This window comes from Protopterus annectens, chromosome 2.part1, assembly GCF_019279795.1.
Source record: "Protopterus annectens isolate FY-2018-M chromosome 2.part1, PAN1.0, whole genome shotgun sequence".
Classification (NCBI taxonomy): Eukaryota; Metazoa; Chordata; order Ceratodontiformes; family Protopteridae; genus Protopterus; species Protopterus annectens.
The window spans coordinates 724403316-724475404 of NC_056729.1; positions in this window are offsets into that span (position 1 = coordinate 724403316).

Consider the following 72089-nt stretch of genomic DNA (forward strand, 5'->3'; position numbering starts at 1 on the left):
AATCTGCAGACAAGAGAATTATCTCAATGTAACACATAGGAACACTTAGCTCCCAATGTTAAAAATCACTTCTTTGAAGGGACAGTGACAAAAGATTGAAGCAATGGAGAATGAAGGCATCAGGCCACATCACAGTAATGAAAATTGTTACATCCCATAAGGAATATATTCTATCCAGCATCCTAATAAATGTGTCACAAACTAATAATGAACAAAATGATTAAAATATAAAACAGTAATTTTCAATAAACAAACAGAACTCAAGTCACCAGGAAAATGAAATCAATACTGCAGGATAGAACTCCAACATTTAGAAAAACTCTAACTGGTCTGATTAGTTATAATTTTCCTATCTTACTAAAGAACACTGTCCCTGATCTAAACTAAACTACTACAACAGAGCAAAGGCAGGTTTACAGTCCTCAGTGAGTCCTTTTTGGGTATCCACTGCACAGTACATCTGTGAACAACTCACAACTATGACTGACAGTTTGTAACTGACAACTGACAACTGACTTAAACTGTCTTCAGCAGGCTTTTATCGACTAGCCTAACTGTCATAAATGTTCCAGTTCTAATTTTCATTTCATATTTTGAAAAACAACCAACAGCTGTTTGCTAAAGTTCCTTCCTGCCTTTCAGCTTCTGACAGTAAGACATAGCAACTGTCAACATTCACATGACATCTTCTGCAGATAAGCTGAATCTGAGACAGTTTGCCTTTAGAATCTTTCTTCACAAACATGTACAGTTAGAAAAGTAAAAGGATACTGTTCAAGTCTTTAAAACATTCAGTAGTATCAGATCATAAATCAACATGCAAGAATTTATTTACAATATTATAGCTAGTCATGCAGGCATATAATACACAGGTTAATCTGAAATTATATACAAAACTTCAGCCAGACATGCTAGCACAAATAACAGTGTCTAAATTCTTCACAGGTGTCCTCAGAGGAGAGCTGATGTCATCCCTTGATGTGATGTTGATGTGTCAGTAGGTGCTAAACAACATATGTGTAGTGCCATTACAGAGGCACAGGCATGGTCCACCAGGGCCTTGGAAGAGACAGTCTGAGTACTGCATGTAGTGCATTCTGATGTGTGAGTCTGCCTGAACAATGTGAGTGACAGGCTGAATAACAAATTGGATCATGCAGTGTCTGTAATGGAATATCTGCTGGGAGATAGTGAGCATCCATATGGTCAGGGAGACACTATATCTAAAAGTGTTAACCAGCATGGCCATGCCAGATCATGCTCCATTAGTGGTACTATTTCCACTGCTCCCATAGTGGTACTATTTTCATTGCTCCATCAGTGTTTGAAGTGTCTACACCCAGACATGGTAGACCATGTTGTTCATGGCTGTGCATGTCGTCATGATGATAACTCATCCAGCAGACATCATTCACATTCAGATAGCACCCCAATGTCTAGCCAGTGCCATGGAACTAGTAGTGCAAATCCTGGCAGAGGTAGTTCTCATGGTCTGGGTGGCAACTGTGAACTGAATACTCTACCATGCATGTCTCACACTTGTCCAAGATGCCAGCAAGTTGTGCTAGCACAAGTGCTTTGACTGTGTTCAGGCAGACCCACACATACTAAAACTCATCTTGTCCATACAACCTCACAAACATACATAAGTTAAATAAACCTTACTAATGATTTATATACATCTGTTGCTACTGGTCCTGGTTTCTCACTTGCACAAACTCACTTTTTGGTGTCAGGCTTATCCTCCTGAAACACCACCCAACCTTGTGCAAGTGAAGATGTCTGTGCCCTGCTTTCTGCACATTTCATTGTGACTTAGGGTTGCCTATGCCTGATACACACAGTGGATAGCTAATGCTTGCTTTATTTGAATGTATTGCAAAAATAGTTTTTTGCAGTTCTTTTTCTACTCAGTTATAAATGATTTGTTATGTACTCCTAGATCCTCATTGGATTTGCTCTACTATTCTTACTTGTGCAGTCCTACTAGGTAGCAATTAGCCCTTATTCAGTACCTTGTGTAAATGATGGTAAGATTACCCTGGTCACTGTTGGGGTATCAACAATGGGCTACTGCAATGTGTGATGCACAGTATTGGGCAGAATCGTATATGTATATTGCATATATCACTCAGGAATCATTGCTGACATTGTTCTAGAGTTGAGCCATGTTTCATCTTAGTGACATATAATACTTTCATGTGAGGCTAATCTTTTATATATCTCTTTTTTACAGGTTCATCATTTACCTTGGTTAATTCTGCTGTTTCATAGTGTGTCTTCAGGGGTTTACTTTGTTTGATGCTCACAGAACATAGCCATTACATGGGTAAGTAAAGGTTGAGGAATTTTTGCAAACATCACTTTTACTGTTTTTAAGAGCTTAACATCTAGGTTTCACTTAGGTAGTGAGGTGTGTACTATTTTCTGACTCTTAACCAGAGCCATGACATATTGTGCATGCCTACATCTGCCAGGATCATCCACTGTGGCTAATTCTTCCACAGACTCCTCATCTTTATCTGCTGGTCCTGTGGTCCAGCTTGTGGTGCTGGAAACTTTGGTCCTTCACCTTGTTACCCTTGTTGCATTTGTTTCCTGATAATTATATTGTACAGCATGATACAGACAGTGAATATTTTTGCAAGGTGCCTTGGTCATACTGCAGGGCACCACCAGATGTATCTAGAAATCAGAACCTTGAATTGACCAAGCCGAATTTATGCTCTATAATATTCCTAGTTTGAGAGTGTGCATCATTGCGTTCTTGCTCAGTTGGATTGCATGGGTTTTGCAATAGATTTTTGAGACAAAGTCGCAGGGCATAACCCACATCCCCCATTAGATGCCCTTGTGGAAAGTCACCGCCAGCAGTTTTTGCATGCAGGTAATCATTTAGTAATAAGAAGGTTGTTTTAGAATATTTCCTAAATGTTCCAGGATTAGCCTGTGTCACAGAATTGATTTTTATTACTAAGGAGACAGCTTTGCAGTCTGAGCTTACAGAGAGGGGACATTACCGGGGGAGGGGGGAGTGAAGAAGTGGTGATACTGCATTCTTTCATGCTTGTGAGCACTATGTCAAGTATGTTCAGACTTTTAGTGGGTGTGTGGATTATTTAGTCTGAAGTGTTTGTATTTGCAAAGTCCAAAAATCTCTTGGCCTGTAAGTTTGAGGTCATGCAATATCCCAGTTTTATAGTGTAGTAGGTGAAGTTGCCCATGAATATATTATGTTTGGCTGAAGGCCAGTCCAAGAATGAGTCATGGGTTGCTTGGGTCATAGAGGGTCTGACCTCTAGCTCACAAGGATGTGTTATGGAACTCTGTTTCTGGAAATCTGTCCATTGTGAAGCTCAGGCAGTTGCCCTGTTTGACTAGTCTTGAGGTGAGTTTCCTGTTGATATAGACTGAGACACCTCCACCTTTGGTCCCTGCCTGTGCACTACCTGACCTGAATGTGTTGAAGGGATTGCAGCTCTGCACTGCTCAGGGTGTTCTCCTTAGCTTTAAACCATGTCTCATTAACTGCACAGTTGACCAAATCCTTCAAGGTGAGGTGAACATGGATGGAGTGGAGTTTCTTGTTTAGGATACTAGCATTGAGCAGTAACACTTTTAGATTCCCTTGGGATGATTTTGCTATGTCAGAAGGCTTTTCTGTTTGTCATTTCCTAAAAAAGGCACTATGAGGGAGGACAATCTTTAGACAATATTCAAAAGCCTAGAGGCAAAATGTGCACACCATCCTTGGCAAAGCAAAATGGTCAGTCGACCATAGGTTCATAGTTCATTGTTGTATACTAGGCTAACAACTTCCAGAGCCTTTATAAGCCTAGCTGAGTACTCCATCCCATCTGTGTCCCAATGCATCATGGATGTGTATTAGAGGGGGGGAATGTTAATTTGGAAGTTTCTAAAGGTTGTGTGTTAGGGGAGTTTGTTAGTTTGGCCATTTTTGTCTGCCTCTGTCTACCAGAGACATGGAGCCAGACCCATGGTGAATTTTTGATTTCTCATCCATTGCTCAAGCTTTCAGTTAAGTATGGTTAGGGATGGACTCTACTTCACATGGATGAGGAGCCTGTTCCAGAGCATGGGGATCCTCTGAGACACATATCAGTTTCACCAACTTGTCTTATTCATGTCACAATCAAAATTTAAATCCTTTGACCTAGTGGTTCTGATGCCATTTCATATGTGGATGTGCAAAAGGTCTATCGGAGATCGATTTGAGGATGCCTTGTATGCCACCTTTCTGTAACCTGTAAGAGATAGAGTATAGATGGGGCTTCCAGGTGATCCATATACTGGATAATGTGTTTATACTCTGTGTTGTCCTAGTAAGAAACCTTTGTGGGCATTCTAGCTGCTGCATATGTTTGGTCAGGTACATGCTGAATGGGGCATGTGTAATTACATTGCTCATATACTGTATCTGTTTCATTAAGGATTAATTGCTATCAGTGAACATGAGAAAGTTACTATTGCCTCATGGTACCAATATCTACCAAGCTGGTGGTGGAGAAACCGTGAATATATATTTAAATTTTATTTATTTATTTACTTACTTATTTTATTATGTGTTTTTTTTTATTTTAACATTTGTTGACCAGGAAAGTTCGACTAGGACAGAGCCTTTTTTCAGCGGAAGCCTGGGTCAAAATGGTCCAGACAGATGTCTTTGGAGCAGTATGTGCATTTGAAGGATGAATGCATTATAATTATTGCTTCTTTCATCTTAAAACAGCCAAGTGAATTTTTGGCAGCGTCTTTCTGTGACACACTTCTGCTTTATTGCTCATTCCTCTTACTTTCTTCATCACATTCAGGACCACTATGATACATCTAGTTACATCTGGATCTCACTCCCACTTATCCCATTCCATACATGAACCCAACTAGTTTCAGCTTTGTCCAGATGGATGGATAAATGAATAAATAAATAAACACATACATACATACGTACATGTTACGCCACATATCCATATTTGAATGCATTATATTTTTGACTATACAAAGGTGGAGAATGGTGAAGTCTAAAAAACCAATGAGTCAGTGCTGGTGCTGTAACTAAAAGCATATAAGCATTATAAAAAGCCATCAACGAGTTGTAATTCATGCAAGCATGCCTCTCATTTGTCCACATCTTCACAGAATGTCCAGAATTTTTACTCATATTTTTGGTCTGTCCCTCATAAAATGTGTAGTTTTCTGACAAATCATGAAGGTTTGATGTTAATAAATAATGACAGACATTTTTGTTTCAAACTTAGTATCCTTCAGAAAATGTATTCTAACATAACATCCTTTTTTCTAGCAATTTTCTAGGTTTATACAAACAATATGTAAACTCTGTCCCTATTTTTGGGCCTTCGTCCACCCATTATTTTTGGAGCAGTCCAGATTTCTTGTGCTAAGAGGTTAAGATGTATGCATGCAAGTAGGATCAGTGACTTGCAGCTCCATCTTCTCTCCACTAGAGCATTGGTATAGAAACAGCACATTAATTTCTTTGTTTATTACTGTGTTTTACATATTGCTTCCTTCTGGCCAGATAAGCAGAACACTGAAGTTACAACAGGGCCTAGTCAGTTTAATGCTAATACTGTATGTATGCTTCTCTTTCTTTCTTCACTTCTTTCTTTTCTGTCTTCTCTATCAGTTATTGTTTCCTGATTTAGCTCCCTGTACGTCTAATTTGTTTCTGCTTAGATACTTGTTTTACTATTTGCTGTCTTGTGTTGTTTTATGCATTTTCATACTATATTACCTTAACATCACATTCTTTTGAATTCATTGCCTCACCTATATCACCTTCTTAATCCTGTCTGTGTACATCATCACAGAGTAGGAGTAACTTGTACAATGTATATTACATTTGGAGATTCCCTGTTTTAGGCTCTATTAGCATTCTAGTATTAAAACACAGTTTGATGAGATGAGTTGGTTAATCTTTATTTCTTTATTATGCTATGTCAGAATGACAAACAATCCAGTCTCATTTATTTGTACTTTTTGTTGTTCTGAATTTGAGCATTAAGCAGTTCAGGTCCCGTTCTTTCTACCTTCTATAAGCTCTTTGCAATACTCAGGTCATATTCTTTTCTAGTTATAAGTACAACCCTTAAACTGATATAAAACATTTGCTCTGTCTATTCTCAATAAGTCATTTTGTGTGTTGTGATGACCTGTGCCATTGGCCTGGGTCATGGCTAAAAATAGGCCCATTACAAATCGGTCAGTCCCCTTAAACAGTTAACTTTGATGAAGGTGTCAGTTTAAGAACAGCAAGTAATATATGTGTTGCGTGGATGTCATGGGAACTGATCATTTTTCTTGGCTTAAGAGACAAGATTACAAAATAGAAAGTCTTATTCAATTGCAGACATACAGCACATTTGCAGTGCAGTTAAGTCCCAAGGGCTTAAGGGAAGGCTAGATGAAATGCCATCTATATTTGAAACGATGCTTCATCACACAACCCTGCCTTAATGACCAGTTCTGTTTGAATAATGTAAGAAAATAACTATATTATGTTGTACTGATCTCTGTAGTGGCATTCCAAAGAAACATTCTAGTTCAGTTATTTAATTAAAAACAGTGATTAAATGGAATTTTGTGGGTAAGCAGAACTGTGGTTTATAAAACTCATAAATAATGAATTCAGCAATAATTTTGTCTGATGTGGTTTTAAAACACATCGTTATGATCTCAGTATTGTCTCTCATTGATACATTTATTTTCTGTAATATGTGCATGTATTTGATTTGTACCGTCATATGCTTTTGTGCAATTACATATTTCTTAACCCTGAATATAAATGTATCTATTAGATTCCTACTTATAATAAAGTGTTCTGCATTTACAAACACAAAGCATCCTGAAAGCAAACAATATTGTATTTCCTTTTGTATTAATGAAGACTCCAGACCCATTCCAGACAGTAAGGGAATACTATGCTTGGCCAACACTGATATATTTATATTAACTCCAGGCTTTATAGTCAGAATGGAAGGGCAGGAATGAATATGATGCTCCTCCTTCAGTAGGAGTATATGTAAGGTGAATAAAAACAGGTTTTGCCATATAGCAAGCCATAGCAATTACAAATCAGAGGGCTTAATTAAATAATACAGAAAATCGGTATATATGGGCTAAACCGAATGATGTTTACTATACTGTAGAGAGAATTCTCTAGAATTTCTGTGTAGCATATGGCATGCTATTCATGGTATCTAGCTTATTAGCTGTTAAAGTTATACCTAGGTATCCAAAATTCTACTTTATCTGTATCTCTGAAGTAGCCTGTATTACATTATGCTGGTCACAGTAAAGAAATCTTAATGCAACATGCTAAGCATGTCATTGGATATTTACACCAAAATGAAACTTTACACATATCAAAATATTTTAATAAGGCTGCTTTCAGTGCATAACATCTGTTTTAGCTCTAGAACAGTCCTTATAATGGTCTAGTTTCTTCAGCAGTCTACATACCTGGAGACTTAAGAAAGACCTCTGGTTTTGATTTTTGATAAAGTTCTTACTGCACTATAACTTAATTTGGGACATTACTTTAGAAGGTTATTTATGTAGCTCTAGACCATCACAGTTTTTATAGTACCTACTTGCTTCTGACTGGAGTACTTATGACAGGGTTGGTTGTTCACCTTCCTGGGTATTATTTCAACATCTTTGTATTCTGCAAATGTCCATGATTTTATGTGCAGCTTACTATCTGCCCCATTAATTACAAAGGATTCTGATTCAGCTGCTTTAATGGGTTTTTCATATGAAAATCATAGCTACACTGGAATGAAAAAGATGACTTCCCTAGGAACAACCTTTTAGGAAGAATGATAAGCACAGTAAAAAAGGTGGTCCCTGGAAACAGTTTTTACAGTCATTCAAGCAGCTGAAATCCCTATCATGGCTGCCTAAATTCCATTCTTTCACTCACTGATACACAAATAGTGTGGGAAGAAATAGCCAGGGAATTGTTATGGCTAGGCTTGTATAGGCCCTAGGGCTGATAGCCTATTACCAACCTATGAACCTATGAACTTATGAACTGCTGTCATTTGTGTCAGTGGAGCAACAGGTAGGACAATCAATGTTGGTGCAGAAGACTGTGGGTTCTATTCCCACACCAGGTGTGTTAATTGCTAACACTGTAGTGCAGCATAAGAGGGATGCTGCACTCCTGAGTGTGCTGTTCCTCAGATGAGACATTAAACCAAAGCCTCATTTGTTCCAGTTCGTGGTATTTCAGGTAGATTTAAATGATCCCATGACACCTACCAAAAAGAGAAGGGGAAGTTTCCCTGATGTCCTTGCTAAATTTCCCCTAGTAGTATAAATGCCACAATGGGTCTCACCTGAAAAGAGTCAACTACCCTAGTGGGACTAACTTGGTCCACAAAAGATAAATAAATAAAATAAATTAATGAATTGTGTTATGGGCTATGCATGCTGATTGGTCTTTGCAGCTGCAAGGCTGCAAGCAGACTCAGTAATCATTTAAGCAGCAACTATTGACTAGGTTTGGAGGAGCATAAACTATGGCATCATTCAAGGTGCATCTCTGCTTCAGACTCAAGCTGTAGACATTTTTTGTGATGTTTGTAGGCTTACATTGCCGCAAACCTATAAGTTTGTATAATCTTTTGCAGCATCTGCTGTAGTACTATTGCTACACCTGCTGATTTCCTTTCAGCATTGTTTTACTTGGGTCTACTTTACATTGTCGAAGGCCGACAATATCGAAGCTGATATTGTCGGTACCAGATTAGCGAAAGCAAAAAACACTGAATGTTTAAACGGAAATCTCCGTAAGGGGAGGTTTCCATTTAGTTCAATGTAGTGCGGTCTCAGATTGGTATATTTTAATAGGAGGGTGTGGGGGTGCATGGGGGCTTGCCCCTCTGCTTGCAAAGGTAAGTTTTTATTTATTTTTGTTTTTAGGATTTTTTTAATCTTTCAATGTTTCAGAATTCGATGTTATGGTGTCGACCATATCAGATTCGATATTCTGAAACTTCGATAAGATAATATAGACGCTTTTACTTTACCATGATTTTCAGGTATCAGTAATAAAGATGACACACACAATCTGTTTTTTCACTTTCAAGCTGTCAACAGCTGAGCTGCAGAGATGTTCACTCCATGTAGAAGAGTATTCATGCATTCCAGAAGGTGAAAGGGTGATCCTCATAATTTTTGCTACAGAACTGTCTTTTGAGCTCCTTCACTGTTTGGATACCTTTCTCCACTTGTCCTTTTCACTTAGACTTGTGTGGAATTACATTTATATTTGTTCATTCCCATTTATGCACAAATTATCTAAATTCCTGACTTGTGAATTGTGGATCGTTATTACAGATAAGAACATTAGATGTCTGCAGCCCTAAGAATACCATTTCCAATGTATTAATCACACTTGCACTTTTGTCTGTCAGTTTCATTATTTCTGAGAACTTGGAATAATAATCCTCACATAGTAATGCACAGCTTATCTGATTGATGGTTTATCTTGAACTAATTCCATTAACATTTCTTACTTGGGATTATTACAATAGTATGGACTGCTCTTTCATTGCATTTCATTTTTCCCAGCTCTGACACAAGCTCCTCTAAGATATTTGTTTTCTTAGTTGATTGGGCGCTACTATTTTACCAGCGTTATACATCAGACTTTGAAACAACATCCTTCTTCCCTGAAAATAGAATAAGGCCACATTTCTTTTCCTGTTCATGATTTTTGCTCAGACTTCAGTTGTTAAGGATACACACATTTTACCATGTTTATTTACTATGATCATGAATATGAGAGTTAAGTTTCCAGAGATAATTGCTTGTTAATCATTCTGTCTGAGCAAATGCAAATGAATTTCTAGCCTTTGTTAATAACAATGGTATGAACATAAGTTCAGTTTCATAAATACTATAACAAAAGATATTGAGGCACTAAGGAATAGTTCTGAAAATTTCAGCAATATTTGTTTAACCAGTAATGGAAATTACTGGTTAAATAAAGGTGGGCTTCAGTGGTGCAGTAGTTAGCCTTGTCACCTCCCAGCAAGAGATTCTCTGGTTCAGTTCTCAGCTGGGGTTCCTACTGTGCAGAGTCTGCATGTCTTCCCTGTAGTCAAGTGGGTTTCCTCCTGGTGTTCCAGTTTCCTCCCACATTCCAAATACATGCAGTAAGTGCATTGGCTCTGTAAATTGTCTGCAGGTGAGAGTATGTGTGCAAATGAGCGTATGAATGCACTACTGCAGCAGGGCTAGCCACCTGGTGGTGTAAAACCTTGGTTTGAGATGATTGTCACTGCTGAAGTGACACCCTGACCCCATGTGCAAAATGGGAAAAGGGGTTGAGAATGGATGGATGGAAATTACTAAAAAAAAAAACACTACTACTTTAAGAATAAACTCAGTCAATGCCTTAAAGGCCCTGTTCCACATTTTACTGGTGTTTGGTGTTTTTTACTTCAAAAATAAAATGAGTTGCTGTTGACCATCTTTTTTTTTTTTACATTGGGTAATGGATGGTTATATGTTTTCACAGGTGTTGTTTGTTTTCTACATTGTGGATATAGGCCTGTTCAATGTTGGTGAACTCTCTGGGCCCACTGATGATGGCAGTAAAATACTGGCACAGTCTTGGGTCACAGTTCAGTGGTATGGTCTGGCACTTCTCACCCCCCTCCCCTTCTATTGACATAGCTCTTGTGCCTGTGTTACTTAACCCTTGGAGTCAGAATGCTAGTCAGAATGCCAAATTAGGACAACTCATAGCAAGCACTAATAAACCTTAGCACTAGACCCCCTATACTGTAGAGAAGGACAAGGCTCTCTATTCGACCTTACCAGCCAATCAGTAAAACAGTTCACTGTACCTATCCAGGCATGCCCAAAGGGCAGTTTCATGTGTATTCTCCAGTCCAATTGGTGAATCTGGGCATTTTGAGGCAATGTTACAATTGCCTCATGTACACAGACAACCCTCTCCTCCTTCCACCAAACACTAATACATGTGAGAGATGCAATTATACAGCCAAACTGGAGGCTAAGCTCTCTCAACCCAAGACTGGACCAGGCAGTCAAGAGGAGAAGGGAATTACTTGCATCACACCACCAGTCTTACATAGACCTATTAAATCAGCACCGGCAAAAAACACACATAAATACACAAAAACATACTCGGAGGCTCTAAATAAAAATCTGTAAAAGCAACAGAGACCTCCAAAGCAGACATCCAAGTAACTTCCACCCCCCCAACACAAACCATGAAACACATACTTCACAAAACCAGTGTGCCACACAATCACAGCCCTTAAGGCAAGATAACATACCCAACACACTAGTAATAGGTGACTCTATAGTCAGGCATACTGACGTCCCACTCACTGGGCTGAACAATGAGAAGGTTACTGTTAGCTGCCTGCCGGGTACCAGGATCCGCCACATAACACAAGCACTCAGGTCACTCCAGAACAAGTACAAATATGACTCTGTCATTGTACATATTGGTGTTAATGACCTGAGCTGTACTTCCCTGGACTACATGAAAAGAGACATGGAAGAGCTCTCTGATCACGTAGCCCAGGCCGGTATGACCCTGACCCTGAGTAGCATCCTGCCCTCAGCAAGAATGATACCACGGTATAGAGAAAAAATGATCAATTTCAACAACTGGCTAACCTTCTGGTGTCATTCAAAGGGGATCGAGTGTCTGTTAGCTTGGGATGACATGCTCGACAAGCCACGCTACTTGCACACCAAAAAGTGTAGAGGGAAACGGTTACCAAACAAAACTCAGTCCACAAATACAAAGATCCAGAGCACACTAGAGATGTAGAGTTAGCACGATTACTTTATTAGATATGCGCTTTCGGTAGAGTAGCTTACCCCACCTTCCTCAGACTACAATGACATCAATTTAAGACCATTTCCGCTTATATATAAAAAAACAATTCCAATTATCCAATTATACACCATTGTTATTAAAATCAATTAATTGACAAAACATACGCAAATCTAAAAACCTTTCTTTTAGAATTAAATAAAAACACTCATGATCATTTGTTACACATGAATATTATTTTGTACACAAACAATAGTTTGTGAACCATGAAACATGAATCATGAAACATAAAATGTAAAAATATATATAAAATTATAATATTATATTATAATATATTATAATATACAATTACAAGCTCCCAACAGCAGCTTTAAATTTATGGAAATAACCTAATTTCCAGTAGATATAAACGTTTCAACTCCTATTTTATATTATACGTTATATTAAATGTTTGTTTTTGATTAATATATAGTATAACGTGATTTTCTTCATAATTTTACACTTGTAAAGCATGGATATGAATTCATAAATTACTAAAACAAAATAATAATTCATATTTTAGTACCTAGCGTTTATGCCCCACTCTCAATAATACTGCACCTTCCAACTAGCCTTACCAATGGATTAATGTTGCTATAATATAATACAATGGTGTTACTATAGCAACTAAAATAATATTAATACAGCTATGTTAATTTAACTCAAAATCACTATATTAATTTAACTCAAAATCTCAGAGCCCCCTAACGGCTGTATTTCGTCATATATTGAGCCAAAAGATTAATGTTGATTCCAGTCGCGTAATAATTCACTACACAATTAAATACATTTTGTTAAGTATTACCTTATATATACATGTCAGCAAAGATAAAGAAACCCAAAGCATTAATTAACTTAAAAATAATGCTCCAATACATTTATCTCCTAAGGGCTTTCAATTTAAGAATGCTCTTGATGGACACTAATTCATTTAAACCTGGAGGGATATATGCTGAGGAGCGAATCTGCCACAATATCTCTTGTTCCTCTAAAAGCAATTGCCATGGGCCCCCTCTAATATCTGGTTCCGTCTGATATAATACTGAGAACTCAAAATCATGATCTGAATTTAGAGTAATATGCTTCGCCAGTGCATTATTTGGGTCACCCTTGCTAATAGCTACTTCACTAGAGATGGCTTGCACCTGTCACCCTTAGGCTTTTGAATACTGGCCAAGGCTCTTGCCACCCCCATAGCGCCTTTTTTAGGCAAGGCTCAAAAGACAAACCCACCACCGTAAATAGCACAAGTAACAAAAACTGAGGGTAATGCTACTCAATGCCAGAAGTCTAAACCTCAAAATGCACGCACTCGAGGCACTCCTCAGTATGGAGAAAATCGATATATGTGCAGTAACAGAAACCTGGTTTAAGGCTCCAGAGAGCACCCCAGCACAAACAGGCTAGAACTCATATCATACATTTCGGCCACAAAACCCAGACTGAAATTCAAAAGGTGGGGGCGTATCCATATTCATCAAGGATACCCACACATTCAGGTTAGTGGCACAGTACGATGCTTCAGAGATCATCCACGTGCAACTAACAATGGGCAAAACTGCTATTCAAATTATAACTTGCTACAGATCACCCACCATGTCCCAGGACCCCCACTCCACATTCCTGGAAACACTGAGAAACATAAAGGTCCTACCAAACACCCTGATATTGGGTGATTTCAATTACCCAAACATTTACTGGGAGAACTACTCAAGTACAAACTCCCTTGCCCAACATTTCCTAGAATTTATAAACTCAAATGCCCTGGATCAACTGGTCAACACCCCTACCAGAAGTGACAACATATTGGACCTGGTCATCACCAACATGGGCGACCAGTGTTCCACACCAGAGGTCAACCCCTCGCTGGTTAGATCTGGACCATATGCTAATCACTCTGGATATCCACATTCTGCCACCACCCCCTTTCAAAGAAACCACCATGAAAAACTTTTCAAAAGCAAACTTCACGTTACTTAAGACCAAGGTGGGAAGTTTCAAAGCCCCCATGCTAAAGGATAATTCTGTCCAAGCTGCAAAATCCTTTACTAATGCACTCTACAGGCACCTACAAGAATGCATGGATTGTGCTATCCCAAACAAAACCAAGACTCACTCCTCTAAGAAAAGAAAACCACTCTGGTGGACCCCTGCCATAAACAAGCTATACAATAGAAGGAGGAAACTAATACAGAAAAGAGTAAAATCCCAAGAAAGAAAGACATCCCTGATCAGTATTAGCAGGAAACTACATTCCTTCATAAAATCATCCAAGTCTAGCTTCGAAAGAAAAATTGCCATGGACTCCAATGATAACCACAAAGCATTCTTTAGCTATGTCAAGAATCTAAGTGGCATTTCTCAGATCTGCTCTGAGTTAGTACAGAATGGCACAAAATACACTGAACCGACCGATATAGCCAACATCTTGGCAGACAGATTCAGTGTAAACTTCATCCCCCTCTCACCCCAACAGGGCCCATAACTATACCAGAAGTATGTAGTGCCCCTGAAATCACAGGCACTCAGGTTAAAACAGCCCTCTCCAAAGCCAAAAACACAGCATCAATGGGACTGGACGGTGTCCCAGGCTGCATCTTACATGAGCTCAAAGATGAACTAACCCCTCACCTAAACACACTGTTTAAACTCAGCCTCTCCACAGGCTACATGCCCACAGAGTGGTGCACAGAAACAGCTATTCTGCTCCACAAAGGTGGAGCCACAATGGACCCCGGGAACTATCACCCTATAAGCCTGACTAACTTGGTCTGCAAAGCTATGGAGCGCATCATCATGGATCTCATTGAAGACATTGGAAACCTCAAAACACTGGACCCTACCCAGTTCAGCTTTGTTAAGGGCAGATCATGCCTCCTAAACCTGGTGGACTTCTTTGAGACAGTTACCAAGGCTATAGACAAGGGAAAGGTGGTCCACACAGCCTTCCTAGACTTTGCAAAGGCTTTCGACACCATTCCCCACTCAGGTATTATAGACAACTCACCAGCCTGAAAATAAACCCCTATGTCATGAGATGGGTTGCCAACTGGCTCACGGACAGAACCCACATGGTAAGAGCTGTGGGAGCTAGGTCTGACTCTAAACCGGTTACAAGTGGCGTTCCCCAGGGCTCAGTCCTAGGACCCCTCCTGTTCAGCATATACTTCTCAGAGGTACAGACAAGCACAGGCGGACTATGACTGACCAAGTTCACAGACGACTGCAAACTAGGAGCTATAACTTACTCTCTGGCTGACACAGACATCCTCCAAAAGGGTCTCACTTAGACAGATACCTGGTGCCAAAACCATGGCCTCAAGCTAAATGCCTAAAAGTGCATAGTCATCCCCTTTGGAAAAAACAAAGCACCCACAAACTACCACATAGGTGGTAGCCCCCTAAATATGGAAGATGTAATAAGGGATGTGGGGACCCAAGTAGATAGTAACTTCTCCTTTGATAATCACATTGCCAAAGTGGTTAAAATATATTTCTATGTGTCCCACATAATCACAAAAGGGTTTGCATCCAGATTGAAAGAGGTCATTGGACCCCTCTACACATCACTCATCAGACCCATCATAGAGTACAATGCCCCATTTGGGATGTACCTTACAAGACACCTGCAACAACTGGAAAGACCACAGAAGTATCTCACCAAGAGGATCACTGGCCTCATGCAGATGCCCTATGCAGCTCGACTGAAGAACCTCCAGCTGTACTCAGTTGCATACTGCCTACAGCTGAAGAACCTCCAGCTGTACTCGGTTGCATACTGCCTACTCAGAGGTAATCTCTGCCTGACATACAAGGCCATGTCCAACCCAGAATTGATGGACATGCTCCACCTAAAGAAAACCATATCCCCTCATGCCACACACTCCAGGGATCTAAACCTCACCACAACAATAAATAGGATGTGCTGGAGGGATAGATTCCTGCCCAGAGACTTCCCATGCCCTGGAACAAGATTCCAATCTACATTAGGCAGAGCTCCTCGCTAACCCTCTTCAAGAGAAACCTTGACGAGTGGATGGGAAAAGAAAGTTTACCCCAGGGATCACTTCAATGGCTCTGCTGGACAGAGGCACAGGGAACTAATCTAAGGCGGCGGCGAAAGTCAACACATTCTGGCTAGGCTTATAAATGCCTTTGGGTAGATAGCCTAGTACCTACCTATGAACCTATAGACCGATAAGAGTGGAGGAAGTACACTCAGCTTCAGTACTGGAGTCATCCTTGGTAACCACCAACTCCATCAACCATGAAGAGGATGTCAGGGGTCAGTATCCTGGTGAATGATCATACTATACATTCTAAACCTCTACTGATCTGAGTGTCTTTATGGCCACTACACAATCATTGTGCAGGGCCATCACAAATAGAGAGTCAGAGACAAATGCAATCATAGTTGATCTGGTTTGGGTAGTAGATCATCTGCATGATGACTTGCAGGTATGTCTGGGTCAGAGGTGCATCATTATTGAGAGGCAGTGTAGGAATTCAATATGCTAAAGGTGCCTCTGTGTGGTCACCCATGATAGCCACTAATGTTCCTAGGGCCAAGCACCACTGGCTACTGTGGTGAAGCCCACTGTGGAAAGATAATGGCATGGCCTGTGGCCAATTGTCCATAGCCCCTCCACCTCCACATCAAAATCTAGTGTTGAGGGTAGTGCAGGGCATTGTGGGCATAGATGTGAAAGGGAAATTCATTTAGGGAACAACCAAAGCACATCCCACTATTTGTGCTTATATGGCCCTTCATCTTCTGTGCTTGTTGTTGATTGGAACTGTGGCTTTCCCAGGAGGGGACCTTCCTGTGGATGTGGACATGCACAGTCAGTACATACACTTCCTGTGGCTGCCCTGGACCTGTCCGGTTATACTCCAACACAGTGCTGCATTGTCTGTTGGAGCTGTGTCCATGCACATCTACACACCATCATCAGCACCACACATTACTATCTACTCACAAAATGCTGGAGACACCATCCCCTCCCCACCCATCTCCCCAAAATATCCTGTCTATGGTTCACACGCTTATGCCGAATTAACCTGCTGTTCTCATACACATGCTGTCCTTTGCTGAAACTTGTCAGTGTAACCCTCCCTACCTATGAATATAATGGCTGCTCTACCTTGTACCAAGTGTGCAGTTACAGGGGTGGTCAGTCTGTGCAATGTATAAACCACAGTCTGGGTGCAGTACTGTATGTATTATTTTTACTGTTATATGTTATGCTCATGCTAACTCATAATTATGAACCACATGCTGTATCGTAGCCAGAGACACAGCACACTCTGCACTCCTCCATCTTGCATAGCAATTACCTGCAGCCACTATCACTCATAGATTCCTCATGAGACACCTCCTCCATGACTGACACTGAGATTTCTGCCTTCTGAAAATTTCTATCGTTCTATACTACAGTGCTTCACCAAGGACAGATGTGTAGTCAGTGGAAGGGTCTTTAGCAGTACAAACACACATTGAACAATAATTTGGGTCTGTGACAGGGCAGTGTTGTATGCATTCTCTGTCATGGTCTGTGAGTTTCTAACTGGTGTCATTAGGCATGGTTGCAGGGCAATCAAACATCCCAAGAAATATGGTCTTATGGGAAAAACCCACACACATATTGCAGATGTAAGTTACACATGCACTGGATTTAGGAAATGTTTGGATGGCCTGCAGACAACATATATATTATGCTCTGTGCATTAAAGACTGCCTGGCAGTTGATAGAGGGGATCTCATTGTAGTTGTTATACTCTTTGCCCTGATCTACATGTGAGGCTTTAATTGCAATATGGGAGAGGTGAATGGCTTTTGGTACCATAAGGAAATGCACTGTGTCATAAAATGCCTGCCTGATTTTGGTCTATGGGAACAACATATGGTCATCCATGTGTTGTACATAGCATAAAGAACTGGTGGAGTGTCCTTGAGTATGATGCCTGGGATACCCCCATTGTACCCCCACCGGTCACTAAAAGATCCTTGAAGCTAACATTCTCAATGGCACACATACCTTTGAGTCCATAAGTATGCCATATGTCCCTCAGGCCTACACACCAGCTCCTGCACAGTAATGTTCTATTATTTCTGTGTCATGATATGTTATACCCAGACAGATGACTTAGCAGACCTGAGAGTAATGGCATGCATCTCTCTCACTGCTAGTGGTGAAAAATGCCTCTTACATATGCATATTTACTAGTGTGGTGGCAACCCAGGCATATTTTTTGTCATGTCTCTCTCACTCATATTACCAGGATTATGCTGAGGTCAACAATATTAGCATTATGCAAGATATAGACATTTCTGAATCAATTATATTATATTTATTATATTATATATTTATAGTATATTATTACTATAATATTGTTTACCCAAGCTTTCATTTGCTATCACCATTATTTTAATAACGTTGCCTAATTCAATGTCATTATATCATCATTTGTATACTATAGAGACTGCAACATTTTACAGCTTGACACAATCACAATCAGCCTGCCACATATACCACAAAGCATCCCTAGCACCCCACCTAGTATCACAGATGAGCAGGTCTTAAACGCCCTCTCCAATGCCAAAAAACACAGCCTCTGTGGGACCACACAACATCAGGGCTGTGGTCTACATGGGTTAAAACAGGAAATAGCATCACCGCTGGGCACACATCTCAATCACAGCCTAAGCACTGGCTTCATCCCAGCAGAATGGAAAACAGCTACTGTTATCCCTTTGCACAAAGGGGGTGCACCCACAAACCCTGGGAACTATAGACTCATTAGCCCGACCAGCCTTATCTGCAAGGCCATAGAATGAATCACCATGGACCTTAAGTCTTAGTGAGTACCTTAATGAGGTGGACCCAGTTTTTCACAAAATCTCACAAAGATGACACTGATATATAGACTGTATTTTATATAGCATATATCATGGACAGAAGTAGGTCAAAAATGAAAAAAGATGACTGGGTGCACAAGACCCAGGATAAAAAAAATGCCCAATCCTGGTAGTGCCAGGACTGGAAAAAATGACATTGTAGAACCCTCAAAATATGTAAACATTCCTACAATGGGGACGGGCCAAGCCCCAGGGGGAGGATGGCCCCCTGTTGTAGAAGGGAGTAGAAGTCCACAAAAATCACAAAAACTGATAGGCCAAAGAAGAGCCATAAATATGATAGAGTGGACTATTGAGGATAAGAAAAAAACATTATATAGTGTTATGATTATGCAAAAAGCCCAGAATTTCCAGACAGGAGATATATAACATGATTAAGAGAGAAATTAGAGGAAAGAAAAATACTTCCACAAGAAAAAACTGTCAGCAGCTTCATATAAAAATTGTGTTCATTAATACAACAGATTTGTGAAAAACATTAAATAGACTAAGAAACTTTGATATGTTTGGAAAAAGAAGCACCTGAAAAAGTGTGAAAGTATAACCAACAAAACCTAGAGATTTTTGAAAAGTCTAAAAAATAAATATGGACATGGGAAAGAGATTTGATATGGTGCAATATTTATACAAATTCAAAACCCAAATTAATCAATAAACAAAAGGCAGCCCCAAAGATATTTAAAGAGAAATACAGGCAAAGGTGTCCAGATATGGAAAATTTCAGAATAAAAATATCACAAAGAGGGAATGTAGAAAAGAAGATTAGTAAAGTAAAAGTAAGAAAAAAAACAGAAGTTGAAGTTATGGAATGCCTGCAAAGTGAAAGATATGGTGTAGAAGGTCTAACACAGGTTACGCACAGCATGATGGAACTGGTCACAAAAGTAAGGAAAAGAGGAAGATCAGGAGACATCTAAGGAATATGAAAATAGGAAAAAAGAGATTTAATATGGAGTAATATTTATGCAAAGGAGAAAACAAAACTAACCAATACAAAAAGAGCAGCACCAAAGATATTTGACGAGAAATACAGGCAAAGGAATGCAGACATGGAAAACTTTACAATACAAAAAATAAGAAGACAAAGAGGAAAGTAGAAAAGGAGATTAGTAATGGAGATGTTAAAGAAATAGAAACTGAGGTTATGGAGTACCTGTGAAGTGAAGGATTCAGTGTAGAAAATCTAATTCAGAAAGCACCACAGCAGGATAGAGCAATAGACATCAAAATTAAGGAGAAACCAGTGGAATGGAAAGCAACTGGTCATTTGCCATAGGAAGATATTTTGGAGCCTTCCACAGGAAACAAGTATAAACATTCATTTCAAGTTGGACAGCAAGGGAAGGAAAAGGAAACTGTGGCAACTTTGACACAGTCAATGATCAGGAGTGATTGGATAATGAGTTCATAGGTGAATACTAGGCTAACTGCCCTAAAGGGTCATTTTAAACCAAGCCAATATCCTGAGGTCAGAATCAAATCCTGTACCTTGTACCTACGAGGTGCAGACTTTAACCATTATGCCAAACCCATCCCCATATGTTCCCATATGACAGAGTATTGGATGGCACAGGATGAATTTGAAGAGAATGTGCCACAGGAAAATGCTATAGAACTTTCTATAGAATGCCCACAGAAAATAAATACAAAACAAAAAATGTGCCCTCGGTTTAGAAGAAAATGAGCTAAGAGAAGAGTTGTTTGATTTAATAGAGATAGGCATATTAAAATCAGTGAAAGAAATAGACTGCAGAAGGCCAATAAAACCCCAAAAGTTAGAAGTTTGTTCATAGGTTCATAGGTTGGTACTAGGCTATCAGCCCTAGGGCCTATACAAACCTAGCCATAACAATTCCCTGGCTATTTCTTCCCACACTATTTACTTTCCTTGACTCCTGTCTAGCAGGGTGACTGACGTGATCCCCGGGGTGAATTAAAACAAATGAAAACAGTAATTTGGACTGTCCATAGAGATCAATGCGCTATAATAGAAGTAAACAGGATATATTACTGTGCAGCTAAATTAATAACAGATAAAATTCTATCACAAAAACACATGGGTAGTAAGGGAAAGGAAGGAGAAAAATTTAATGCCATCATGAAGTTTTGAATAAAGAAAACTATAAAGCAATTAATACAATACGTGTAACTGTTAGAAGAGTATAGAAGAGGGAACAGATCAACAAAAATACTGAGAAAGATAGACGTGATAAAAGCAATGCACAACATTATAATGGATTAGGATTTATCATGCACTATTGCAAATAATAAACTACAAATATCAGCGCAAGCAGAAAACCTTAGAAGATACAGATAAATATGAAGGAAAAGTACAAAATAAGCAATTTATTGATGACCCAAAAAAGTTTTATAGAGAACTGGGGAAAAAGGTAAAAGGAATTGAAAGACCACCAAAAAAAGAAGAAAAAGATACATTTTGGAGAAGTATTTATGAAGAACCTGTGGAACATAACAAATATGCTAAATGGGTAGAAGAAGTAAAAGAAAGAATAAGAAATTTAAAGGTACAGGATATGAAATGGGATGAAGTAACAGCTAGAGAGATTGAAACAAAGTTAAGAAAAACCTCTGATTGGAAAAACCCAGGTCCAGATGCAGTACCTAACTTTTGCTTAAAAGTATTAACATCTTTGCACGAAGATTTAGCCATGAATAAGAATTATTTATATGTACACCCCGAACAGACACCAACCTGGCTAGCAAAAGGAAAAAACAATGCTCTTACTTAAGAGTGAACCTGCAAGCTACCCTAATAATTTGCCTTCCAACGATATATAAACTATACACTGGAATCGATACCGACGGAGTTTATAATCATTTAGAAGAAAACTCAATTATAGCAATAGAACAAAAGGGCAATAAAAGAAAGTCATATGGAATAAAGGATCATTTGTTCTTAAATAAAGTCATAGTGGACAACTGTAAAAAGGGGACGAATAAAAGTATGGCATGGATTGACTACAATAAAGCATTTGACAGTATCCCACATTCATGGATAAGAGTGCTTAAAATGTATAAGGTACAAGCTATACTGAAAAACTACATCACAGTGACCATGAAATAGTGGCAAACCAATTTGCAGTTAAGCCATGATAAAGGACAAATTATTATTCCAGGGATAAAAATCCAAAGGGGGATATTTCAAGGTGACTCTGTTACTGTTGTTCTTTTGCCTTGCCCTTAACCCATTAAGCTGTCTGCTTAACAGATTAAGTCATGGGTATAATTTGGCTCCCAGAAAGCAACAAAGTGTAAAGACTTCTCATCTTCTCTTTGTCAGTGATTTAAAGCTATATAGTTCATCAGATGAGGGACTGAAAGCACAACTGCAAGTAGTCAAAACTTTTTCAGATGATGTAAGAATGTCACTTGGTCTTGATAAATGTGCAAAAGCAACCTTTAAAGCAGGAAAGCTGCAACACCAAGAACACATCAGTTTGGGATGAGAATGTGATATAAAGGAACTTGAGCAAGATGGAGTGTATAAATGTTTTGGAATTGATGAAGGATCAACAGTAAAACATGAACAAATGTGAATAAAACTTAGTAAGGAATATTTTAGAAGACTTAAATTAATCCTGAAAACAGTGTTGACATCTAGGAACAAAGTTCAAGCTATAAAGCAATGTGTTCTTCCTGTCCTAACTTACAGTTTTGGAGTGATTGACTGGCTCCAAAAGAAGGATGCTTCATGCTCATCAAATAATTTATAAAAATCAGTGCATACCTAGATTATATATTCCTCATTCCGAAGGAGGTATTGGCATAATTGAAATTGATTACATGTATAGATCTGCAATTGTGGGACTGCATACATATCTGCTGACCTCTCAAGACCCAAACATGGTGGTTTTGAAACATGAGGAAAATAAATCTAAGACGACTTCCCTTCTTAGTCTAGCAGAAGCGTATCGGCATCATGCAGGAGTGGGAAATCAAACTAGAAGTAGATAAAAATCAGGCAGCAACTGAATGTGCCAAAAAAACAAAAGAAAGAATAAAAGGTGAAGGATAAGATGAGAAGGTGTGAAATGTGGAAAATGCATAAATATAGTTGCAAGTACAGAAAACTCCTGGAAGAATCTAATGTTGATCAGGATCAGATGCAGGAATGGTTAAGGAGAGACAAATTCAAACCAAAAGATGAAACCCAAGGTAGTGAGCTACATATAAGTTAGTTTGCAAAGTCCATTGAACATGTGGGAGAAACAGACAAATGTAGATTTTGTAAAACAAAATTGGAAACAGTTGCACACCTTGTTGCTGGTTGTGATATATTAATGGCAGAAGGACTGTATACTGAAAGGCATAATAATGTGGCAAGACTGTTGCACTGGGGATTGTGCAAACATTATAAAATTGAAATAGATGAAAAACACTGGAAACATGAACCACAAAGCATCATATAGAAAGATGAAGTCTACTTCACATGGGATCACCCATTACCAACAGTTCAAAAAATAGATGAGAGAAAAACGGATATACTGGTCCATGAAAAGAAGGCAAAAGTAGTATTGATCTTTGAAATCACTACACCTAGTGAATACAGTGTCTTGCGTACAAAGAAACACAAAGTCATAAAATATCAGGATTTGCAGACAGAAATTATAGTAATGTGGAAGAAAGATACCCAGGCAGTTCCAATAGTAGTAGGAGCAATGGGTCATATAAAAAAAATCTACAATCGTATTTAGATATGTTACCAATACATGTAACTCTATATGAATTGCAGAAGGTATCATTACTGGGCACACTGCGGGTGGTGCAAAGAGCACTTCTGTCTGACATCAAAGATTGAAACAATACTAATTTCATGAACTTTAATCAACTTTGACTTAGGAATGGGGTCCATTCCCATCATAGTACTGGAAGCCCAAAAGATTTGAAGAAATTAGAAAAGACAGAGACCTTAGTAACAAAGCTATAGGAAATATCCAAATACTTGACCCCACCCAGTTTGGCTTTGTCAAGGGGAGATCATGCCTGTTAAACTTGGTGGACTTCTTCGAGACAGTCATTATCATCCCCTTTGGCAAGCGTGATATTCCTGCAAACTACCACATCAAAAGCAATACCCTAAGCACACAGTCAGTGGTGAGATATCTGGGCACACAGGTTGACAGCAGACTTAACTTTGATCACCATGGCTCCACAGTGGTAAGAATGACATTTTATATTGCTCATCTCATAAGTAAGGGCATTGCCTCCAAAATAAAAGAAGTTACAACCCCCCTGTACTCTTCCCTCATCAGGCCAATAATAGAGTACAACTCTCCCTTTGGTATGTTCCTTTCCAAACACATGAAGCAAATTGAGAGCCCACAGACATTCCTTTCAAAGAAAATTCAGGGCCTTCAAGATCTGTCTTATGTGGACTGACTGAAATTATTGTCACTTTACTCTGTGTTATACAGACTGCTCAGAGGTGAACTGTACCTTGCATATAGAGCAATCTCTGAACCAGTCTTAATGGAAATGTTGCACATTCACAAGTCAAATGGCACATAGGTCACTAGCTCAAAGGACCTTAACCTGGTATGTGACATCAACAGAACTTGCTGGAGAGATAGATTTGTTTCACATAGGTTGTCCCACCTTTGGAACAAGCCTCCTATTCATGTTAAACAAAGCCCCCTTGTTGGCCGTATTTCAGCCTAATTTGGATGATTGGTTGGGTAACCAGGAATTCATGACAGGCGTTCCACCTGTGTCCCTCTTGGACAGGGGCAATAGGTGCTGATGTTATTGTTTGTTTGAACCAGGCACCCTTGGGAAAATGGGTGAACTTGACTAGGCGTGTAAGGGCCCTTGGGCCGTTAGCCTAGTAATGTCCTGTGATCCTATGATCCTGATTAGCATGTGGTCACATTTGTGCAAATTTGGCTATTGCAGCACATGAAATGTTTCTGAATCCCAAGGTCTGTATTTTGCTTTGTGTTAATTTTCATTCAAAGAAAGAAAACTCTCTCTGAAAACTGCATATAACAATGCAATTTTTCTGGAGTGGAGAACAATACTTGAACCATTGTCTGTAAAGAAACATTTTTTAAAAGGGACTAGAAGACCTCATCATCTACAATTCTAAACAAAAGAAAAAGAGGAGGCAATATTCATGTCACTGTCTCTGTAGAATATTTATACACACACACACACACACACACACACACACACACACACATGCATGCACATACATATATGTATACATATCTATATGTGTGTGTGTGTGTGTGTGTGTGTGTATATATATATATATATATATATATATATGTTGTTGTGTCTTTTGACTTTTCCATCTTAGGGGTCGCCACAGCGGAGCTCCGGTCCGCTAATGATTGACAGTAGATATTCTCCACACAGAGGGCACTCTAGCTGAGAATCGAACAGGACAACGTCTTACTGTGAGGCGACAACGCTACCACAGCACCACCACCGTAGTATTTTTATATATATATATATATATATATATATATATATATATATATATATATAAATATATATATATATATATATATATATATATATATATATATATATATATATTTAGCTACATCTATATCTATCTAATCTATCTATACACACACACACACAAATGCACACACGTATATATAGCTATATAACACATTAATGTGTATACACACAAACATATATATATATATATATATATATATATATATATATATATATATGGTTCCACTTCATATCATCGAATTATCATTTCATCGAATTGCAAACCATCGAGACCAAATCGTCTAAAACCCATTTCATCGAAAACTCATTTCATTGAATCTCAAATCATTGAAAACTATGAAGCAGCTACAAATAACATCCCAGACACTTTGTACTATGTGTATGCAGGGGGGCAACCCCCGTAATTAAATATACCAACTCCAAGGTTGCACTACAGTGGGGGAAAAAGGTAATTTCCTAATCCCCTAAAAACATTGTGGAATGTTATTTGTAGTTGCTTCATAGTTTTCAATGATTTGAGATTCGATGAAATGAGTTTTCGATGAAATGGTTTCGATTTGGTCTCGATGGTTTGCAATCGATGAAATGATAATTCGATATGAAGTGAACTATATATATATATATATATATATATATATATATATATATATATATATATATATATATATATACACATAAAACACCCACAGAGATTCCAAAAAGCACAGAAGGAATTCCAAAGAACTCAGACCCTAACCACAAACCCCCAGGGAGACAGAAGAACCAAACAGTGGACAGGGGTGAGGGAAATATAATACCTGGGCAATCCTGACTGGAACCACAACTACAACCGAGGTCTTAGGCTCAGACAAAGGAACCAGACACAACCACAATAACACAACAATAGGTGCTCCACTTATCTGGAACCACTCTGTTAAAGTGCTGACTGAAGATGAAAAAAGTGTATTATCCATGTACTATCAAAGTACTTACTTTTGTACCAAGCTGCAGGAGTGAGGTAGCTCAGGTACTGATAAACCCTAAAATGTTTGTGAGGAAGCTCAGCTTAAAGGTATTGTTTCATGGCAAAATTAATGACTGAAAATAAATCTATTGATGAAACTACAAAAAGGCAGAGTAGCTATTGTCTACCACTAAATCAAACATTAGCTGCTTTCGAAGTGAAATATGAGATGGATATCAGGAAAATACTGAAAAAAACCTCCTAAGAAAAAACTTTATAACTTAACACATGGAGAAAGAAAAGCATTGCTTGAGCTAGGCAATGATCAATCCAGGCACATAATGAAGGCAGACGAGGGCGGACGTATATTTGTGACTGATACCACTAGCTACAACCAAAAGACAGAGAACATGCTGGAGGATAACAGATTTTATGAGTTATTTACCATGGATGACATAAAAAGAGCACACAATTTAAGGAACACTAATCTCACCACATTATGGGAAGAAAAACTTATTACTGTTAATCTTTATAATTATTTATGGAGCCCATGCCTAGAATGACCTTACTTTTTTTGGACTACCAAAGCCACGCAAGAACAGAGAAGACCCACCTTATAGACCGGTGGTAGAAAGTGGTGGTTCCCTCACTGAAGCCATGGCCTTTTACCTTGATTACTTGCTGAAACCTTTAGCAGAAAAGAATAAGTCATACATAAGAGACTCAATGGATTTTTTGAGGAAAATAAAACACATTACAGTGGCAGCTAACAGTATTTTATTAACTATCAATGTGGAATCCTTGTACACAGTGCTCCCTCACAATTACTGTATAACAACAGCTATGGAATCTTTTAAGAAATATAATCAAGGTACACAGGCATAGCTGCAAAAGTTAAGCAAGCTCATTAATCTTGTACTGGACTTTAATTTTACCTTCAATGGCAAACACTGCAAACAAAAAAACTGCTATAGTAGTGGGGCTGCCATGGCTCACAGCATAGCTAACATAGCCCTGGGCAAGTGGGCGGAGGACTTTGTGTTAAACAACACAGACTACATGCAGCACGTCACATGCTATTTGTACTTTATTGATGATATTTTTATTGTGTGGGAAGGTGATACCTTGCAGCTTGGAGATTTTATCACTTACCACAATTAAACAACCCCCTTCCTGAAGTTTACCTCATCCCATAGCTATGCCTGAACCACTTTCTTAAATATGCAGATTTCCAAGGATAGCAACAATAACAGAATCACCACTGATCTATTCAGAAAACCAAGAGGGTTAACTTACTACTCTACAGTAAAAGCCTGCATCCTGCAAAAATAAGTATAATGTGGTGAAGACCCAGGGCTATAGATTAACTAGAATTACCAGAGAGATGGAGCTATTTTTGCAAAACCTGAACAACTTAGAGAATGATTTCTTAGTGAGAGGCTACAAAAGTCAGATGTTAAAAAACATCCTGGAACCCATTACAGAACTGAAAAGGACTGAAACACCTTTACTCAACCTCCCCAGTAGGAGAATGTTAAGACATTCCATACCGAATAACAAATGCAAAAATAGCTGCATCCTGACATACACTTTGGCTTATCACAGCATCAGAAATGTTATTAAACAAAACTAAACTGGGCCATTGTGACAGGAAACCCTTATCTGATTAACATCTTAGGTGAAGCCCCATCCTTTGCTTACAGGAAGGCCAGGAACATTAGAAGTTTTAATGAAATTAAACAAAGACTGTATGAAAGAGACACTAAAAGATGTGAAGCTAATTGTACATTTTGTATATTTATACAAAAAGGTGATAGTTTTTATTTCCCTAATTTAAAGAAAATAATTAAGACCATTGCAGTGGGTGACTGTAACACTACAAAAGTAATTTGCAGGGCACAGTGCAATGAATATGATGCATTTTATGTGGACAAGACTGCAAATAAACTTAAGCACAGGATTTCATGTCATTTGGCAGAAATCCGCTCTGGATGTAAAAATAATGCACTAGCCAAACCTCTTGCTCTGCATAAAAGATACACACATTTTAGATTTCAGATACTGGATCACATAGACATGGGTGATCTTAAAGGAGACATCCTGAATACACTAGAAAAATGTGAACTCATGTGGCAATTCAAGCTAAACTCTTTCAGGAAGCCTGGACTAAACTACTACTGTTCACTTTAAAGTGTACTGGAACTTAGAAAATGGCCACATTGTTTATATGACTAATTTTATTTTATTCTGCCAAGTTGGTTTTAAATACCATAGGTTCATAGGTTCATAGGGTGGTACTAGGCTATCAGCCCTGGAGCCTATATAAGCCTAGCCAAAAAAGTTCCCTGGCTTTCACCACCCAACAAAGTTATTTTCCTGCACCCCTGTCTAGCAGAGCCACAGAAGTGATCCCCGGAGTGAATTTCCTATTTCCCATCCAATTGTTGAGAGTTTTCTTAAAGAGGGCTAATGAAGTGTTTTTCTTGACATGAATGGGTAGTCTGTTCCAGAGCATGGAAAGTCTCTGGGACAGGAATCTATCTCTCCAGCATGTTCTGATTATTGTGGTGGCAAGGCTTAGGTCCCTGGAGCATGTGGCTTGGAGGGATTGGGGTTTCTTTAAGTGTAGCATGTCCAATATATCTGGGTTTGACATGGCTTTGTATTTTAGGCAGACGTTGCCTCTGAGTAGGCGATACGCGATGGCGTAGAGCTGGAGTATTTTGAGACAGTCTGCATATAGTATCTGTTTGAGGCCGGTAATCATCTTAGTGAGGTATTTCTTTGGCCTTTCTAGTTGTAGATGTCTTGCGAGGTACATGCCAAACAGGGCATTGTACTCTATTATGGGCCTGATGAGGGCTGAGTAGAGAGGAACAATTACCTCTTTTTTTCTGGAGGTGAACCCCTTTGTGATGTGGTGGGCCACATAGAAGGATTTCCAGACTGCTGTGGTGATGTGATTAAAGGCGAGACTATTGTCCACCTGTGTCCCAAGGTCTCTTATCACATTTTCAGTGTTTAGTAGGCCACAGCCTAGGTGATAGTTCATGGGTACAGTATTTTTCCCAAAGGGGATGACAATGCACTTCTTGGCATTGAGCTTGAAACCATGACTTTGACACCAAGCATCAGTCTCAGTGAGGCCCCTTTGTAGAATGTCCACATCATTAAATGATTCTATTATGGCACCTAGTTTGCAGTCATCTGTGAACTTCATTAACCAAAGACCTACTGTATTAGCCTGGACTTCTGAGAAGTAGATGCCAAACAGGAGAGGACCCAGGACTGAGCCCTGTGGTTCTGTCAGTGAGCCAGTTGGCCACCCATCTTATGACATAGGGATTTATGCCTGGTCTAGTGAGTTTATCTATAATTCCAGAGTGGGGGATGGTGTTGAAAGCCTTGACAAGTTCAAGATAGGCTGTGTGCACCACCTTACCCTCGTCCATGGCTTTGGTGACTACTTCAAATAAGTCAATTAGGTTTAGGAGGCATGACCTACCTTTTACAAATCCAAACTGAGTGGGGTCCAGAGTGTGGAGGTTACCTATTTCCTTGTTTATAAGCTCCAAAATGCTACATTTCATGGCCTTGCAGACCAGTCTCGTCAGGCTAATAGGGAGGTAGTTCCCAGGGTCCATGGTGGCCCCCCCCCTTTGTGGAGTGGGATAACCATCACTGTGCACCACTGAGTAGGCACAAAGCCTGAAGTGAGGCTATGATTGAACATGGTACTTAGGTGGGGTGCCAGTTTGTTCTGTAGTTCATGCAGAACGCAGCCTGGGATATTGTCAGATCCCATGGATGCTATGTTCTTGGCTTTGGAGAGTGTGGTTTTTACTTGTGCAGCCATGATTACAGGGGATTTGCATTCTTCCGGTATAGTGATGGGCCCTTTGGGGTGGTGAGGGGGGGGGTTGAAGTTTGCACTGAACCTATCTGCCAGAGTATTGGCAATATCAAGTGGTTCTGTATATCTTGTGTCATTGTGCTGTACCTCAGAGCAGATCTGAGTGCTGCCATTGAGATTTTTGAAATAGCTGTAGAATGCTTTATGGCTGTCTTTAGAATCAGTGGCAATTTCATTTTCATAACTAGCTTTGGAGGATTTTATGAGGGATCACAGCTTCTTACTGAGGCTGACCAGGGATTTCCTGCAATTAGGGGACGTTATTCTTTTTTGCAATAGCTTCTTCCTTCTGTTGTAGAGTTTGTTTATGGCAGGGGACCACCAGATTGGCTTCGTTTTTTAGAGGATAGCATCTTGGTTCTGTTGGGGATGGCACGATCCATGCACTCATTTATGTGCTTATACAGTGCATTTGTAAAGGATTCAGCAGTTGTACCTGTTGTACCTCTATTTTCTGTCTGTATGGTTGCAGTGAAGCTTGCCCCTTCTGTCTTAAGAAGCATGAAGTTGGCTTTGGAGAAGTTTTTTACGGTGGTTTCCTTAATGGGTGGTGGGGGCAGTATATTGATGTCTAGGGTGATTAGCTTGTGGTCGGATCTGACCAGCGAGGAGTTGACCTCTGGCATGGAACATCAGTTGCCCATATTAGTAATGACTAGGTCCAGGATATTGCTGCCTCTGGTGGGGGTATGGACAAGCTGATCCATGGAGTAGGAATTTATGAATTCCAGAAATCGTTGAGCAAATGAGTTAGTACATGAGTAATTTTCCCAGTTGATGGTGGGGTAGTTGAAATCGCCAATTATTAGGGTATTGGGGCTGTACCTTAATATTACCCAGTATATCAAGAAATGTGGAGTGGGCATCCTGGGGCATGGTGGGGGATCTGTAACAAGCTACAACCTGGATTGCAGTCTTGCCCAGTGTTAGTTGCACTTGGATAATTTCGGATGCATTATGTTGAGCAATTAGCCTGGAGGTGTGGATATCCTTAATGAATATAGACATGCCTCCTCCTTTAGTGTTTCGGTCCAAGTTAGGTGGCCGAAAGGTGTGGTATGAGTTATAGCCTGGTAATGCAGGGGTGCTCACTACAGCCTTGAACCAGGTCTCCGTCACTGCACAGATGTTGATGTTCTCCATTTTAAGGAGTGCCTCGAGTGAGTGCATTTTGTGGTTTACACTTCTAGCACTGAGTAGCATTACCCTCAGATTTTTCTTGCTTATACCTGCTATGGTGGTGAGTTTGTCATTTGAACATTGCCTAATAACGAAAATACAGAGGTGGCAAGAGCCTTAGCCAGTATCCAGAATCCCAGGGTGACAGGTGCAGGCTATCTCTGGCAAAGCATCATGGTCTGTTGATCATGTTGTCTCAGGCAGACTGACAGTGGATCCACTTAGAATGACACCAGAAGCTTAGCCAATTGTTGAAGTCAATAATTTTGTCCTTGTATTGTGGTATCATTCTGGGTGGTGGCTGGATGCTACTCAGGGCTAGAGTCTTACCTGTCTGGGCTACATGATCCGAGAACTCCTCCATGTCTCTTTTCATGTAGTCCAGGGATGTACATCTCAGGTCATTCACACCAACATGGACAACGGCAGAGTCATATTTGAACTTGTCGTGGAGTGACCTGAGTGCTTGCGTTATTTGGCAGATCCTGGCACCAAACAGGCAGCTGACAGTAACTTTCTCCTTGTTTAGCCTGGTGTGTGCCTGACTATAGAGTTACCTATGACTAGTGTGTTGGGTAGATTGTTTTGCCTTATGGGCTGAGGTTGAGTGGCACACTGATTTTGTGGGCTATGTGTCATTTGAGTAGTGTTGGGGGGTGGTGGTTGCTTGCGTTTCAGCTTTGGAGGTCTTTGTTGTTTGGGCGGATTTTTATTGAGAGCTCCATAAATGTAGGTGTGTGTTTTGTGTTACTATGTGTGGGTTTAGGTGGTGTAGGTTTTGATGGACTATGTGTTGAGTGTGGTGTGGTGCAGGTGTTTACCTTCTCCTCTTGACTGTCTAGTACAGTCTTGGCTGGAGAGAGCTTGGCTTCCAGTTTGGCTATATAAGTGCATCGCTCACAGGTTGTAGTGTTGGGTGGTAGGAGGAGAGGGTTGTCAGTGTACATGAGGCAATTGCTACATTGCCCCAAGATGCCCAGATTCATCAGGTGGACAGGGGAAAATACCGAGAGCTGACCCTTAGACATGCCTGGATAGGTGCTTATTAATTTAAGTACTAGAAACTGTTTTCCTCCCATGGTAAATAATTTTTTAATAGAAGTGTATATTTTGTAGTTATCATCATGCTATTTTTTTTCTTTTTTATCCTCTTTTTTCCACTTTATTTGAAATGATGTTTAATAACAACACTAGCTAATTATACAATCATTTTTTGTAGATAGTGTTTTAGGGTTCTTGTACACAGATCTGAAGAAGTCTAATAGTTAATAATCTGTTTAATAAAAGGTACTGCATTATTATTAATTTTATTTAAACTACTTAAGGGTTATATTATTATGGCAGCTACTAAGAAGGGCAGGACCAGCTCGAATGTCACACTGATGGGGGAAGGGATGTGAATCTGTTAACATGTATACCAATATACTGTGTTTCACAGCACAATAAACCACTCCCTTAACCGATAAAAAGTGTGTGTGTGTGTGTGTGTGTGTGTGTGTGTATATATATATATATATATATATATATATATATATATATATATATATATATATATATATATATATATATATATATATATATATATATATATATATATATATATATAGTTAGAAGGTTTGTGATGAAACTATTATTCTGTTATTTTACTTGGATCGCTTGTCTGCATGCTTAATAAAAGTGTTTCGACTGGAAACAGAGTGACTACCCTCCTTGGATTACTTTTGATTACTTAGTAATTCTGTTTAATATTTTTATTATTTTTGTAATTAGGATGAGTTTATGTTTGCTACATATATATATATATATATATATATATATATATATATATATATATATATATATATATATATATATATGAATTTAAAATCTTCCACACAGAGAAGTTTCTTACACTGTTTTGTTTTTGGAGCCACAATACCTGTTTACTGGGTTATTTTAGACTTTGGGCATACTATACTACACAAATTATTTGTTATCTATATAACACACAAATATACATACATACATGTATATATATATATATATATATATATATATATATATATATACATATATATATATATATATATATATATATATATATATATATATATATATATATATGTATACATATGGGAACCATGATTTTAATGGCATTTGTGTTGACATCTTTCTGTTTAGTCAATAAAATTTGGTCAACTAAGCAGATGGTTGATAAACTTGAGAGAGTGAACAAATCTAGGAGATGGGAAATATTCCATTTCCCTTATATTGTGCAAAGTCAGAGTCAGAAAATGATTAATAAAAGATGTGAGGGTGCAGACTCCCACACATGATACAGAGGACATAGCCCCATGCAAAATGATGTTTTTGTGCCTGCTTTTGTTTTAATTTTGCATGTGCTGAGGTTATTCCTTGACATATGCATTACTGTGTCAGTGTTTGCTTTATTGAAGTTTTCTGGTCAACTTTATTAACATTGAGAATAGGGTCTCTCAGTTATAGTCAATGGACCCAGACACACACACATACGCAGACACACACACACACACACACACACACACACACACACACACACACACACACACACACACACACACACACACACACACAAATGCACACATATAGGGGGACTAACTTTAGATCAACAGAACAGATTTGTGATCCAGACTTAATCAAAAACAAAATATCAAAAGCAAAATATATCAATCCAAAAAGGACTGAAAAACAAAAGAAAAAAAAAACGGATGTTTTTGCAGGGGGAGGGGGACATCCTGCACACCCCCCCTTAATTAAATATACCAACTCCAAGACTGCACTACCTATAGATATACATATGCATGTGTGTGTGTGTGTGTGTGTGTGTGTGTGTGTGTGTGTGTGTGTGTGTGTGTGTATGTGTGTGTTGTTGTTGTGTCTTTCGGCTTTTCCCGGTTAGGGGTCACCACAGCGGAACTCCGGTCCGCTAATGATTGGCAGTTGATTTTTACGTGCTGAGTTGCCAGCCCTAACGCACAACCTTCAACGAAGGTACGCCCATTCACACGTCTCCACAGAAGACGCTCTAGCTGAGAATCGAATGGGACAACGTCTTGCTGTGAGGCGACAACGCTACCCCAGCACCACCACTGTGTGTGTATATATATATATATATATATATATATATATATATATATATATATATATATATATATATATATATATATATATATATATATATATATATATATATATACACACACACACATATATATATATATATATATATATATATATATATATGTATGTACACATTTATATACAAGTCTTTCAAATGCTCATAAATCCATATAAAAGGAAAGCTGTTTGCTGTTTAGCTTTTTCCATGTGACTGTGATAATATTCTCAGCTTTGATTCTTGATTATGAGAAAAGAAATACTTCATCAGTTGTACATACCATGCAGATAACTCACTAGTAGTTTGTGGAAGCATTATTAATTGAAATGAAGTGGAAAGTGTAGGCAGACACAAGATCTGATCTGTTGTTGAAATTATAGTGGCCTATTTCTTCTGGGGATTGAAGAACAGGTGCTGAAAAGGCTACACTCCCACAGTGCAGTATTTTGCCATTCATAGACATATTAAGAGGAAAGCCCTTATTATTGACTAATTTGCATGTATTTGAATCACGGTTAACTACTGCAATTTATAGATTAGCATTTCCCATTGTAGTTAGCTGAACCAGCTGCACTGTGTTAGCAAACAGTCATATTCCTGGTGTTTAGTGGTTCCCCCATAGCGCTGCAGTTGCCATTATAGCACAGAAGTACTGTCTGTAGTAAACAGTGTTTCCTGCAACCCTGACTTCAGTAGTAGTGTAGGTACCATTGTGGCACATAAGTAGTACTCCTGGTGTCTAGTGTTCCCCTCAGCCTCAATACCTATAGTGGTGTAGGTACCATTATGGTATATAAATGATATCTCTGCAGTCTAGTATACCCCCAATAATCCCTATACTTATTTAAGTGCCTTTAATGCACAAGTCCTTTGATGTCATATCTGGTGGCTATTTGTTCTCCATCCAAATAGTACAGTAATGCCTGCTGGCAAGTGAGCCCCCCCCCCAATGTTGGGTATGGAGAGATATGACACCCACTGTAACCCACATTTAGACACATACACATCAAATACACTCACATATACACACCCCTCTAATCCCATGATCATAATCACACACTCATCCATTCACAGATACACACACACACACACACACACACACACACACACACACACACACACACACACACACAAACAGACACACACACACACACACACACACACACACACACACACACACACACACACACACACAAAACACAACACAACACACACACACACACACACACACACACACACACACACACACATATACACCATACCTCTGAACTGTCTAGATTTTTAGAGAATGTCCAGATTTTTTAAACACCATTATAGAATTATCACTTGTGACATAGACAAACTTACCTTTATATAAAATAAATAAAACCATATTAACATGCTCACATTTACGAGCATTATATGTTACATATCTTGATACATATCACATAATTAAAGCAACATTACATAAATTGTTCAATTCCTACCTTGTGTTAAAACCCTTTCCTACTCCAAAACATTTTTCAGTATGTATTGTTCCCATCATTTCCATTTTTCATTGTAATTTATTCCTTCCCTTTTTTAAACATCCCACTTTCTGTTCTTTTATCTATGTTACAATATTTATTACTTCAAGTATAGTTGGTTTAGATTTTGATTTCCATTTTTCTAGGAATTGCTTTTTGGCACACACCAGAAATAAACTTAACAAAGCCTTATTATGTCTAGGCAAATCGGATCCTGAATCTCAGCTTAAAAAATAATTTCCTTAGTTGCACTCATTTGCTCACGCAGTATTCCTGACAGAGTAATCTGTAGCTAATCTGTCTTCCCAATCATTTCTGATCTCTTCTGATGGATTCCTATAGTTATCATGCAATATTTTATGTATCCTACTAATTATCTAACTTTTAACAACTTTTTTTTCTAGATTTAATTAGAAACTCAAGGTGTGCAGGTCTCTCATTTAGAATTCCCCTATCCCTTTCCCTTTGTCTGTATTCAAATAGGAATGCCAGATAGGGAAGGCAATCACTAGCCTGCAATACAAATGTCTTTTTGGTCTCTTCCCATGCTATTACTTTTCCCTCACCCGTTATTTGTTCCCAATACCTTGGTTACTTTGCCAGCTTCTTCCCGTGAATTCCAACCACCTCTTACCTATTCTCTACACCTCTAATTGCAGTCATCCCTATAGCCAGGAACTCCTGTCTTCATTCCTGTGTTGACTTAAAATTTATTATGCTTTCTGCTACTTTATGAATATAATATTCTGTATAACTGTTATTATTCTCTTAAGGATCTATATCCAAAATCCCATTCTTTCCATATTTCTTGAATTGCCCCACACTGCTTCATCGTCATCCCTTACCATTTTTAATTGTACCTTTCTGCTTGTGTTTTGTATAAGTGTCTTAACTCTGTAGCTCTAAAATATCCCTTCAAATCAAGTAATCCTAAACTTCCTTGTTCTTTTGGAAGGATCAGCTTACCCACTTAACTTTTGCCCTCTTCCCCACCCAAATAAAATCCTTCAACTCTTTATTATTATGAACAACTTCTGCTCAGGTTGCCAAACATATGCATGACATAGGTTCATAGGTTGGTTCCAGGCTATTGGCCCTATGGCCTATACAAGCCTAGCCATAACAATTCCCTGGATATTTCTTCCCACAATATTTACTTCTATGGACCCCTGTCTAACAGGGTGACTGACATGATCCCTGGGGTGAATTTCCTATCTCCCATCCAATCATCAAGGTTCCTTTTGAAGAGGGCCAATGAGGCGCTCTGCTTGACATGTATGGGCAGTCTATTCCAGAGTATAGGGAGTCTCTGGGTCAGGAACCTATCCCTCCAGCATGTTTTGTTCATTGTGATGACAAGGTTTAGATCCCTGGAGCATGTGGCTCTGAGGGATTGGGATTTCTTTAAGTGTAGCATGTCCAACAGCTCAGGGTTTGACTTGGCCTTGTATGTTAAGCAGAGATCGCTTCTGAGTAAATGATATACCACAGAGTATAGCTGGAGTTTTTTTTAGATGGTCATCATATGACATCTGCTTTAGGCCTGTGATTTTTTTTAGTGAGGTATTTCTGTGGCCTTTCCAGCTGTTGCAGATGTCTTGTGAGGTACATACCAAATGGGGCATTATACTCTATAATGGGCCTAATGAGGGATGAGTACAGTGGAACAATGACCTCCTTTTTTCTGGATGAAAAGCCCTTAGTGATGATGTGTGCCACATAGAAGGATTTCCTGACTGTTGTGGCGATGTGGTTATCGAAAGTGAGACCACCGTCCACCTGTGTCCCTAAGTCTCTCATCCCACTTTCGATGTTTAGTGTACTGCCACCTATGTGGTAATTCATGGGTACATGTTTTTTTCCAAAGGGGATAACTATACATTTCTTGGCATTAAGCTTGAGCCCATGGCTCTGGCACCAGGCATCTGTTTCTGTAAGGACCTTTTGTAGAATATCCACATCATTTGGGGATTCAATAATGGCTCCCAGTTTGCAGTCATCTGTGAACTTTGTTAGCCAGAGTCCCTTAGTGTTGGCCTGTACTTCAGAGAAGTAGATGCCAAACCAGAGTGGTCCCAGGACTGAACCCTGAAGTACTCCACTTGTCTGGAGCTGGATTTGGAGTCAGCCTATAAAATTAAAGGGACTAAAACATTTTACTGCTTGTATCTTGCTATCCATATCCATAGGCAAGAACATCCAGTTTCTCAGGTTTTGTATCATCTTTTGTTTAGTCTTTTCCCAAATATCCTTAACTGCTATTACAGAATCTTTTTCAATCCATACTCTTAAATACTTCATTTTACCATGTCCCCATAAATAATGGGTATTGCTGAACCAATTTGTGTGTAGGAATATAATTTACAGCTATAAATTTGATTTATCTTCATTAATTTTTAGTTGTATATTTCCAAAAAACCTGGAACTGTCTCAGAATGTTCAGCAACACTGATGTCTGGTTCCATCAGGTGCAAAATAGTAACATCTGCAAATAAAGTAAATGTTTCTTGAACACCATACCAACTATATCAATGAATTTCTGAATCCCTTATTTTCTTTGCCAGTGGATCTAAAAATAATGCAGATAACAAAGGGGAAAGAGGACACCCATGTCTGTTACACAGCTTTGCAGAGAAGAACCCTCCCACATTGATTTTGCCATTAATCCCTCATATATCCTTCTAATTAACCTTATTATTGTACCAGGAAAGGCAAATGCTTCCACTGCCATAGTCATAAAATCCCAACTTACTCTGTTTTCTGTTTTCTCTGCATCAGACCATCATTGTTTTATTAATGTTGTTAAATGTTTTTTCCCCTCAAAAAAAAAAAAAAAAAAACTCACTGTATATCAAATTTGGCCTCACCTTTGCCATTCTTTTAGCCATTATAGATATAGACACTTTATAATCATGGTTTAAAATTGAAATGGGCCTATATGAAGCTGTATCAGATGGGTCTGTACCATATTTAGGTATTACAACCAACAGAGCTTTCTTCACAGGATGCTGATTCCTCCCCTCCTTTAAAATACTGTTAAACAAAGCCTTTCAGATCTTTATCGTGTTCTTCCCACCTAACTTCCAAACTTCCAGTGGAATGCCATCTATTCCTGGAGACTTTTCTGTAGTTTGGTAATATAACACCTTTTCTGCCTCATCCCCTTCTGTCTTAACTGGTAGTTGTTGATCCTCATCCTCTGGCATATTTAAGTCTTCTATAAATATTTTAATCTGTGATTTTTCTTTATTGCACCACTTCTCTTCTTTATACAGATTTTCATAACATTTCCAAAATATCTCTAATACCACTACAGGATTTCTAAAGAGGAGGGTTAGACCAATGTCTGGCTACATGTAGATACCAATGACACATTACAAAAGACAGCTGATGTGATATCAGTTAGAGCCAGGAAAGTGGCAGGGAGATGACAGAATGCAAGTAATGTTACTGGTACCAAGACCCAGAACACTGAATCAGATAAGAAGTTCTTTGAGTCTGGCTCAGTAGTATTGCTGTACAGCATAAGGTCAAGTGTAATGGACTACAAAAATGTTACTTTTATTTTTGAAAAGGATCATGTATGAAAAGTAAAATAGCCTCATTGGAGCAAAAACAAATTAAATAAAATGTGTGAATAAAAAAAGAAACTGCTTTGTGCTTGAATTTTCTTTGAATTGTAGAACATAAAAAAATGTAAAAAAAATGGAATTTATTATTTGTCACTGTGATAATGTACTGCTGTTTAAAAATAAAACTAAATCTTGCTACACAAATGTGGTCACTGTTACAAAGTATGTTTATTTATTTAATTTGACATTTCTTAACTGGGAATGTCCGACTGAGCAAAAGCCCTTTTTCAGAGGATGCTCGGGGAGAAAAGTTCCATAAAAAGAAATGGTAAAATACTATTTACTATTTACTATGTTGCTTAAAGATTATGGCTAGGCACACAATGATGATGCCTTATTTGGACAGTGGCTTGTTAAAAATGTCTTCCTTCTCCCTGGATGTGTGTGTGTGTGTGTGTGTGTGTGTGTGTGTGTGTGTGTGTGTGTGTGTGTGTGTGTGTGTATATATATATATATATATATATATATATATATACATATTTATATAGGTTCACTTTATAACATTGAAATACTGAAATGTCGAATTTCAGTATCTCGAAGCTATAAAGTCGAATGTTACAAATAGCGAACATTCATAATCGCGAATTTGACATATCTCGAAAATGTGTCGAATTCGCGGTTATGAAGTTGCGCTACATAATGTCTGGGTTTGTGTTTTGTTGGTGTGCGGTGCCGTGTTTGGATGTAGGTGTTATGTCAAGTAAGTGAGTGTTTTGTAAGGGTTTTGAGTGGGAGTTAGAGAGTGTGTGAAGGATTGGAGAATGTGCGTGTGTGAGTGAGCGTTTGTGTTGTGTTTGTGCGATCTCGGAGTTAGTATATATAAGTAGGGGGGGTGTGGGGTGCAGGGGGGATTTCCCCCTGCTTATGTGTGTGTGAGTTGCGTATGTGTGTTGTTTTTTTGTTTATGTTGTGATGTGGGTGTTTTGTTGTATGTTTAGTGCAGTGTGTGCAATGTTTTCGGTTATGTGGTTTCGCGGTTTTTGTTTGTCGGTGTTTTGTGGATTCGGTTTTATAGTCTCGAGATACTGAAATTTGATATTTCAGCATTTCGAGGTTATAAAGAATATATATATATATATATATATATATATATATATATATATATATATATATATATATATATATATATATATATATATATATATATATATATATATATATATATATATATATATATATATATATATATATACACACAAAGAGGGAGTCAGCTTTTAAATTTATGATTGCTGGTGCGAAGTAGTCTCACTTTTAGCACACCATTTTTTTATTCTTATCTTCCAATTGGAATGAAACTGATTAAACAAATTGCAACTTCCTACTGAAGGCAACTGAAATTCTAGTCCAGAAGGAAGAGACCGTTACACATATTAGCATGATGTTTCACATGTACCCCCAAAAACCTAGTAACAGGACATAGGTATGCAACCCAGGTCCTATTACAATGCAATCTAACAACCTGAAATAAATTACCCTAAGTAACTAATCTCTGTGATTTCCTGGTAGTCTTTAATCGTATGTCTGGTGACTACTGGGAGAAGGGGATCTTCAGTCTTCAAGTAGAGTTTTCTTTTCTAATTATGATTTTCCTACTCACTGTAAGTAAACTAGCTAGGTCTGTGAACAATTATAAAAGTAGACACTATTTACAGCACAACACAGTGATGTTTTGGTTTTTGTCTATTTATTTTACTGTGATTAGCATGACGGTGGGTACATGTAGTAGCAAGCTAAATTGCATTACTGTGGCCATTGTTTCACCATTTCTTGTGACTGAAAATTGCATGATTTCCAGCCCAAATATAAAACATTTAGAAACAAGAAAAACGTTGATGCCGCTATATTCCAAAATTAATTAAAAGCAGTTGACTGGTCAAAACTAAAACAGATTAACATTAGAGGAGGCCATAGATCACTTTAACACTAAATTCATAAGTATCCTTGATTCTCATGCTCCAGCAACTACAATAAAACTTAGATCAAATACAGCACCATGGCTCACAAAATATACCAAAGCAAAAATCAAAACTCGAAACAGAGCCTGGGCCAGCTGGAGAACAACCAAAGCCCCACTTGACCATCTAAAATATTGTCAACTCAGGAAGGATACAAAAAAATCTATTTTACTGGATAAGAAAAGTTTCTACCAAAATCTCCTACAAATACACCACAACAACCCTCAAAAGTTCTAGGCAGGCTTAAATCAACTACTTTGTCCAGGTCACTCCACCACCCCAACCCCGGCTAACTACACCCATAGTTCCCCAGAGACCATAGCTAGCGCCTTTAATAACTTTTTCACTGAAACAATCCAATCCCTAGCAAATCAACTGACCCCCTCTAACTTAAACCACATGCCTAATCTACTTAATAATCACCCAGAATTTAGCTTCCAACCAATATCCACTAGTTTTATCAAAACACTTCTAAAAAAACTAAAACCTACAATCCTTGCTGCTGACCTACTCCCTGCAGAGTACCTACAAATAGCTGCAGATGCCATTGCATATCCCATATCTATCCTCATCAACAGAACCTTATCCGAAAATGCTATCCCCTCCCTCTGGAAAACATCTCACGTCATTCCACTCCATAAAGGTGGTAGCTCCTCAGACATATACAACTATAGACCCATTGCCATTCTTTCCCCACTAGCCAAAATAATGGAGAAAGGTGTACACAAGCAACTAATGCAATACCTTTCACAGAATAACTTACTCTCCAACTCCCAGCATGGTTTCAGGCCATACCACATCACCACCTCAGCCCTGCTTTCCTTTACTACTGCCATAAACCAAAACAGGAATGACAATAGGCTAACCTCTGCCCTCTTTTTTGACCTATCAAAAGCCTTTGACATTGTCAACTATGAACTTCTCATTCTTTCACTAAAATCTATTTCCCTCAACAAGTCTGCTATCCAGTGGTTCCAGTCCTACCTGACTGGTAGACAGCAGGCGGTACTATGGTAGGGCAAACTCTCCAGCCAGTTACCTCTCACACTTGGTGTCCCTCAAGGGTCCATACTAGGTCCACTACTCTTCTCTATTTTTATCAACAACCTCCACACTGCTATCCCTAAAGCCACGTGCATTCAATACGCAGATGATTCCACTCACATCTGCTCAGCTACCTCCCCATCCAACTTGCAAATCTTAATCCAAAATACATTTAACACTATTCAGAGCTGGCTCACTAACCAATGCCTACTTCTGAACCCCAATAAAACTAAACTTCTACTCTTCTCTCCCACTAGTAGATCCACCACACTTTCATTCTCTGTCACATCTAACAATGGTACCACTATTTCCCCAGATAATCACACCAAACTGCTAGGCGTTATCATAGACAATAATCTCAAATTTGACCTACAGGTCAACAAAACCATACAGACCATCAATAAAAAGCTTGGATCACTGTATAGAAACAAGACATTTTTAACCCCACTGGCTAGGACCGCCCGATCACACCTACTCTCTACTCTTTTATATGCCTCACCTGTACTCTCAAACCTCAACAAATCCGAACTAGGAAAGCTGTCCCATAGCTACAATCATATTGCCAGATTCACCACTGGCTCCACCTGTAGAACCCACCACTGCCAGATCCTTAAACAACTAGAGTGACTAGAACTGCCCAGCTTAATTCAATTCAGTCAACTCTTAATAGCGCACAAAATTTTGTACCACCCTGAGGATACCCCCTCATTTAAAAATATTATTAAGCCATATAGCAACCTAAGATCCCTACGGTCAGCTGATAAACTACTGGTCCAAACCCACAAAGCTAATAACTCTGCTGGTGAATTCCTGTTTGCCAACTTCATTGGCAAAACCTGGAATTTGTTGCCAAACTATATAACCCTACAATCCTCCAAAAGTCTCTTAAAAAAAAAAAACCTCAAATAGTATCTCAAAGTGAATTGGCTATGGCCATGTACCATCCCTGATTACGTTATAAACTAAAAGCATATTCTGCAATTATCATAACTTGTAACTACATCACCAAGCTCTGCTTCCAATCTGATGTCTCTTACTTTTAATTGTCTGTCCATGAGAATTGTGAGTCCTTACTAGGGAACACTACTAACCCATTTTATATAATCACTTTGTTTTTATAATTGTTTGCTAACTTCTGTGTAATCTATGTAAGTTTGTCTGTGTGGAGCTTTTCTCCCCGTGCCTCCGCTGAAAATGGACATGTATCCAGTTGGACTATCCTGGTAAATAAATGTAAAATAAAATAAATAAATAATAAATGATTGTCAAAAGTGGCTATCTGTTTAGGGGCACTCATTTAGAGGCACTCAGCGAATGAAAAGAAGGGACGTTTAGATGATCAAATTAAAGTGGTCATTACAGTGGCTTATTGAGGGTGATGAGAATATATAGTGTATGAAAACTACAAGTTAAAAAACATTACTGTGATAATTTTCTTTAAATTTTTCACAATCTAAGATTATAGATAAAAATGTTATTATGTTTTTCTTTGCAGTAGGGGGATAGGGTATAGTGTGAAAAAAACAGATATTTTGTGAACTATCTAACCAAAGTGTTGTTCATGTATTACTGGACAAACTGAAATTCAATATCATACAATACAAATGTGGACAGAAATTTTGGAGTGGGCAAGCTGGCTGTGTACATAAGTAAAAGGCACTTATATGATTCAGGTAACACAGTCATTGATAATGGCTAGTTTTGAGGATAGCTGGAGTATATCTACATCTATGAACAACAAATTGAAATACTTTACAGTGATTGTTTTTTTTCATGTTTCCTCACACATGAACATCAGAAATGTACACAGATGATGGGTGTCTATTGGTGTAAGGATGAGAAGGCATGCTTTATGTGAAGGCACAGGGTTTTTATATCATTAAATATGAAATAAAAATAATATGACTTGTTGAGACAGCATGTGTCTAACAACAGCAAGTTTTAGTATGTTATTGTGGCAGTTATGTTTTTCAATTTCTTTTCAGAATGTGGGTATAATAATTTGAGGTAAATGAGGTTTGGAGGCAAATGGTAGTTATATGATCATTTCTGAATGATTATTGATATAGGTTTTTGAGGGGGAGGTATCCATCAAACAGCAACATGGCCACTGTATTTGTATAATGACATCATAGTCAGACTTAGTGTCCCATCTCAGAATGATTATAATCCACTGGGAAAGCACGTGTGTGTTCTGTATCCAAGTATTTTATTACATGTTTGTGATTTTTAAACCCAAACTGCCATAGGAGAACTGCCATAAAGACATTTTAAACATTTGAGATATCCATCATGTTAGAGACTTATGTTGTCCAGGTCTAGCATTATCCCAGGTTTCCAGCTAGGAGGTATAGGACTGTTCCATTCAAGGCCAGATGAAACCAGTGCCTAGACTATTTCTGTACTTAATCCTTTTTAGATATGAAGGAAAACCATCATTTTTATTTTACAGCAATGGCAACATTTGTTTTACTGCATGTAGAGTAAAGCCTGCACTCTGTGCACTTACAGAGGTAGTCTATGCCATGCAAGTTAGGGAAAAAAAATATAATGAATACTTCAGTTCAGAATGGCATTCTTGAGTGTATTCTGAACGTATGGATCTTAAGATGATCCCCCACATTTTTTACTGTGGACTGCATTTAGGGAATTTACATATGGCTTCTGATATTCAGCTAGTAAATCTAGTATTTCAGAGAGCTTTTCTTGTTAAGTATCACACTATACTTGATTTTTACCTGGAGATGTTTGACCATTGCATAAAATGTCATGCATATTCTGAGTACAGTAACATAATAGCATATGTCTTTACTGAGTTATCATGACAACAGAAGTAAAATTCCTATATATTTTAACAGACCTTTTCCCTTACATTTGAAAAACATCATACTTAACATGCTAAACATGAGCGACTAGTTGTGGCGTCAAGTCGAGTGCAGGATTGTACTGAAACTCTTAAGTGTAAAGCAGGAATCTTATGTGATGAAGCTTACCAGACTATTGGTACTGTCTGAAAGTTTTATAATCAAACTTAAAAAAGAGAAATGAGATAAGCTGAGAGATTCAATGAATACTCAGCACCCATGCTGATTGCCCACATGCCTCGATCAATTACCATGGTGAACAGAAATTCTGATTCAGAGACATAGTAAAGCTGAACTGAGAAGCAACTCATTAGTGACCCATTACTATGTCTCTGAATCTAGCACTACACTGTCCGACCTGACTGTGCTAGTATTGTCCCTAGCAGTCCAGGCTTTGTGTTAGCAAATGTACCCATGTTTATGCACAAGGACATAATACAGACACACACACACACACACACACACACACACACACACACACACACACACACACACACACACACACACACACACACACACACACACACACATAAACACACACACACACATGCGCGCACACACACACACACACACACACAAAAACACACACACTCACACATGCACACACAGACACACACAGACACACACACACACACACACACACACACACACACACATACACAAAAACACACACTCACACATGCACATACACACACACACACACACACACACACACACACACACACTCACACATGTACACACACACACACACACACACACACACACACACACACACACACACACACACACACAGACACACACACAGACACACACACACACACACACACACACACACACACACACACACACACACACACACACACACACACACACACACACACACACACACACACACACACTAGTGCTGACATATGAGGGCTTTCACTTTTTCCTCCCAGACTAAAATTTTACTTAGCCAAATGATTCAGAGACTCAGTTGGCTGAACAAGTAGTGAGCTGCAGACATTTTCAGGGGAGAACATATGATTAATTAGTATTAGCCACAACCCCAGAATATCACATTAGCAAGCGGCTTCCCCAGTAAGATCACTAAAAAAAGTTTCCTATGAGGGGGAAAACCTCAGAGGTAGTGAGATCTAAGAAGTAGAAAGGCTTTCTATGATTTTGAAATATTCTGAGATCAGACTTCTACATCAGGGTAAGTCTTTTTTAATCGGAAGGCTGGTCTTATACAGAGAGGCAATACTTGTGTTTGTAGGTGTTAACTGACATGATTTGATATTTTACATTGTGCACAGTTTTCATTTGGAATGTTGTTTTTGAACTTTTGCTCAGTATGCAGAATGCAGTAATGATCTCGGATACTTCTTTACTCATTTGTCATTATGACATAGATAAAAACTCCATATATTTCTTTAGAAAAATATATATTGTTCATTTGTAACATGAAATGGCTACAGTGTCATGTTTTCAAGTGACTAATACCAATGGGCAAAATTCAGAATTGTGCTCTACTAGGACTTCTGAGGTTAGCATCTCAATCTTACTCGTGTTTTGTAGTTGATACAACATTATCTCCTGAAAGAGATAAGAATTATACTGAAATCACAAAGACATACATGGGTACATCATTTCAAAGACAGGCCCCGGTGTTTTTTTTTTTTCCCATATGCCTTTACTTCCACAGTCTGGTATTTTGTATTATACTTAATTTTATTTTGGGCACTGTGTTAAACTTCTTCTCATTGATCTGACTACAATAATAGCCTATAAAACATATTTACTGTGATATTATGAGATCAGAATTAAAATTCTGTTGAATACAGTTTTTTGTCACTGCACTTATTAAATCCTTCTCCCAGTTTCAGCAAAAAGAAGATAACATTGTGTATGCTTTTTAACAACTGTAGGATCAGATAAATGAATTTTATATCTGAAGGTTGTGATAGATTATTCTGATAAATTTGCTATACTACTTCACATTATTATAGAGAAACGATCCTTTATTACTATGTGTAACCAGTAGTCTTGTGTTGCCATTTGGGCCCTCTGATTTTCCATTTCATTCACAAAAAATGCAAAATTTAAAACTCTTCTAGATGATAACTATTGTGCATCTTTTAACTGTATTATTGATGTGCTGTCATTGAGAAGATAACTAACTTCTTCTTCTGGCTTTTTCTGGTTAGGGGTCACCACAGTGGATCACCTGTCTGCTCATGATTGGCAGCAGAGTTTTGATGGTGTCGAGTTGCCAGCCCGGCACCCAACCTTCCACAGAAGGCACACACACACACACACACACACACACACACACACACACACACACACACACACACACACACACACACACACACACACACACACTCACACCTAGGGCCAATTTAGAGTGTCCAATCCACTTACAGCATGTCTTTGGGATGAAACCCAAGCACCCAGAGGAAACCCACGTGACCAGAGGGAGGACATGCAGACTCCACCCAGAAGGGACCCCAGCCAAGGATCAAACCAGGGAAACTCATGCTGTGAGGTGACAACGCTAACCGCTGCACCACTGTGGCCACCCATTGAAAAGATAACTAACGATAAGATATTTTCTGTGAAAAATAAGATTTTCTGTCATTTTTTATATATTAAAGCAAAGCACGCATATTTTATATATTATGACAGGCATACATATATTTCAGATTCTGTTGTCTACTTTCCCTAAAAGCACACTATGCAAAACAAAGTGAAAGCTAGATTTTTCTGGGGCCTTGCACTGATAATATCTTAAAAGCATCTTGACATAGTAGAGAGATATTGTAATAGTGTGGAATTCAGGCCAGGAAGTCCTTTCTACACATTTTACAAAACAATCAACTGAAAACTAGTGTATGGTTTTCAGTTTTCTTAAAAAAAATAAATAAATAAAAGCTATCAAAACATAAATATATAATGGTTTTGTGATTTTAGACCTAAAAAGGCTATATATTTCTGAATAAAATTGATCTTTTTTGGCTTTCCATAAGATTCAGAAACATGTCTAGTGCAATCATAGTAAGCCTTCCACTGGTGTGATGCAGTCTAAAGGCAATTATCAATTAAACAGGTGAAATTTAATGTCCCTCACTCATGGCAATAGCAGACCTGCAGAGAAAGGCGACACCACAGTTGCGGCTAGGTTGATTGGGAAGAAAGTTAGCAAACAAGAATGCTGTGAGTATGCAACTATGTGTGTACAAAAACACTATTTCACAATGTTATAGGAAACCCTGCAAGCCACACCGAAGTGATACAGCTATGTCTAAAAGTATCTTTTGAAAATTAAAAGATATGGAAGTGGTTGCACAGTGAAGAAGGAGAAGTGAGTGCAGATGCACATGCATAAGACAAATATGGAAGATGAGAATGGGAGTGGGGAAGACTGAAGGGTATATATTTTTTCAGGGAAAGGCCAAAGTCTAACCATTTTTTTTGAGAAAGAAAGATGGAGAAGGATTGAGTAAGGACATATTAGTAAGAAGGTAAGGTTTAGAAAGCAAGGACACACAAACTCAAAACAAAGTCAAAGAATGAAAGCACAAGTGTTAACTTACTTTGGGGCAGTGGAATTTTAGGCAAGCAAATGGAGGACACTGGTGATGGAGAAGATTGGACAACAAATAGGGGAGAGGTTGATGAACAAGGAAGGAGTATACCATTAGAATGGATATGGGAGGCATACGTTTCTATTACGCTGCCTATGCTAAACACAGGGAAAGAGCAGTTAGCACCCTCTGTATTGCACTGCCTGTGCTAAACACAGGGAAAGATCAGTTAGCACCCTGACTGACCTTCTGGTTCTTCATTGTCTGAAGTGGTAAGGGCAGAGACAGGCAGCTTTGCAGTTTTGTAAGTCATGTGAGGACTCTCTCCAGGTGGACAATGAGGACTTCCTGTTTTGGCGTAATAAAATTCGCCACCTCTTCTACTAGCTCCATGGGGGTGTCAAACTGCACATCCCTGACAGTGCTACTGGAAGGAATAATTGTACTGTCCTCTGGTAAGTGACCACTAGAGGTATGTCTATGCCAGGGGAAATCTGTAACCATTGGGGGCAGTGGAAAAAATTGATAGTGGCAAAGGGAGTGGAGGAAAAAAAACAGCTACATCTGTTGGACAGATGTATGTGAAAGATGATGTCTGTGGTATATCTACAAACAAAAGTATTGGTCCACAACCTAACAATGAGATAAAATGGCAAACACAATATCCACAAAACATAAAATAAGCAGTATACCACAAGAAATTTCCATCCTTGGCAAACACATGCACTTGCCCCCCCCCCCCATTATTGCTACCCTGACATGCTACCCACCAAAAGAAAAAAAACACCATAACCCTATAGCATGTGTTAGAGCTACTACATGCTGCACTTGTTAAGACATCAATCTATTTATCAGTACAGGCTTGCCGATAATCCCAGCTGGCAATTAAAAATGGCAGACGATCCCAGCTGACAAGGAAAAATGACGGCCTACAACATTCTTTGTCCTTTATCATATTTATGTGTATATAAAGAACTTTGTCTACCATTGCAATGCTTTGTACTACACTCCAAATGCATGGAACCACATTAAAATGTCATATCTTATATATTGTCTTATGGCAATTATCACTACAGAGGACACATTTATGTTTACAACATGCATATCTCACTGCCATATGCACAATTAAGTGCACTTGCAATAAGTAACAAGCACTTATGTAATTTAATAGTAGCATCTTTTCTAAAGGACATAATCTTACAGTGTGTACACATACTGACAGCTACATACTAAATATACTCAAAATTATATTAAGAAACATCCATATATACATCTTTACTTGTAGAGCCTCTCCATTCCCTTCCAGTACAGAAGGATGTTCTCCAAGATAACCTTCCAAGCTACAAAACAAAAAAGAAGGTTTAATGGTCCTCAGGTATTGATGACCTGTGTAATAAAAAGATGAAACTCCTAAACCAATACAACATAAAAAATGACCACCAAATAAAAGACAGCTAGATACGAAAATAAAAAAGGACATAAGAAAAACAAATGCATCTTTCAAACTCAGACTAGTTACAGAAGCAAAAAAATAAATAAATACAAATCTTGTTTTGGTTATGTCAGAAAGATAAAAAAATAACACCCAACATTGCTTTGAGCTTATTCATAATGGAAACAACTACTCCAATCCAGTGTACATTGCCAACATACTATTTAATAAATTCAGTGACAACTTTATCCCAGATACATTAATGCCACTCCCGCTTATCCCTGATGGAATCAATCCATCAGCCCTCATGAAGGAGCATGTAATGAAGACACTCGCCAAAATGAAGAATACTTCCTCCATGGGGCTCGACAATCTACCTTCTTGTTTAATTAATAGCACTGAGCATGCATTGGTGATCCTACTCTTCAACGTTTTCAATGTAAGTTTAGCAACTGGCTTTGTCCCATGGGAGCAGTGCACAGCTGTTGTGTTGCCACTCCACAAGGGTGGCCCTCCACAGACCTGGAAATTTCACACCCATCAGCTGAATGATTCTTATGTGGAAAGCCATGGAACATATCATAACTGACTTAATTAACTATGAAATCATAAATTTTACCAAACTCAAAACCCATCAGTTTGTCTTTGTTAAGGGTAGAACCTGTATATCAATCTTGTAAACTTCTCTGGAAGTGACAATCTGTCCACACTGGATACCTTTACCTAGTCAAGGCATTCAATACATATTCCATGCAAATATAATTAGCAAGCTGAAGGAGCTCCAAATTGACCCATGTGTGGTTAGCTTGGTAGCCAACTGACTTACAGGTAGGACTCACACAGTAAAGTTGCTGGGGTTGGGATTGGCATAATGTTTAAGGTGTTTACTTCACAGATATAAGGTACAGGGTTTGATTCACTCCTCTGAGAGAAATGAGAGAAATTGGCTAAGCTTAAAATGGTCCTCAAAAGCAGCTAGCCTAGTATTTACCCATAAACCTATGAGTAGGGGGTGTATCCTCTGAGATCATGAGGGTGACCTGTTGAGTTTGAAGGGATCTGTTCTGAGACCTCAGCTGTTCAGCATCTACTTTTAAGATTTTGACTTGTCAAATGATGAACTTTGGTTAACAAAGTTTAAGGATGACTGTAAGCCTGGCATTTTCATCAAGTCCCCCTCTGACATACATGCACTCCAGCAAAAGCTTACACTTGTTAGTAGCTCATGTAGTAAAAATATGCTCAAACTCAATGTTAAAAAGTGCAGCATTTGTTAAGCATCACCTAGTTACAGTCTATAGCAAGATGATACACCACTTCAAAAATTGAAATTGTCACCTGAGCACATGGGTGGACAGCTCCCTGACATTTGACTGCTACGTTGCAGTGGTAGTTAGGAAAAACATTTAACTTGCATAGCTTTGGTTAGATTCATCATTAAGTACACTGATCCCTCTGAGATGTATTTATTTATTTATTTTATTTACTGTCATTTGTTAACCTGGTTGGTCAAACTGAGCCACAGGCCTGTTTTCAGTGGAGACCCAAGGAGAAAAGCTCCAGATACATTAACATTTAATCAAAAGATAGCACTTTTGATGTATTCTAATAAGTATATCATGCAGTTGGAAAGATTCCCAAAGGTTTGCATCTAAAAAGATCAGGCATCTAAAATATCTGTACTACAAAGATAGACTGGAGACGTTATCCTTTTATCAAGTTTTATATGGACCAGTTAGTGAAAATCTGTGCTATAAGGGATCCACTGCTCCAAGAATTATTATACCACAATAAATCAAACAGTAAAGCTAACACTAGGACTAAATATCTAATTCTACTCCAATAAATAAATAAGACTAAGAGAAGGGAAAGATTTGTCACACAGTGCCTAACACATCTCTGGAAGAAACTCCCTCTCCAAGATAAGTACTGTGTCTGCATTTTAAAAGGAGCTGAAAAACTAGATTGATGTTCATAAATTTATCCCTGTTATGACTTTGGCCTCATTCTCAGTGAAATGAGAGGGAAGGCCTAAGTGTGGGTTCTAGCAAGGCAGAAACAGCCACAGTTGGCACACACACACACACACACACACACACACACACACACACACACACACACACACACACACACACACACTGAAGTGGAGACAGCACCACCTTCCTGGCCAATCTATACTAGTCTCCCATCCCACAACTGCATAAGCTCTGACAATCATAGCAACACAATAAAATTCAAGCACACCAACACATGCTCACTTGCCCATTGATAACACTTGTCACTGTGGCTGTCTTCAACTCTGTGTATAATGATAAATGTGCCCTGTCCTCTGAACTTCGTTATTGAGGTAGCCTGTGTCTAATGCACAGTGTGAACAGTCTATGCATGATACAGAACAACCAGGGTGATGGTTTGCATGCATCACTTTTTCTGGCCTGCAGTTATGAACCCGTTGCCTCTTTGCAAGTACCATGGCACATTACATTCACCTTGATATAGCACAGTCCACCTTTGCACCTGGCTCTTCCACAGGGTCCTCATCATGCACATCTCCCCTGATGAATCGTGACATCCTTCTTCTGTACACGTATGCTCTGCTCTAACTACTTGTCTATAATGATGTCATACATTACACTTACGATGCTCTGGTGGCATACAGTGATAAAAGTCCTGACTATAACCCAGCTGACCCAGGTTCGATCAGTGGCTTGGGTGACTGATGAAGTGGCAGGAAGGAATGGGCAAAGATGGCCAGCAAGATTAGCAGTTGGATATGCAGCCAAAGACCAGATAGTGAATAATCAGACTTTTTTGTTCAACACTGAAGAAGGCATTTTATTGCCGAAACCGGTCTGTTTTATTTACAATAAAAAGTCTGATTATTCACTATCTGGTATTTGGCTGCATATCCAACTGCTAGTCTTGCTGGCCATCTTTGTTTCTTCATAGTTTGGTTGGGCCGTGCATCCCCACGTGCATAGTAATTGGTTAGGAAGGAATGGGCGTCACCATCCCTGGAGGGAGGGCAGTTTCAGGCTGCCTGAGTCAACTATCACTGGAGGAAGTCTCAGTTTTTATAGACCAAATACTATTAGGATCTGTATGACTGCAAGCTTTTCTGACAGGATGAAAATGAAGGAGGCCACACTGATTTTATTTTTGTAAATATATTGATGTGATCCTACAGCTGCAGTCTGCTTTATGAAGCTGGTAATTACATTTTTTTCTAGATTAATGTGATTGTCTAGTGTTATGTGACATTGAACGCCTATACTAAGCAATTGTCTTTTCATTCTTAAATTACTTGGCTGGATGTTTGAATGGATTGTACTGCATTCATTTTTTTAGCTTACCTTTTGCCTGTAGTAACTACTGACTTAGAAAGATAGTACTGAATATCTGAGAATTCTTTTAGATTGAAGGATTGCTTCCTTTCAAAACTAGTATTTAAATGCGCATGATTATAGACATGCATGCTGAGTACTAAAGCTTCAATCAGCCTGCATTTTGATTCACAAATTCAGTTGTATCTAATAAATATTTAATTACTCTGTGGATTTAAACTGGCTCAGACTTGTTGCTTTTAACATTGTCATATTTAAAAGGAATGTTTGAGGCATTTATTATTTTTCATTTCACTGAATTTTGATAAAGCTGAATAATTATACACAGTCTTAGATTCTAGTTCTAATTTATTTATTTATGTTAATAATAGTAATTGAATTTATAATGAACAGATTTATAAGCCTTATGCTGTGTTAAAAACAATCAAACAGACAAGCAAACAAATAAATACATAATCTCTTTAGATTGTGTATTCCTGAAAGTACTTTAATTGAATCTTTTTACAGAGGTATTTATTACGATACTACAGTTTATTCGGGTACAGATGACACTAAGGAATGTCATTTTTTTATGTTGTTCATATGAAATGCCGTGATATACTAGCTTGGTTTGACTTTGTTTGACTGTAATGTTGCTCAGCTCAGAATGGTATTACTATATGCAGCGTTATTCAGAGCAATGTTGTGACACATTGCTATAGTATCCAAAAGCTTTTGCATTATAGTAGTCCTGTCTTTGAAATTGGGAAAATATAGTTGCTAATAAATGGCTAGTGTCCAAATGAAGCCCTCCATCAGGCTATCACCATGATTAACTGTTAGCATATTTACTTATTCAGTAGCCCTCAAACTGAGTAGTTCCTACGTGATTAAAAATATGAATTTAGATCCTGGCTCATTATTTAAACTGCAGTGACTTCTATCTTAAATATACTTTATTTACACACTTTGTTTCACTACATCTTATAATCTATAATTATTGTAAACTTTTTTTACATCCATTACAAGAATATAAGCTTGTTCATATCCAAAAAAGCACACTGACTAATCAATCTGGAGCTAAAGGCCAATGACTTATGCTTATGGAAATAACTGAAAGGTAGTTAGTTAATTAGTTGTTTTGCATTTGTTAACAGGTTAAGCCTAACATACACATCCCCCTTTTGCAAGGGAAATTGCTGAAATAATATGGAATGTAGCTATTTTTCATTTTTCATTTGTAAATTTATTGAGGAGTTACACAATTTTTTTTATAGATTTATATCAAAACCAAACAATTTGTATTGGTGATATTGTTCTACTACATGGTCTGACATTTTAAGTTAATTAGAAATCTTATTTGTCTTTGATCACTGAAATAACCTCAGTTAATAATAGTGTCTTGCATGCATTATCAAAGCTATTTTAGTTGAGTCAATTTACTGATATAGCAGGTGGTAAAATATTAGCTGTTGAATATTTTGACTTCCAGGAGATAACGGTCAGACCATATAAAGCTGTATTAATGTAGGGTCTCGCAGTGATATGCTGTCTGTAGTCTTTTTTTATATTAAATATAATATATCATTTACTATTGCGTTTATACTAACCGGCCTGTATTCATAACATTAGCCTTCTTGGATTTTTGTAATATCTACAAACTAATTAGATTTTTGTCAGTCTAATTCATAATAACAAACAGAACCAATTTCCATCTTCTTTGATCACATACTGAACCCAATAGTACAGAAGTCAACATTTTATCTGAAAGATTTCTGGAGTTTATTGGAACTTTTAAGTGATCGAGATGTCTCAGACCAGGATTGTTTTCTTACAAGTATTAATGTGGTTTCCTTATATACCTGCATCAAACAAAATGAAGGCATTGAGATGGTTAGGGAATACCTTGCAAAGTACACCTCTCTGGATACATCTTGAATTAAAAACATTTGTGAATTATTGCATCTTTTTCTCGATATTAAGTTTTTCAAGTTCAAAGGAAAGATATATCAACAAAAAAGCAGTGTTGCAATGGGTGCTTGTGTTGCTCCAGTATATGTCAACTTGGTGATGGCTAGTTGGGAACATAAATATATTACTACGCATGAACACTTGACAAAATAGTGTTCTACAAAAGATTTATTTTCAACTTGATTTTCATTTGGAGGGGCACAAGTGCTAAGTTTGATTAGTTTTTTGAAGACCTAAATGGCACAACTAATTTTGTTGAAGTTTGTCATCAGTGGTAAAGGCAGGGACATCAAATATTTGGATGCCACCTTAAAAATCAGTGAAGGTGATAGTGAAATATATAGAAAAGACACTTTTATCAATAGTTACTTGCACAATACCAGTTTAAATTCTTTCCACATGAAAAAAAAAATCAGTGATTAAAGGTCAGTATATACAACTTAGTAAGCTGACAAGCACTGACACTTTTTTTGACTGAAGCTGAAAAACTCAAAGTTATGTTTTTAAGCAGAGGTTATCACTCGACATTATTGGGCAACATAATCCAAGAGATGGTTGTGCTTAGAGGTGGGAAAGCCCAACCTATTCTCAGATGTACTAATGAGAACAGAGATTTATTGTACATTAATACATCTATAAACATTGCTTTTGATGGGCAGGATAGTTTCATATGGGCATTCCCTCTCCCAGTTTCTACCAATGTGAGATCATTAGAAATATTATATTGGATAACTGGAAAACTATCCAAGGGAACCATGAGATGGTCACTACCCTTGGCAGTAAACCACATTTTATTTACCAGAAATCTCTGAATATCAAAGATTTGATGGAGATAGGTGAAACCTTGCACTGATTGCAACAAGTTCACTAGGTACTTGCAAATGTGGAAATTGCAGGTATTGCAGATATATAAGTGACTGTTCAAGTGTGTTTGTTGAAGGTGTGAGCAAAAACATTACAGTCAGAAAAACATATGATTGTAACTCCTGCTGTGTTGTTTACATAGCCAGCTATCAAAAATTCATCAGATTTTATGTGGAAAGGTCTATATTATATATTAGAAGTTTCAAAATGTTGAACCTCATATGTTCGACAACATATGAGTGACATTTGAAACATCGAAAATATAATAAAAAAAAAAAAAAAACTTACTTTAATGCTCTGAGCAGGGGGCCAAGTCCTCTTGCACACCCCCACACCCCCTACTTTAATATACCAACTCCAAGATCGCGCTTCAGTGCAGAAAATGGAAATTTTCCCATTCTACTCTGTACAGAGCCATTGCTTTTCACCTTCAACTCTTTTTCAAGTTCGGTCATTTGGTGTCGACCATATGACATTCGAACTTTAAAAAGTTCGAATAATTAATAGAGATCCTTCCAAATGAATATATGAGCATATGTTGGCTATTAAAAAGAGAGATGTAAACAACACACTTGCCAAGCATTCTTTGTCTTGCAATAGTTTTAGAAAATGTTGTTTTTTTTGTGTTGTACCAAGTAAGCAAGGAAGGTTTTGTGTGCAACTATAATGATCTGCTTGAATGCTGTGAGCCTGAATGGCAGATAAGGCTTGCAGCTGACAGACCAACAGGTTTTACTGAACAGATCAACTTAAATTGTTTTATTCTAGCTCAGAGGCTCTGATTTAAAGTGATTTACACAGGACTTATATATTTTTTTATTGGTTACATTAGTGGTAGTTTTATATTGTTGATTTGTTATATTTATGTTGCAAAAATATGTTAAGCTGTTAAGGTGATATTATTTTAAAAAGTTGTGAAGTACTGTGGTTTGTGATTGGTCAGTAAGATCATCTGACTTGGGATGGATATTTTAAATGTTCTCACTGGTTTTACATTTACTCATGTTTTTCTGACAAAGTTCTGAATGTATTAAAATGGAACAAAAGTGCTAAAATCCTTATGTGTTTCCTTTGCACCCATTACTTTGGAGTTTGTAATTTATAATAACAGTGGTATAGCTGGTAATGTGACATTTAGGTAATATAAATTCATGACCTGTTTATTCAGTACAGAATAGTCTTGTGTCTTGTGTCTTTTGGCTTTTCCCAGTTAGGGGTTGCCACAGCAGAACTCCGGTCCACTAATGATGGCAGTTGATTTTTATGTGCCGAGTTGCCAGCCCTGATGCACAACCTTCAACGAAGGTACGCCCATTCACACATGTCTCCACGCAGAAGACGCTCTAGCTGAGAATCGAACTGGACAGTGTCTTACTGTGAGGCGACAACGCTACTGCAGCACCACCACTGTGGATTCAGTACAGAATAGTACTGATAGAAATTATCATAAAGAAAAACTGTAGACACATCTCAAACACAAACTAAAACAAGACCTTACTTCCCCATGTCTATGCTTACTCTTCCATCCTGACTAAACCCACCATTATGTTTCTCATCCATTGACAATCTATCAGTCACTCTCACGCTTTCCCTTTCATTCTCACTATTGCTCTTCCAATTAACCTATATCCTTAATTGCCTTCTACTAACACACCCTCCTTACCTACCTTATCCTCTTACCTGTTGCTCTTATGTCAGCCTCTCCACTATCAGAAATTTTCTATTTATGTTTTTCTTGATTATTTTTGCTTATATACTCTCCTTCTCCTCTATTTTCTGTTCCTTCTCCTCTATTTTCTGTTCCTGCTCTAGTGACATCTTACCTCATTAATTTCAATATACATGTACTGAATCGATATGCAGTATTGTTGCTCTTGTATCTCCAGCTATTACTTGTTAACATGTCTTTGACTTGGGTCCCCTTCAGTAGATCGAATTTTTAAATGTTCAAAGACGATATGTCTGAGACCATAACATTGAGCATTTAAAAGTCTGAATGAAGATCCGCGTACAGTGTGGAACGGGAAGATTTCCCTTTTCCGCAATGTAGTGTGATCTTGGAGTTGGTATATTTAAGTAGTGGCGGGTGCACGGGGGCTTGCCCCCTTGCTACACAGGTTTAATTTTGTTTTTTTTTTTTTTTTATATTTTCTTCAGTTTTCAAACTTTTAAATGTTCAATGTTATGGTCTCGACCATATCGTCTTCAAACATTTAAAAGTTTGATGTGCTGAAGTAGATCCCTTTGACTTATGTAAAATAATTTAACTTCCAAACAATATGATAAATGTTTTTACAATTTGTCGCAATATAACCTGCAAAGTGATGTTTAAAATGTTTAATTTTTTATTGTTGTTCATTGTAAATATGCATTTTATGTAGAGCTTTTCTCTTCAGGTCTCCAGTGCAAATGGAACTTGTGCCCAGTTGGACTTTCCTGGTAAACAAAAGACATTGAATAAATATATAAATAATAAATAGATCTTTTTGGACTTTGCTGGCAAACTATAGTACCCTGTAGCTTTAGTGATATGTTGTGTCAAATTCTGAAGTCTTCTCAAATCAGACAGGAAGTTTATGAGTTAGGCCTAGGTTTCATGTGGAGAGAGGTTAATTTACTAGGGAAAGTACAAAAGTTCTTTGTGATAAGATTTTGGCTCCTTTTGTATTAATGTGCCATAGCTCAATTTTTCCCTTAGAACTGTTCTACTTGCAATCTATACAGCCTATACTCTATCTGAAAAGCTCAGCAGCACTTCCTAAAGCATTTCTTTATACAAGTAAGCAAAATTAAATAAAATAAAAGAAAGTACTTCCTTCAATTCCTTGATTTCCCATTTCCCTATAGGTCCTTCCTTTACCCTGACTCAGTGCAATCTTTCTTTACTATTTCTCACTATTTCTCGTCAGCTAGCGTCCTCTTGAATCTAGCTGACTCTGAATCTTGAGGCAATCTTACAATTGCCTCACAATTGTTACACTCACACTCCTCTCCTCCTCAAACAATACAAAATATCAAATAGATGCAACTATAATATAAAACTGGGCTGAACAGGCTCTCATTTCAGTACTGGCTCAGATCAGAGAGGGGAAAGAAAGTAACCCCCACACACACCAACCCCAGTCAGTCTCACATAGAACAACTGCAAACCAAAAAAACAAAACACATAAATACACAAAAACATAAACATACAAAAAAAATCTAAAAAACAGAAGAGGCCTCCAAAGCAGACCACCCAAGCAACCGCACAACCACAACCACACACACTCAACACATAGTAGTTCCACCAAAGTCAAGTAAGTCAAACAGTCAGTCCAGGCCCACAAATTAAACATGCATGCCATACTAAGGACACACTAGTCAGACACACTGACGGACACAGACGAGACTGACCTCCAGACTGTCACAGCAAGCTGCTCACAGTAAAGCTAGCTTCCAAACACACTAGAAACACACACACAGCACAAGTACAACTCAGTAGCCCACTGGTGCAGTGTATGACATGCCAGTGTGAGCGACCTGAGACATACCTCCCTGAGACATATGAAAGGGACATAGAGGGGCTCTCTGATACCCTGACCCTGAGCAGCATCTTAGCCCAGGCAAGAATGACCCTGATAAGAATATACAAATGATGCCACAGAAACATGCACAATGTGTTGAATTAATAAAATGTTCAGCTTTGCAACTGTATGTCTGTCTGCTTGGGATGACATGCTTGTCTAGCCACCTGCTTGCCACCACACAGCCCACAGGCTTCATCTCTTCAGGATACAGCTCCAACTCTTGGACCCTGCCCATGCTCTTTCTTCCCAGGAGGCCTCACCCCCTTCCTGTGCCTCTGGAAAAAAAAACTAAAGACAAACACAAACTCAAAAAACTAAAGTAAAAAAAAAAAAAAACTAATGCTAATGCTGCTCAATGCCAGAAGTCTCAACCTCAATGCCCTCGCCTGTCTCCTCCTTGTGGGGAGGCTAGAGAACTGTGCAGTGACTGAAACTGAACATTACCCTGAGAGCACCCCCAAATTATCAGGTTTTTCTCACCCAATGCTTAGGGCAGATCATACTTCAAAAGATACCCACACCTCCAGGGGAGTGTAATACTCCAAAGCATTGTAGACCATCAGGTGCATAGGACCAACTACAGGCAATCAGCACCATCACCCAAACGTATGCAACTAGCCACAAGCAACACAGTCACACTCAGGAACCACACCCAGCCTCCCCTCTGCCTAGAGTATGAATGTCCCCCAATGACATCACTGACAAGACTTACATATCTACAGACTTACACTAGACAATCATAGACTCAACTCAAAACTATCCAAACAGTTCATGGGATTCATAAAAAACCACAAACTGGAACTACTGCTCACTCCATTCTGGGAGACAATAAGATAATATGGATCAACAATCCACCAAAAATGGATGGGACAATCCACCAGATCATCTCCTCTTTGGTAGGAAATAAAATACAAATACAGTCACTCCAAACATGGAAATCACCCCTGCACATAACACAAACAAACAAGAAAAAAGCAAACCACTTGCCAAAACACTTCTTAAAACTGAAGTGGCCTCCAAAGTCCCCCCTGGCCCCACTAAACTTGACACAAACTCCTGCTGAATCCTGCAAAAATACCTTCTATGGGCACCTTCAAGAAAATGCATGGATCATGCAATCCCAAATAAAACCAAGACCCATTCCCCCAAAGGCAGGCGCACAGGTGGACCCAAACCAGCCACAAACAATACAACAGGGAGGCAAGACCCCTGGACTAAACAAAGCAAAAAAACAAGGGAGGAAGGGAGGAAGCAGCAAAAACTCCTCAAAAAAATAAAATCATCCAACATCCAGAGCAAAATCAAAATAAAAAAAAATCACAAAAGACACAAAAAAGGCCTTCTTGCTATGTTAGAGAAAATCACAAAAGAAACAAAGATATAGAAGAGTTTAGTAAAATGACACAAAATACAAACTGTACTGAACAGTCTTAACATTCTGGCAGACCAAGACACTGAACCCAAATCCACCCTCCCCACTGACAAAAATAACATTCTGGCAGACAGTGTCCCCCAAACATCTCAGACCTCCATTAGAGAAAAATCTCTCAAAGAGCCAAAACACAGCACCAGGTGAGAACCCAGTCTAAAGCCTCAAACACACTACTCATGGACCAACTGTGCTGTTTAATCTTAGCCTTACAACTCAGTTAGGAACTATGGCTACATGGCAATGCAAGAGTGTCTACACCGGATACAGGAGAGTGGTGTCTGAACTACAGCCACTCAGGCATCATAGCCAAATTACGCAGCATAACCTACCTGGTGGGACTTCAAAAGCTGCGGTGTCCTAAATGGAAGAACTGGTTACAGAAGATATTGGTTGACTAATTGGGGACTGTTTGAGCAAGATCAGGATCATTATGGAACTCATAATTTGAACCAATTTGGGTTTTTTCACACATTGGATCCTACCTACATATTGATAAGGCAGCTTTTGAAGCCTGCACAGACCTTGCCATGCTGACACAGGCACTCAACCAGCCCAGACTCACCTGGCAATAGAAGCCAAACAAGTTTGCAAACTTCAGCATAAACAGCAAACTGGCTCACAGCGAGTTCCAACAAACTCATCAGACACTAAGCCAGTCTCAGAAGTGTCAACAAATAAGACCACTGGTCACAGTCTTGCAGTCAGGGGGTTCCAAATCTACAGGCATACAGGGAGTGTTTTTGTCAGACTACCTCGAGGTTATGGCTAAGCAAAGTGGTTCCATCAGGAAGCAGATGGGCAATAGGCCATATGAGGCAGAGGCCTTTCCTGACAACAACAGGAGGCCTCATGATGACTTTGGAAACAAAGCTAAGTAAGGAAGAGGTAATCAGGGATCTTGGGACCCAGGTTGACAGTAACCTCCATTTTGACACCATTGCACAGTAGTTAGGAAGACCGTCTATATTGCCCACCTTTATCAAGAAGAGGTTTTTCTATCTAGAAAGAGGTCATTGGTTGCCTGTGTCTTCTTCTCTTATCAGGCCAATGATTGAGTTGTGTGCCCCATTTGGGATGTATGGATTCTTCACCGCACACCAGCAGCTGGAAAGAAAAGTTCACCTCAAGAGAATAAAGGGGGTCTTAAACATGTCATATGCTATGCTGCCCCACTCAAAAACTCCAGCTCTATTCCAGCTACTCACCTGATCTGACTTCTACGTACTGGGCCACACGACTGTGCCAATCGTAATATTGCTATGCCTCAACCAGAGTAACTCTATTCAAGAGAAATCTTGGATGTGGATGGGAGATCGAGGCAGATAGCCTAGTACAAACCTATGAACCTATGAGCTATAGTATTGTATAGCTTAACCATCAGTGTATTTTACTTAAACCATCTAGTATATTCAGGAAATATCTCATGGTAATATGACTTGGAATTTGAATGGAATACAATTTTTCTAAAATAATCCTTTTTCCCCTCTTATTTTATAAATGCAAGCCAACATTTCTTTGATTTAAATAATGCATATGGTCGTTAATCAACAGGCTTCTATTAACAAAATGGTTATTATTATAATTGCAAAAGGAGTCCACAAGAGCAAATCTAGAGTAGCCATATTGGTTAAAAAGCCTTGAATATTAATATTTAAATGTCCCAAGTTTGACCCATTAAGATTTTGCTACATGATTGGTGAAGCTACCATGATAGATAAACATCTGTTAATTTTGAATATGTTTTGTAATTGCAATGAATAAATAGATACAATGTCATATTTCTTACATTTTTATGTAAATCACTATCTAGTTATACGAGCTGACTGGCATACAGCTGAAGACCTGAAATTAGCTAGAAAGTCCAAGGTTAAAATCTATCATGAAAATATTTCAAAAATAGGTAAAAAAATTACAAGATTAATGCTATCATACTGAGCTATATCATTTGTGTCTCTAGATTGTTTATGAATTAATCTAATGACTGACATCTTCAGATTGTAAGATGAAAGTTATTACATAGATATGGAAAGTTTTATGTAAGGTATAGCTCACATTTTTTTTTACTACAGATATTTAATATTAGAATTCTTGATCTGGTGTTAGCTCCTACAAAAATACGTTTCAGGCACAGGTTTGCATATAAAACTAGATCACATGTTGTCTTACAGTGCAGTCCGCCATCACTTCTAAATTTCTAAATAACCAAGAAGAATAAGAAAATGATGACAATTCCTGAAGCTTTTCTGAACAGCTCAGATTTTCCACTGCTATGATTTTTCTAATAAGGGACTTCTGAATCTCTTTTAATACAATAGCTTCTTCAAGTAAAAATACATTGCATTCAAGATTTAACCTTAATTCCTTATAAGATAACTGATCAAAATCAGTTACTTGTGCATCTCTAACCTAGAAGAAACAGTAATTTGTTAAGCCTTTCTGAACTGTTTAGCTTTTCCAATGCTATTTCAAGGGACTTCTGAATCTTTTTATACATTTTTTCCCCTTTTAGGTGCAGTGGTTCCTTCAAAGAAAAAAGCATTGGATTCAAGGTTTCACCTTAAATCCTTGTAAGTCTACTGCTCAGAATAAGTTACCCATGCACCTCTGGCATGAATTTTATTTGCTCAGGCATTTTATTACCCAACCATTGTTTCCTTTAATTGCCTGGAGTGTTCTTTTGTGTATGTGGGGCAAAAGAATGCATCATAAACGTTCATGAGATTGCATTTTGCTCTTCTCCACTTCAGTTTAAATTCCAGGGTTCATATGCAAAAATGCTTCTAAAGTGTTCTTGTACATTTTGTTTTCCTAACTTTCAATATGAGCACTAACATCCTCCACCCAATTGCACATGAATTTTAAATACTGGCAGTTTAGCTCAAGGCATCATAGATGAAGGTATATTAAATAATGGACTTGATCAGTGAGGTAGGAAGTGAGACTGTGGCCTTTATGAATTGCCTAGGCATGCCTTTTAAAATAAGATGATTTTCAAAATATGATTTTCTAAATTTGGTAGATAAACCATGAAGAAATGTTAAATTTATATATTCTGTTATTTCTGTTTAATCAGAGCATCATCATTTGATATCTTACCATTTATTTTAATCAAATTTTATATCCTTTTTACCAAAGTCTCATGGTTCTACATTTATTATTATTATTATTTATATTTCTGATTCTGCTATCCAACAGACTACTGCCACATCTGTTGCTAATAATTTGCTCCTATTTGCAGTGTAAGAGCACAGCAATACTGAGACCATGATAGTGACAGTAATCAACAAGATTTTTTTTTTATTTAGGCTGTATATTGCCCCTGCACACTTTACAAGCTGTGTAACCTTAAAGGAGCACATCACTTGTAACAAATGCTTTTGTGTGATGTTCAGTCTCTCTCTCTCTCTCTCTCTCTCTCTCTCTCCCTCTCTCTTTTTCCACAGCCTCTCCAGTGTTCAAACTGCTAATCAAGACAGGATCTCTTAGGCCATAGTCAAGAGGTTCATTTACATCATTGAGCTGGCTGAAAGTAAGGGCATTATTACTGCAACAAGTATGCATTTGGTATAGAGTACTGAGTAGAGTTTTAACAGCCATTGTGGAAGTGATCATGTGACTCAGTTTGCAGTAAACATCATTATTTAAAGTATCTACAGTACAGACCCCTATGTGGAAATACAAGTGAGCCCCATCAGGATAAAAAAACAGACAAACCCAAAGCTTTCTTGTTTTCTACTCTTGTTTACAAATGCTTTACTTATTTGCTTATCAAACTATATGGAGTAGTCAGCAAAACAATACTTATCCATATCTCACTCATCCTATATAGGTCTCGTAAGACTTCCAGTACTCGATATATGTGATATAAACACCCTACTAATATTAGTGAAAACATCCTTTCCTGGTAAATAACATCATTATATCAGTAAACATTTTTCAAGGGATGTCAGGACTGACTGGTCCACCCAGGTCTCTCGTGCCTTACTTCTGCTTGGTCAGTTAATCACATTACAAATGCAAATAGGCAACAGACGGAACAGAGAAAGCAAACTCGTTTGGATTTTTGTCTACCATCTACTGGCCTATCAAGCATCTGCAGTGATTCAGTTAATTATCATCACACTACATTTGCTAACATTAAGAAAACAAGGTATCCATTGATCACAAATACCTAAGAAAAGAAACATGAATAAAAATGTACAGCATAATTTCTTCAATCAGCTAAAATTTCAGTATCAGCTGCTTTACCAGTAATTCCTTGAAAATGTATGCCCTAACTTTGCAAATACCCCCTTGGGCATCAATGGCATTATGGCCCCAGTTAACGGATTCAGAGTTAAACACTACACCCAGCTTTGGGTGTCTTACACACTGGAAGACGTTATAGTAGAACAGGAAATGGCTTGGTCTAATACTTCCATTGGAGGACACAGACTGCAACTTAACAATATTGCTAGTTAAAAGCAAGAGAAGGGGGGCAATCAAATGTCATTAAAAGAAGTTTGACTGTGACAACATCCTTGTTAGATCACTCAAGGAGAACACAAGAACAATAATGCTTCTTCTTAGATATAGGAATGACTATTTCTTCACTTTCCCCAGGCTTCTGACAGCAAACCTTCAAAAACCTGTACAAAAGCTTTTAAAAGCTAGTATCAGTCATTTCTGGTAAACCTCCTACTGAAACTTCCAACTGCACCACATAAAACGCTTGTCAATTACAGTTCAGAAAGGTCAATATTTTTACGGTTATAAGCTGCTACAGAAAATGAAGGAAATCAGTACAGATTTTGATAGCAGCCCCATTAATTCCAAATATCTCACTACTTGAATTCAGCCATTGCTCATACCACCCGTTACGATAGAATTATCAGAGAAGAAACAATACTATTCCTGTACAAAAAGGTCGACACAATCCAGTGACACAGAATGGAACCTCAACCAAGTATATATTCCCATAGCAATCTTGAACATAGTCATCAACAATTTTCTGTTGTCTTACAAGAGGAAAGTCCTCAAACCATCACAGTATGGCTCTGAAAAGGTTTATCTGTGAACACAGCACTTACTACTGTAACAGAATTAGTGAGATAAATCAAAAAAGGAATTGTACCATAGGGATCTTCTTCAATTTTCCAAAGTTTTTAACACTATAAGTTATAGAGATTTTATAAATAGAACAACAGACATGGCTATATGTAACAGTAACCTATATTGGTTCCACAGCTATCTATCAGGAAGAAATGTTGAGTTCAACCAGGGGTAGCCCATGACTCAGTCATTGTTCTTATTTTATTCAGTATGTATATTTTCTTCCCAGAATATCATAGAAACTTTTCTGCTGTCCTTGATGCTTTCTTCATCAAAACAAACAAAAGAAAATCACCATCGCCTTACAAGCTATTTCCAGTACTAGAAAATGTCTCCTGAATGATGATGTCATCCTTAATGTTAGCTATATAATTTCATCCTCTTCAATATCAGTCACTAGAAGAAGTGTAATTCTACTTGTCTAAATGAAATTTATATGTCCGTGCTGGAGTAAAACAGTATAGGCCAGGTATTTAGATGTCAACTGCGATCAGGGTGACAGAAAAATAGATTCTTTCCTCCTTGGAAAAGAGCAAGAAATGAAAGGGATTTCACATAAAGGGTTCACTTTTAGGCTGCAGAGGTCAGATATATAATAATAATAATAATAATAATAATAATAATAATAATAAATAACCAATAAAATACTTTACTGCCAACCCTGATGCATAGGCTCGTAATCCCTCCAAGTGGTATATATTAAACATACAGACTTTGTAAGGGATCAAATGCTTCAGTTTTTACTGGCCCCTGTTGTTGTAGAAAGTCTGTTCATTGAATTTATTTTATTTTTATAAACATCTATTTATAATATTGAAGAGATCTTTTATAGTGACCTGCAAAGGGGGAGATCATGTGACTTACAATACATTGAAAAATAATACCGCAAGATGCAGAAGCTAAATTATACATTGAAAATTTATGGATCAGACTGCCTTCTGTAATACCTCATTAATGTTCTATATAACAAATACAGTTCAAAGCTAATTAAAATGTATCAGGTGGCTTAATATTCACATACAGACATGTATGTCCTTTACTACAGTAAAGAACATATTAAACTAGCATTTAACCTTACCAGTGTACTTAAAGCTTTCAATTGTTATGCTGCAACATGAAATGAAGGGCTACCGAGAAAACCACACCCTGAGCTTGGCTGTGCATTGAAATAATCTTTACCACTGGTAAATAAAAGTACATTAATGTTAAACTTTACACAGATGAATGGAAATGATTGGATGAAAAACAAGGTATGTGAATTTATAAACACAGTGGGTTACTCAGGAGTGGCAGGTAGTACAAGGAACATATAGCAGAACAGAAACAAAATGACCACAGCTGAAGAATGAAAACAGAACTCCAAATTTAATGAAACAAGGTTGAAAGTAAGCACTTTCGCAATCTCACACCGATCGCTTCTTCAGACTGAAGAAACGATCAGTGTGAGATCATGAAAGCGCTTACTTTCTACCTTGTTTCATTAAATTTGGAGTTCTATTTTCGTTTCTCAGCTGTGATCATGTTGTTTCTGTTCTGCTATTAGTTGCTCTGAGGTGAATACTGAGAGTTAATCCAGCTCTAGGACATTTTTCACTCTTCAACAGTACAAGGAACATGTCAGATGGCACAACAACACAGACACCAACATACACAACAATCAGTCATAATAATGGTTGACATCATATGCAGGCTGTGTCTCTAGTGGACCAGTGGTCAGGACCTGCCCATACTCAACGTAGCCAGCCTTGTCAAGAAGCACTCCAATGTGTGTAAGGTCGGCATTTAGCTGCCAGCAAACTGCAGACATCCACAGCCTATGCCACTAAAGCTGATTGACCACAAGGAATGCTTCATAGCCACTATCAGAAGATAATCCTATTCTCCCATCCTGAGTGGTGGCTACTGAAGCCAACAGTGAGCCTTCCATGACACCTTCAGTGGGGTGACTTCTGTCCTCATAGTGAAAAGCAGGCTTGGCATCCACTGGTGTCACAGCATGAGAGACATTAACTGGGCACAGGTTGAAGTGACCATCACTCCTCCATCACTGCTACAGCTAGGCCTTTGTAGGAAGGGAAAATAAAAGTTGAGCTCATTAGTACACACATATATTATGCATACTTGTAAAGCTATACTTCGCAGTACTGCACATGGTGCATACAGTACTGTAGTACTGCACATGGTATATGCACTCCCTCACTGGGAATGCCTGGCATCCATCTATGAAATCCAGGAAACAGTTCACTATTCAATGTTCAAATAAAACAACCAAAATAATCACCAAGAACGTAGTTTTAATTAATATTCATGACACACATCCTTCATTTCATCATACAATCACATTTAAATGTTTCTTATATAGAGGTAGTTTAAAAAAAAAACATGATCAAGACCAATATATAAAATTACATACATTATTTAAATATAAAAATTATATAAAATCTATAAAATAAAAATAAAAATCTCATACATATTATAATATAAAATTCTAATAAATATATATAATATATATATATATATATATATATATTTTTATTTCAAGTTGTTCTTTTCTTTTAACAACTTTTAGCTACTCTGCTATTTTTTATATTCATAGGTCTTGAATCTGATATTTGTTTTTATTTCTCCATATTTTTTCTTTTTATGGCATTATTTATATCCTCCTTATATAACTTCTTCAACATTCTTCAGCAATAATTAAATTTAAAATTATTTTTTATTGTTTTTATATATATGTTTATGTTTATAAAGTTTTTTTGTTTTTATTTTCTATTTATTTCTGTCCTGTGTTCTATGATCGGTCCTTTAGCCGCTGGTGGGTTTTCTAATTTAAAAACATTATTGCATGCAAGTAGCAAGATACATCAGTCTATATGTTTTTTGCATGTTGCTGTCACATGGAATTTATATTCCCTTTTTGTTTTTGGATGTTTAAACACATTATCTGATTCAAGTATATCTTTACAGCAACTACAATTATGACATTTATACTTTTTTCTTTTTTATTTTTTAAAGCTTTTTGTTTTTTTAATTTTTTATTAATTTATTATTTTTTTATAGATTTCTGGATTAGTTTGTGGGCTTTTAATTAGCCCCTTAATTTTTCTATTTTTGGCATAATGGCAAGTATTCTCCAGTTTTTTTTTTTTTAAATATAATATTAATAATATGTGTGTATATATACATATTTGAATTGTTATCCTATTTTGTTGTTGTTCTTCATGTGTCCTCTGAATTGTCTTTATCTGAATATTATTTTTGAGTGGGGTTTCCATTGATATTTGGTTTAAATATATTTTGCCTACCTGTATTTACTTCTTCCATAATATTATATACAATAGTCACATTATAACCATTTTTGTTATGAATTTCCTTCTCATTTTATTTATTTTTCAATATTATTCTTTGTTATATTAATAATTAATTTTAAAACCCTAATGTGACTTAACAATTCAATTCCCTTAAAATATCTGTGGCATTCTTTTTTTATTCATTCTTTTTACCATGTCTTTTTTCTTTCTTATGGATGTTACTTTCTTTTTTTTATTTCTTTTTGTACTTTTATCTAAAAAAATGCTTTTAAAAAAGTAATCCATTTTAAATTAAAAAATTAGTTGTACTATTCAGATATTCTAAATATAGCAGCATCCATACAAAACAATCATCCCCAAATCAAAAAATCATCATTACATATATATTTTAGCTTTTATTGTATATTATGTGCATTTTTTCTCCCAATAGTATAATATTTTATTTCAATAGTTTATATAAGATTTTCCCTTTACTCAGCTGTAAAAGTTTGCTATAATTGTATCCTTGCCATTGTTTAATCTGGATACCATCACATACTAACAGATAACATAGTTTTCAGTTTTCTAGTTTCGTAATAGTAGTTCTACTATTATAGTGTTTATAATAGTGGATAATAATAATAAGTGAATTACTGTGAACATTGACAGTGTAATTCAATCTCTAATAAATTCTATATATTCCTATATATATACACAATTTATATTTGTAATTTAAATAATAAGTTTATCATGTTCATATAGTGAATAGTAAATCATTATTATCTAATACTATATTATTCTGTAAATACAGTTGCATGAGGTTTGAGATGGGTTGGTATTTAAAAATAATGGGTTGAAAACAGGGGTGAGTTAATGGATTTTGGTGTTATTCGTATATCTGATAGATCATTTTTTTTTTGCAGATTTTAGTTATATTATAAGTGAAATAGTTAAATTTGATTTGCATAATTTTATTATATATAACCATATTAATTCTCATTCTATACTTTTAGCAACCATGGTTTTTTTTCATATTTGCTTTTTTTACTGCAAAGCTTATTTTGTTAAAGTTCTATATTATAAAACTACATTTTAGTTGTTTCTATAATTTTATAAATAATTGTATGGGCTTGTCTCTTTAATGCCCCACCTGTTATGCTTTGCTTTATTTTAAATTCTATTTAATTGATCCTCTTCATTTTTTATTGGTATTTTTCTTATTAGTTAAATTTTTTGTATATAGTGACCTTATTACAATTTTAGCAACACTGGTGATAACTGCACTAACAATGTTAGTAAGCATGTATACACTATTCCAAACTTCTTTAACTTGCGTTTATTTTTGGTTTGTGCAACAAAGTAAAACCAATAGTCTAAGATAAATAACAGTATAATAATATTGAATAGTAGCTAATCTATAACCATAATCTATTGGAAGTGATAATATATCACCTTATTGTTATAAATTTTAGGTTCAAAATTAACTATCTCAATTCTTAATAAATTTATGCAAATTACCCCTGTGAGACATTAGATTTCGTTAATTTTTGCAACCATCCTAATTGCTGGTTATTTTGTTTTGTGCCTTTCTGCTTATAATCAGGCTCTATAGTATGTTATTCTCCTGCTGCATTTCATTCTTTGCCATTTTAACATCATGCTCTTCAAATACTGTTTATTTATGTACTTATTTTCTAATGTTTCAAAGGCGATTTTCTGTTGTTTCATAATCCTTTTAAAAGCTTTATATCTTATTGACTTTTATAATTATTTCCAATTAAGCACACATCAATTATAAAATAATGTTTTACAACGTTCAGGCGTCACTACTTATGCTTGCCAACATTTGATTTTATTATCAATTCAAGCGTATAAAGAGAAACAAGCGGACAAGTGAATAAAGGCAGATAGATATAAATAATATTTTATTTATAAAGCAAAATTTATAAATAGGATAAAAATATAAACCTATAAACTTTAAAATGTTTTTAAAATATATAAAACTGAATATATAATGCATGGTTATATATGATATACAGTTAAATAAAAATTTAATGAATTTGC